The sequence below is a fragment of the Sapajus apella genome, unplaced genomic scaffold (genome assembly GCF_009761245.1).
Source record: "Sapajus apella isolate SASKATOON/1434 unplaced genomic scaffold, GSC_monkey_1.0 scaffold1, whole genome shotgun sequence".
Lineage (NCBI taxonomy): Eukaryota > Metazoa > Chordata > Mammalia > Primates > Cebidae > Sapajus > Sapajus apella.
The window spans coordinates 74,414,253-74,486,341 of record NW_022436941.1 but is presented as its reverse complement, the minus strand read 5'-3'; the positions used below and the strand labels follow the sequence as shown (position 1 = coordinate 74,486,341).

At 37.1% G+C, this 72,089-nt stretch overlaps 1 long non-coding RNA gene and 1 other non-coding gene across 2 annotated transcripts; one reads left to right on the top strand and one right to left on the bottom strand.

Moving 5' to 3' along the window:
- The first annotated feature begins 4,749 nt into the window (after positions 1 to 4,749).
- LOC116554600 lies at positions 4,750 to 4,913 on the top strand. Its single transcript, XR_004270246.1, has one exon. It is a non-coding gene; the product is annotated as a U1 spliceosomal RNA (small nuclear RNA).
- A 10,391-nt stretch (positions 4,914 to 15,304) lies between these two features.
- LOC116552931 lies at positions 15,305 to 30,477 on the bottom strand. The gene is made up of 3 exons (XR_004269556.1): positions 30,403 to 30,477; positions 29,468 to 29,475; positions 15,305 to 15,316 (listed from the first exon to the last, which is right to left on the bottom strand). It is a non-coding gene; the product is annotated as an uncharacterized LOC116552931 (long non-coding RNA).
- Positions 30,478 to 72,089: the final 41,612 nt, after the last annotated feature.

Genomic DNA, 72,089 nt, shown 5'->3' with positions numbered 1-72,089 from the left:
TGGGGTGCAGGAAGTGTTTTCTCCTCTTCTGCCAGCACACACAACTGTGAGCTGTTTCTAAAGAAAACAGTAGCAACTAGGAGAATAGAAAAAAATGAGTTTGTTGTAATGCGCTGTCCTAATCATTTGAGGCCGCTATAACAAATTATTATCAACTGAGTGGCTTAAACAACAGAAATTTTTTTCTCACAGTCCTGGAGTCCAACATCAAGGTGCTAACAGAACCAGGCTTATAAGGACCCACCTTCTAGTTTGCAGACGGCCATCTTCTCTTGGATCCTCACGTGGCAGAGAGCAGAGAGAAAACAAGCTCTCACCCCTTTCTTATTAGGGCACTAATCCCACTCACGAGGACTCCACCCTCATAACCTAATTACCTCTCAAAGGCCCTGCCTCCTGGCATCATCACATTAGGGATTAGGGTTTCAACAGATGAATTTTGGGAAAAGACAAACATTTGATCCATAATATGTATGTTCCCAAGATGTGGCAATATTAGCAGAGAATGACTGAAGTCCTAAAATATGTTCAGTGCTATCCTTAGCTTTGGGAGACAATGAAAAATAAGCAAGATAGCTGCTCGCAGACAGGAAAAAAGACTATACAACACAGAAATCTAATAAAGGATGATGAGCAAACAGTGGGGCAAAATACAATCTTCTGTGGAGGTTCTGAAGGCATCTAACCCAGTGTAGGAGTTGCCTAAAAGATTTCCAGAGGATGAGAGCAGATAAGACAAGAGGCTGGCGTTCTAGGCTAAGGAGGTAAAGGCAAACGTGACTTGCTGAGGAATGGAAGGACTTCACATTGACACGAGTTTAAAAAGTGTTTATAAGAATGATGAAACAAGAGGCTGTCAAAATAAGCAAAAGTCAGAACTTATGAGGGCTTTGGAAGTCATGTCTAGGAGTTTGACTTTTTCTAAGAGGCTCAGAAAGTCAGAGAAGGGATTTAAGCAGGGTAATATAAAGATTTGTTTAATAAAAAATAAAAGTAACAAGAGCTGCCATTAAATGCTTTCTGGGAGTAAATACTTAATAAACATCAACTCCTTTAATCTTTGCCATAAGACTAGGAATTGGGTAATAGAATTATTCTCGGTTTCTCAATTTAAAAAGTTAATTTTGTAGAGGGTGACTGCCCAGAGTTCACACAGCGAGGATGTGGCCGAGCCACAGCTTGAGCCCAAATCTGTTTGAGAGAAAGTAGGGGGGTGGTGGGATAAATATTGGGTTGAGTCTTGCTAATATTGATTGTTTTCATTTTTGAAAACAGCAATTTCACATGATTTAATCTGTCTTAAAAATCCCTACACCTGAAATTAACTTTCAATTTTAAAAATTGAGCTGCCAAATGCAGATTTCAAAAGAACAGAGATGTCATTTGAAATTCTCAGTCCAAATTATTTTGGCAGTCTCAGACTTTGTAGATTTAAGCCCAAAGGTCTCTGACTTCACTGTCATCTCTCTCCACCTCTGTCATTCCAAGTCTTTTTTTGTCTCTTGCTTTCTGCAATTCCCTGTCAGCCAGGAGCCTGCTGATGCTGTCAGTGTGTTCCAAGACCTTCGTCTCCCCCTGTATTATTCCCAATGTCTCTATTCTCAGTGTGTTCTTTATAAAGTAAAATCCAGCTGGCTGGGCGTGGTGGCTCACGCCTATAATCCCATCACTTTGGGAAGCAGAGGTGAGAGGATCAGGAGGTCAAGAGATCAACACCATCCTGGCCAACATGGTAAAACCCCATCGCTACTAAAAACACAAAAATTAGCTGGGCGTGGTGGCATATGACTGTAGTCCCAGCTACTGGGGAGGCTGGGGCAAGAAAATCACTTGAACAAGGGAGGCAAAGGTTGCAGTGAGCTGAGATCACACCACTGCACTCCAGCCTGGTAAGAGGGAGACTCGGTCTCAAAAAAAAAAAAGAACTGATTGAAGAGCACGTCTTGGAGACTTTCCCCTATTATCTGAAGAACCTTACAGAATGGGGTGATGCACTCCCCATTCCATTCTCCAGAGCTCTCGTGTGTTGCTGCTTCTTCCATCTCTGTATCCTTTACAGATCTCACCATCTAAGCTCAAATAAAGAGAATAAAAGATGTGAGTGCATTGTAAGTTTCATTTGAATCCTACTTTCCTTCCCAAGAAAGACAGCTACCTGATCATAAATATCAACAGGTAATATTCCACTTAGAAAACAATCTTTGGAACTCATTTGAAATTCTAAGCAAAGATGAGCAATTAGATTGATCAGTAGGTGGGTCCCAATAGGGCCCAAGTGTTGCCTTCAGTTTGATATCAGCTTTCGACAATTATGTTGTAGGAGAATAATCCCATTCTTTCCCTCATTATTTATTATTCTTTCTTTCCCTTTGTCCTCTTCCTCTGCCAACAACTCCCAGCAGGAGTTGGTCCACCCTAAGTATTCTGCTCAAAAGGACTCTACTGTTTTGTAAAATTCATACGTGTTCACTATAATATATTGAAATCAAGAAATAGACATTTGTATAAAGAAATTAACCAAAACATTTCAAATAACATTCCAAATATAATACAGAATTATATTAAGGGATTATCATTCCAGGCATCTCTTGATGAAGATTTACAGATCGAGGGGTGGATAGGGAGAAGGGTTAAAAAAAAAAAAATTGGTGAATGGATATATGGATAAGTGACTAGGTCATTAGGAGGTAGGACACTAGATGATAGATAGATAGATTGATAGATGGCAGACTAATCAAAATATAAAAGTAATTTTTAAAAAATGATTATCTTATACATTATATTTTTTAAAAGAAAGTATTAATTTTTCCCTTCAACTAATGAAGAAACCTAAGGGAAACTGAAGAAAAAGCAACTGCTAGACTTTAAATGTATGTTTTTAAATTTCAATATATAATTTCCTTTCTCCTTTATGAATAAAAAAACATAGATAGGAAACAATACTAAAAGTCTAGGGTGTTTATTTCTTTTAAACAACATGTTTCAACCTTAGAGAGAATAACTGACTCCCTGCTTTTACCTATGAGAAAATTAGCACTCTTATATAACCTTTAGTCTCATTCCTACTCCCTAATATTAGTTATAGAATCGCTGATATTACAGGGTTCACAACATTTATATTCTGTTCAAACCATAATCCCCCCAGTTATTAAGTCTAAGTTCTGTATATTAATAGATGCCATGATAACCACCAGCCCTGTTACCACACTTTTCTGTAGTCATATCTTGGTTGAATGGACTTAATCATGAATTCTTTTTTAAGAAAGACTCATCATTTCTGTATTGTATGAATTTCTATATACTTGAGAATGTCAGTATGTTGCCTTTTATATTACAGAAAAAAAGGAAAGGGTATAAAATTATTGGATCAGTATCTATTTTATTACTAAACTTTCTAAGCATTCCTTCACCATATTCCTAAATTGACTATTGGTTTAATACTTTAGTATTTTTTGCATTTGTCTCTTGGTAGCAGGACTTCTTAGTTTCCTCAGTATTTTCTTAAAAAAAAAAATTCATGGGTGCTATGCCCACCAGTACCACACTTAGAACTATGCAAGAAGTACTCTCACCCCAATCCCTGAATTTCAAAGGGCCTAGAACTAGCTTACCCCAGATCATGTCTTTCTCAGACTGGTGTAAGGGGTTTGCTGGTTCAAGGGACTTTGTCTTTGTGCCCATATTCTCAACCACATTTTGGGTACCTGGAGACCCAACATGCTCTGCCCAAACAACCTTAAGCCTGTTTCCAGAGCCTACACAGGCACCTTCCCCAGTTCCGTTCTCCCGAGAGTGGACCACATCACCACACCTAGACCCCAGAATATCCCACGGATGACTGCTTGAGAAGATATAGATACAACTTGAATGTGTGAACTAAGGTATTCATATATATGTAAATGATGTCCAACATTGACAAGTGTCTTGGAGTAAAGCTGGCTCTTGCCACATCATCATGTTTTGATTTGGAACTCCAAGTCATTGAAAAATTCTAAATTTAAACCCAGCATTCCAGATTATTGAAAAACTATATTTGTCAAGGTAGGAGGAAAGAACATATTTTATTTTATATAGTTGTTAGATACACACATACACACACATGTATATACATACAAAATCTTAGATATAATCTTTAAAATTTTGACAGATGGTACATCAGTCTGCATTTATAGTCTTGACTGCTTCCCACTGGTATGAAGTTCCCACTTCAAAAAGCTTTGGAAAAACTGAATTTAAAGATAAAAATAAAAAATATAAACTTTGTTTCTCAACATAAGCTCCATCAAGATCAAGGCACTTTTGTAAGTGATAATACCCAGCATTTAGTTCATCTTTAAAAAACTGAGGACCTTGGTAATTTAACCATGCCAATGCAATCTTCTTTACATTATTAGCTTAAGAAAACTGAGTACCCTCATGCCAGTTAGAATTGTGATCATTAAAATGTCAGGAAACAACAGATGCTGGAGAGGATGTGGAGAAATAGGAATGCTTTTACACTGTTGGTGGGAGTGTAAATTAGCTCAACCATTGTGGAAGACAGTGTGGCGATTCCTCAAGGATCTCGAACTAGAAATACCATTTGATCCGGCAATCCCATTATGAGGTATACACCCAAAGGATTATAAATCATTCTACTATAAAGACACATGCATATGTATGTTTATTGCAGCACTATTCACAATAGCAAAGATTTGGAACCAACCCAAATGCCCATCATTGACAGACTGGATAAAGAAAACATGGCACATGCTTACCTGTCAGGGGAGATACCATGATCACGAAGGTGGTTTTCCCAGGGCGAGGCTTATCCATTGCACTCCGGATGTGCTGACCCCTGCGATTTCCCCAAATGCGGGAAACTCAACTGCATAATTTGTGGTAGTGGGGGACTGCGTTCGCGCTTTCCCCTGGCTTTTTGTGGTGTCAAAAGAAATAAATATGAAAAGCTAATTCTCAAAAAAAAAAAAAAAAAGAAAACATGGCACATATACACCATGAAATACTATGTAACCATAAAAAAGAATGTGTTCATGTGATTTGCAGGGACATGGATGAAGCTGGAAACTATCATTCTCAGCAAACTAACACAGGAACAGAAAAACACTGCATGTTCTCACTCATAAATGTGAGTTGAACAGTGAGAACACATGGACACAGGGTGGGCTACACCACAACTGGGGCCTGTTGGGGTATGGGGGCATGGAGAGGGAGAGCATTAGGCAAATACCTAATGCATATGGGGCCTAAAATCTAGACAATGGGTTAATGGGTGCAGCAAACCATCATGGCACATGTATACCTATATAACGAATTAAAAGTTTAATTAAAAAAAAAAAAGATAAGGAAACAAAAATAAGTCAGAAGGAGACAAATCAGGACTGTAAGATGGATGCCTAATACTTTCCCATAGAAATTCTCACAAAATGTATCTTGTTTGATAAGAGAAATAAGCAGAAACATTGTCATAGTAGAGGAATCTCTGGTGAAGTTTCCTCGGGCATTTTTCCGCTACAGCTTTGGTTACCATTCTCAAAACACTTTTGTAATAAGATGTTGTCATTCTTTGAACCTCCTAAAAATCAACAAGCAAAATATCTTGAGTAGCCCCAAGAGCTATTGTCATGATGTTTGCTCTTGACTGGTTTTGCTCTGATGGGACCACTTTCAGCTTTGGTGGCATTTGCTTTGGATTGTACAGGTAAAGTCACATTTCATTTCTTGATACAATTCTTGGAATAAATATTTCAGGATATTCATCCCACTTGTTTAAAATTTCCATTGAAAGCTGTATTCTTGTCTGCAGCTAATCTGGGCACAACAGTTTTAGACCCATCAGGTGAAAAGTTTGCTTAACTTAAATTTTTCAGTCAGAATTATATAAGCTGAACCAATTGAGATGTCTGGTGTTGGCTATTGTTTGTGCTGTTGTTAATCATCAGTCCTCTTCAATTAGGGTACAAACAAGATGAAATTTTGCCTTGCAAATTGATGTGGATGGTCTACTGCTGCATGCTCTCTGTTCAGCATAATCTCATTCCCTTTTAAAGACAGTTATTTGTGTTCAAATGCTGATTTATTTGGGTCATTGTCCTCATAAACATTATTTAAAGCATCAATGATTTCAGCAGTCTTCCACCTACACTTCACCACAAATTTGATATTTGTTCTTGCTTCAATTTTAGCAGAGTTCAAGTTTTCCTGATAGAGGCTCTTTACAAGCTGATGTCTTATCCTTCTTAGTGCCTCAAACTAGATCCTGTTCAGACATACTATAACAAGCTCATACAAGTTTATTTTGCTGCAAAACAATTGAAATCTACATGTAGTATTTTCATAATGTGCATTTTCCATGAACTGCTTAAAGCCCCCTTTATAATGTGCTGGAGTGATGGCCTCTAAAACTCTCTACTTGATTGTTATTTGAGAATTTTAGCCCTTCTACCTAATAAATGAAAAACAACTTGGTTAGCTAAAATATTTTTGGATCTGTCTTTCCTCAGAGCATTGCTATTACATTTGCCTATTGCTAAGGAAAATGTTAAACTATTATGATTTTTCTTCACTACAGAAGGCGACTTTTACTTTCTACTCTGATTCCTAATGATACACTTTTTAAAGCTTAATAATACAACTAAGGCATGTCTTGTTTATCATTCTATAATCTTTTTTTACCTAGATGTGCTTTTTAATGTCCTGATTCAGTTATGCCATGAATTCAGGATTTTCTTTTCTTTTTTTAATTATTTTTACTATCATTATGTGTTAAAAGCAAACCTTTTCAATGCCAAAAAAAAAAATAGCACTCAAGCGTAAATTTTCTCAGCAAGGCAGTTTTTACTTCTGTAGAAGGGTGCATCTCCAGGATGGAGCAGACAGTACACAGAACAAAGGAGAGCAGGGGTTTTTATTATCTCTTAACACAGTTTGTCCCTGTACTGTGTCTTGCCTTCATTGGCTGGAGTTGGACCGCACAATTGAAACTGAACCTGATTGGCTAACTTGAAAAATGCAGGAATGCTATTACACCAGTGGAAAGGTAAGAAGATTGGTTTTGGCGGGAGAAGCCACTGCAATGGGAGGGGTAATTCACAGAGTGGGTAGCAGATGTGGAATGTGGGCTCTGTAGATAAGGACTGGCGAGAAGGACAGTCCTTATCTAAGAGGAACAGGAACAGGAACCAGGGCAGCAGGAACACAGAGAGTAAGGACGTGTGGCCTTGAAAGGGGGGAACAAAGGACAAGGAAACTTAAGCAAGCTAAACCTTTGAAGAAGAATTTCTTACTGTATTCGACATTATGTTCTTATATCCTGTAATTTAGCAACAAAGTTTTCTTTTATATATGTTAGTTGTACATATTTTGTCTCTACTACTGCTTTGATCTCTTTGTCTTACATGTTTACTGATTAAGACTTTCTTGAAATTATTCAATTCAACTTTAATTAAATTAATTTATTTAATTTTATTTTGTCATTCACTGTTTCTAGTTCATCTCTGTTTCATGAATGCATATTTTTGACCTCTGGTTGTTTCCTAAACTCTATAAATTGTTTTTATATCTCATTTTGGTGTTCATTTCCTGGATTTAATCCCTTAATTTATTCAACTTACACTTTTGTCAACATCAACAATGTAAAATAATGTGAAATTTTTTTTGTTTTAAATATCTTTTCTCTTCAACTGAATACTCTATATTTTCTATTCTATATTCCTTTCTCTTTAGGACTGGGGAAGAGGACTACTGTATTTACCCAGTCACTCAGCTGCATCTTTTTGGTTTGTTCATGCTAAAGTGAGCTGATCTATGAGAAGTATGATGAATTTTTCCTCATTCAATTCCCACCTTATCTGAAACCTGTTTATCTTCCTCTGAGACAATTTGCATAGTTAACAATAGTGTGTCACCCATGTTCATATAGCTCATTCATATTTCTATAGCTTGAAGCCATCAGACTAATAGGGAAAAAGTTTATGTAGAGATTTGTATGATATTTTTAGAAGAGGGAGCTCCACTTTTTCATCCAAGATTTTATTGGATGTTATTAGAATTCACAACATGATGTGTATATATTCAGCACCAAAGCAGGATAACCTATTCTCAGTTTGTTACCTCAGGATTCAGATAATGTTCTATTTTACTTTAAAGCTATAGGTTTATTTCAATTCTACTTTTTATTTCCCATCCCATTCTTCTATCCCTAGTGGTTCATTTTTTGTCAGAGACACAGAGAACCAATAAATTATGATTCAGCATATGTAGTGGAGACTAGAATTTATAGCATTCCAGTAATTGTTTCCTTAAATATTTTTTGGCTCTATACCCTTTTTGTAACTCCAATTATACATCTTTTATTGATATTGCCCACTTTATGATACTCTATTCATTTTTTTAGTCTTTTTCTATGTTTTTAAAATTTTACTTTAAGTTTTTTCTGTGTTTTTATTTGGAGGCTTTATATTGACATGTCTTTAAATTCATTCTTCTCTCCCCCACCTCGCTGCCCGCAGTGGCTAATCTGCTGTTAATCCTATCCAGTGTATTTCTCATCCCAGACATTGTAGTTTTGATCTCTAGAAATTTGATTTGCATCTTTTTATTTTTTTATTAATTTCATATCTTCTACTACCTTCTTAAATGTATGTAATATATTTAAATAGCTGTTTTATTATTCTTGTGTATCAATTCTATCAGCTGTTAGCTTTCAGGGTCTCTTTCTCTTGATTGATACCCCACATGCCCCCCACACACCCCATTATAGATCACGTTTTCCTGCTTCTTTGCTTGCTAGGTAGATTTTGATTACATGTCGGAGATTGGAAATCTTATGATTTTACATATTTATATATTGTAAATAATTTTAGGAATTTGTTCTGGGAAACAGATAAGTTACTTGAAAACAATTTGAATTTTTTTGAAGCTTGTGTTTAAGTTTTGTCAGACCAATACAGAACAGTCTTTAGGGCTAACTTGGTTTCACTCTTGAGGCAATACTCTACTAAGAACTTTACTTGACTGCATGTATCTTAAGAGGTCTTTCCATTTTTGTTTGTGAACTACCCTTGGTTCTGTGTGATCCTTAAACATTGTTTTACCCATTGCTTTATGCCGATTCTTCTCCCAGGCATGGGTATTTACCCCGAACACATGCATTTATCGGTACATTGCTGTTGACTCAAGGCAAGTCCCCTGCACATCTGCTCAGTGCTGCTACCCCTCCAACCACCCAATTCCCACTTACCTTTGTCTTTTTCTTATGCCTTGTTCAGGATTTGGTTCCTGTCACTTTACCATGTCTGGAAGCAGAAGTCTTCTCACTATACAATTTGATCAAAATGTTTCAAAGACAACTTGTTCAGATCCAACTATTTTGCAGAAATGGTTACCAAAGGTAAAAGCGTAGCAATAAAGAGAAAAATCTCCGGTACCATCTTTAGATCCTGGTGAAGGAAGAAAAGGGGAGTAGGGAGGAATGTCTCTCAGCAGCATTATGTGTCCTCACAGCTCCTTCTATGCCCCCTTACTCAAGACTCTAATTTCACCTCTACACCCTCTTATTTTACCCACCCCCAACTTTTTGCATGTGGATCTTACATATCTAACACATATGTTGATTGAGACTGCCCATGATGGTGATAGAAGCTAGAGAGAAAAAAGTAAATATCCTTATTTTCACTGCAGTTGGTAGGTGAGGAGTTGAGGTGTGTTTGACTGCTGACTTTGGAATTGCATGGAGAGGCTTTGACAGCCTTTCCTTTATACATCATCTAATGCATAATAGCTTAACTTGGGAATTTTAGTTTCTTCTTTGACATTAAACTCTTGAATCACACAACATCCAAATAAATTACCATTGTAATTCTGTTGTCAGTACAGACATGCTCTGGGAACCATTTAAAGGATTAGAGCTACATCAGAACCTCCTTTAAGCACAATTTACTTTCTAAAGCTGTATCACCTTGATTAGTTAAATTAGTAGTTCCTAAAGAGGTCTCCTGATTTTAAATGAGTCACTGGTAATGTTTTGCAATAAGGCTTAATTTACTGACACCTTCTTCTGCAATTCTGATTCACGGGTGTTTTCTAAAGTCCTATAGAATAATTGGTTCTCAAGAAAATAATACTACTTCGAAAATAAAATAGAACACAGCTCATCTTTCTGTGCTCCATCTGCTCAACCTCATCTTATTAAATTCTAGGAAATCTACACACTGAGCTTTAAAATACCATGTTGGACTCCTGAGTTTTTAAAATATGTTATTTCTTTGATTGCATTTGTTGACATTTTAGTGTCAAAATATGAAGGTCTAAGTTCTAATTAGAGAAGCACTGACCAGAGATCGTGCAACACTTGAGATTTTCACTAAATTCCCACGTTGAAAGTACCATAAAGCTGGATTTCTGAAGCAAGTATTTTATTTGGATTAAATTTGACTCAAGCTGGTCAGCATCAATCCTAAACTTGACCAGTTCAAAGAGCAACCACTTAGAAAAATTACAATGTATGGCCTCAATGCATAGTTACAAGATACGACTTAGTAATGATGTTAGTTATAGTTTGTTTCAGGAAAATAACATTGTTATTAGTAATATGAGCTTCGTCCTTTGATACCAGAATCAGGGTAATATTTAACCTACTTTTAACATACACACACGCACAACACACACACACACACACACACACACACACACACACACACATCATGAGCATCCTTTTCTGAAATACTTTAAAGAGATGATGCACTTGGGCTTAGGGAGAAAAAAAATGCAAGGATAGAAAACGTCAATATTTAGCTTTATACTCAATGTTAACCCCTTAAACTAATGATAGTCAATTTTCTCTTGGTGGACATTAATCAGTCTCTCAGAAGTTACCCATGATATGAAAGCATTATAGAGCATTAAGCCTTAAAGAAGTCATTAAAATCATCTCTAGTCCAATTTTCTCTCTTGACAAATGATATCCCAAGGCCAGCCTAAATTCAGACAGATACATATGAAAAGCAATGGAGTTAAGTCCAGGTCTTCAACTCCCAGTCCAGTGCTCTCTCTCACCCTGCACTAACCAGGGTGGGGAGAAAATATTTATTCAAAGGAATGACAGCTGAGTCATGATTAATACTGTACAACTAAGAGCAATCTCAGTGATGGGAGTAAAGATGCATTTTTCTGCTATTCTGCACATTTCTAAATTAGCCCAAGTTATATTGGCTACAATAAATTTCGTTTAAAATTGATTGAGCAAAGCTTTCATGGTAGTCTACCTAATTAAAAAATACATTTGAAAAGATAACAATTCTATACTTGGATTGAGATTTTTTAGAGAGTTCACAAAAATATCTTATTTGAGAAATATTTGTAGCAAGTCTTGGAATTCAGTTAAAATTTCATTATGGTAGCATTATTGTGCTTTTTTATTTTTAGATTTAGGACACATTTGTGAGAGAGGGAGGGTATGTGTGTGTGAGTGTGTGTGTGTGTGTGTGTGTGTGTGTGTGTGTGTGTGATGATAGCTCAGAATTGATCATTCATATAGTTTAGGTTCTCACATTATGTAAATCTTGTGGCCAGACATGTGGTAGCAATGCCTGGTGATATAGTGGCCTTTCCTTTTGGCTTGTTCAATCAGTTGAACTGGCTGTCATAACCCTATAACCTAGCCAACCCCTTATTATTTCAGAGAAAATTCTGACTTAGTTTTAATATTCAATTAGTGGTTGTGATGGATAATTTTAAGTATCAACTTGACTGGGCCATGGAGTACTCAGATATGTGCTCAGACATTATTTCAGATGTTAGTGTTATTTCAAGTATTTTTGGATGAGATAAACATTTTAATTTCCAGACTAAGGAAAGCAGATTTTCCTTCCTAATGTGGGTGGACCTCATTCAATCACTTGAAGGTCTCAGTAGAATTTAAAAGGTTAACCTTCCTCCAAGTAGGAGAATTCTTCCTTCCTGACAACCTTCAAACTGAGACATGAGCTTTTTGCTGTCCTTGATTCTAATGGAGATATCAGCTCTATTCTTGAGAATTACCAACCTCAACAATCATGTGAGCCAACTCATTATTTCTCCTAATGATTCTGTTTCTCTGAAGAAGCCTATATATATATATATATATATATATATATATATATATAATATTTTCTCCAAATTTTCCAAAATGTGAAAGGTAGTTTTTGAATGACAAGTTTGAAAATTAAGCAGTAAGACAAATTTCTAGCTTGTCATGAGAAATAAAATTATTAGCCTATAAATTTTAGCAGAACAGATTAATTTAAGCAAAAATATACAATGGAGATAGTTCATTGACTCATGTAATAAGATAGGCAAGAAGAATGCTTAAGAAGCAAAAATTAGGGACAAAATAGTACATTTACTAAAATACAGTAGTTGAAATTTGAACTGTCAAATAATTAGAAGATAAAGTCAAGTAAATCCCCAGGAAAGTAAAATAAGAACAAAGAATTATCAATTAAGAGATGAAATATATCTAGACTGCTTCCCTCTTTCTTCGTCTCCCCTGCTTTGTCCACATAAACCTTATGCATTATCTATACTCAATTCAAAGTCCCAAAGTCATCCTGAACTCATCGCCACCACCACCACCTTTCCAATTCCCCTCAGAATGGACTAGATGTCTCTCTCTTTCCACACTAGCCTGCTTATGCCTTGGCTAAGCCACTTGGTGCTATTCTACAATGATCTTTCCTCAGATGAAGATTATGAGGACAGAGAATGTGTCTTATTCACCTTTGTATCACCAGCATCTATCACCATGCCTAGTACACAGTAGACACATAATAAATGCAACATAATCTTCATTTGAAAATATGGAGAGTAATGCCAAGCCTATGAGTGCTATTATGAGGGTTAAAGATAATGCCAGGAAGCACCCAGCACAGATTTTGGTCCATATAATAAGTGCTCAACAAATTGAAATGAACAGTGTGGTCATGTTACTGGAACTGGTAGTGATTGCAAAATTGAACACAGAAAAGGGATGATTTAATGGGATGTGGTAATAGTAGTAGTAAGTGCTACTAGTATCTGCTAGTAGTAACTGCGCTAATTGGAGAGACAGATATGGAAAAGGAATAAAAGTAGTAGTTATCAGGGGGTCAGCATATTTCATAAGGGGGGACATCCATTAGAGAGATACATAATAAAAGGAGGAAGGTTATCCCTGATGTCTGCCTTTCTTGTGCCTTTGGACCTGCTACTTGCAGATACATGTTATGTTTCGGTTTCCTATTATTTACATCCTACCTACCAAAGCCTCTGCTACCTCTCTAAAGTCTGTGATGAGAAATCTTGCTTTTATTGTGACATTATAGTAGAAAAACCTTAGGAAGCAGTGTTTATTACCAGTGTGAATCTTTACCAAGTAGCTATACGTCTGTTCTATTTCCACTCACACCAACTCTTGGTGCTGGTTCACCCCTCACAGTTTGCTTTGTCCCCAAACATATAACCAGGTCATTTATAGCTAAATCTTGACTTACAACATCTTGAGTCTTAGTATATCAGAGAAGATGCCTACTTCAAGTATAATAATGCACTTGTCACTTTATAAACTGTCTGTTCATAAAATAGGGACAATGATCTTAGAGAAGACAGTAAGGGAGTTAAAAAGTTAAAACTTTTGGGGGGAAGTGTTCATTTCAATTCAACAGTATCTATTCAATTTCCATTGTCTACTGGGTACTCCACTAGATGCTACATAGGATACTAAGATAAATCTGACAATTCTGATTCTCAAACCACTTAAAATTGTGTTAAATAAAATGAAGTTCAAGCATTTTCTTTAAAAAAACCTGACTTCCAAAACTCATGTCTTAGCTTAATAGCTGTTCTGATGTGTTGTTATTTAACATAAGTAACTCAGCATAAGCAGCAAGAAAACTTTCCCAATTGTACAGAGACTTTTAAGCCCTAGAGAAAAGCAGCACTTTGAGGAATAATACTTTATTTATTCAAAAGTACCTAGCCATTTGTCACTTATGTGTGGCATGTACATTCTTCCTTACTTATAAATTTGTGTACAGATAGGCTGGAATCCCTGAATAAGCGTACACAACTTTCTAACAGGTATTTGTCTTCAGAAGTCCTCCTTAGCACATATTAATAATGACAGAAATTTCACTACTTCATAACTATCTCAGATAAGACCAGTTGTCCTCTTTACCTCTTTAATTCTTCTCCTCTAACTTGCCAAATTAACAAGTTGAATTCTTTTGAAATTCCACATGTATGCCTCTAATATTTGTGCCTGCAATGCTAGCCCTACTGTTATTTCTAGGCCAACCTTTACTAAGGTAAGACTACTTACGAAACCACAGAAGGCTACCCACTTTCTCTTCTGCCCTTCACAACACACACATACATAGGCACACACCCTCTATAGTCTTTAAGAGTGAAATGTTATTATAGGATCTAACTGAATTATTCTTGACATTATCTAAGTGATGGTCATTCAGGCCTCATCTCATCTCTGATGCATTCTCTAACTTGCTATACACAGTGGTTTCTGCATTGTAATGTTTCTGTTCTTACTGCTAAATTATTGGTCTCTGTTCTAGTCCCTGTTTTAGGGAGCTGATCCATTTCCTACCCTGGTCTCATTCATATGCCTCTGTTTGAAAACTTTTTTGTTTCATAGTAATTACTTCTTAGAGTAACAAAGCTACACAAAATAACTTTCATATAATTATAAAAGGACCCCTGGAAAAGTAAAACAATAAAATAAAAAGGTCAGTTTTTTTTTATTTTGGAATTGATTTAGCTTGCAAAATAGTCACTCTATTGATCTTATTTTTCTAAAATCCCAAAGGGTCTGAATTGCAGAACAAAGCTGGTCCTGGAGTTTTTACTATAAGACTCTGGCCTATAATTCAGAGTCTCATCAACATGCCATGACATAATAAATCTGACTTCATTTGTGGCCTTGATAGCACTTTAATTTCTTCATATTAGAAATGTTGCCTTTCAATTTCTTGCTTACCAGGCAAAGCTCCTGTTTGCTGACATCTGAAACATTCTGCCTCGTCAGCTGGTGACCACTGCCACCAGCCTCATGGCTATTCAGCGAGAGGCCTGCTGTATGTTTGCAATATTTTGTCTATTCTCTGGGAACTGAGTTGCAAGACCCAGGAGCAAACTTGTGAGGGAAAAAGGGAGTGGAGATGCCTGTGCCCATCTTAGACTACCCAGGCTGTCCTAACAAAATGCCACAGACTGGGTGACTTAAAGAACAGTTCTAAAGCCAGAAGTTCAGGATGAAGACATTATCAGGGACAGTGTCCGGAAAAGGCTCATTTCTTGGGTTGCAGATGGCCTTACTGTATGCTCACAGGGAACAGAGAGAGCTTTGGCCTCTCTTCCTCTGCTTACAAGAGCACCAGCTCTATCAGATTATGGCTCTATTCTTATGACCTCATTTAACTTTTATCACCTTCTCAAAAACCTTATCTCCAAATACAGTGACATTGAGGGCTAGGGCTTCAACATATGAACATAAGGGAGGAGAGGCATACAATTTGTCCCATAGAAACACCAGAGAAATAAAACAAGAGAGATGATTGAGAAAAAATAAATTATCAAAGGTAATATTTCCAGGTTTTTTTAGTTTTATTTTAAATTCAGAGTTACAAATGTAGGTTTGTTATATAGGTAAACTTGTGTCATAGGAGTTGTTGTAGAGATTATTTAATCACCCAGGTATTGAGCCTAGTATCCATTAGTTATTTTTCTGATTCTTTCCTTCCTTCCACCCTCCAGCCTCCAAAAGGCCCCAGTATGTATTGTTCCCCTCTGCATGTTCATGCGTTCTCATCATTTAGCTCCCACTTATAAATAGGAATGTATAGTATTTTTTCTGTTCCTTTGTTAGTTTGCTAAAAATAATGGCCTCCAGCTCCATCCATGTCCCTACAAAGGACATGATCTCATTCATTTTTATGGCTGCATAGCATTCCATGACATATATGTACCACATTTTCTTTATCCAGTTTATTGTTGATGGGCATTTAGGTTGATTCCACATCTTTGCTATTGTGAGTAGTTCTGCAATGAACATATGTGTGCATGTGTGTTTATAACAGAATGATTTAAATTACAGGGTATATACCCAAAGCAATATTTGAGTTTTTCTATAATACAGTAAACAAATGAGAAAGTAATGGCATAAACAAAAAAGAAATGTATGTATTCTGTAAAAAAAAAAGTAAAACAAGGCAGGTTCAGTCATTGTCAGATGAAACAGAAAGTCACGTGTTAACGTATGTCCCTCCATGGCTGAGTGTAAACTGCAAAGGGGAGTGTGCTGTATGTGAAAGGTCTGACGGCCTAGAGGTTTTTCTCTCAAGGTTTGTAGGTAGTTGTATTGCAGGTTATAACTCATTATCTGCAGTCCAGATATTGTTAAACACATGTCTTCCTAGAACTGCACAAATATCCATTCCCTCAGTCCAGATATCTCCAACTTGTTCTAAGGGCCACAGCGGCAAGGGGGCTCAGAAAAGGGAAAGAGAGAATGGGAGAAAGGGGAGGGGAAGAAAGAAAAAAAGAGAAGCAGAACCTCCATGGCCAATTTCTACTCCCAGCACTTAAACAAACTCATTTCCTGGAAGACATAGAATAGTTCAAGATTATTAACTAGTGGAAATGTGACCTTGCAGGACCAGAATACAGCTGCAGTGACAATTATTAATCATGATGAGAATGATCTATATATCCTGGCCAAAAGTCAGATATGCTTGTGCAATTTAAAACTATGTCTACAAAATCTTTGATTCTTCTCTGAAAGGTGAGGGAGGTCTCATTTCTCTTCCCTTGAATGGAAACTGTGGTTGGTGATTTGATTTTAATAAATAGATTGTGGTAGAAGTGACAGTAAATGGCTTCCAGGCCTAGATCATACAAGGCATTGTGGCTCCCTTGAACTTTCTTCAGATCATCCTCCCTGGGAAGACCCAGCTGTCATGCTAACAGGACACACCAACAACCCTAAGAAGAGTGATCCTGAGGAACTAAGACCTCCTGCCAAACGCCAGCAAGAAACTGAAGTGTGCTACTGACAGTCCTGTGAGTGAGGCATCTTGGAAGCAGATCTTCCCATCCCCATTTATTCTTCAGATTATCTTAACTGTGCCCTCATGAAAGACCCACTTAAACTGTTCCTGAATCCCTCATCTACAGAAACTGAGACCACAATTTTTTGTTGTTTTAAGCTTCTAAGTTTAAACTGCTAAATTTACTAAATGAAAGAGTAGATATTTGTTATTTTAAGCTGTAGTGATATCTAATATATATAACAAATTTTATATATATATTAGTCATATGCCTGAGTCTGTTCAGGCTTCAGTGACAAAATACAATAAACTAGGTAGATTACAAACAACAGAAATTTATTTCTTATAGTTCTTGAGGCTGAAAGTTCAAGGCACCAGCAGATTGGGTGTCTAGTGAGGTTCTTGGTTCCCAGAATGGCAGCTTCTTGATGTATCATTATATGGTGGAATGGGAGAAGACAGGTCTCTGAGGCATGTTATGTAGGGGCACTAATCCCATTAATGAGGGCTCCACTTTCACAGTCTAAGCACTTCCCAAAGGTCTCATCTTTTAATACCATCACATTGGTAGTTAGGATTCAACATATGAATTTTGGAGATACACATTCAATTCATAACAACATTTAATATATCTAATAACTAATATAGAGTATATATTTAGTAATATAAAATATCTAATAACTAATATAATAGCTAATATTTAAAAGAAGGAAAATTAATTGTATACTGAATAGTAAAGCAATGATCAGGTTTCATTTGTGTTTCTATTATCAGCTCCACACATGTATTTAACTGAATCAATCTGCTTTCATCCCAGTCAATGGTGCCTGTCAGTGGATGAAAATATGACTAAATTTAACATATCCTTGAAACTTATGCCTTTGATTTTTGTAACAGAAACTTTAGCTCAGTAAATGAGAATCAAGCCACAGTGTAAACAAATTAAAATTCCTAGTAGGAAAAAATTATTTTCTCCTGTTCAAATTCTTTTATTACTTATAAAACAAGCCTGTCTTCAGTTTTCAACAACCCAATTTATATGATCTTTAGATCAAGGATAACTACATTAGTATAGTAACTAACTTCACATTAGGACATATTTGGAATTATAAAAAGAATAACTAGGAATTGGCTTCATATGAACCATGATTGAAATAGACTGATAGGTTCCAAATATGTAAGACCAAGAATATTTTTCTAGTAAAACAATATAGAGAAAAAATGATCAATTCAAAGCAGTTCCTTGCCTCACCAGCAGATAATCCCCTAGGATACTTCAGTAATATAGGGACCTGTAACATAATCATTTGTCTACTCCCTTACAAAAGTTTTAAAAAGGTCTGGCATCATTAGATCTGTTTGGTTGGTCTCAACAGTTAAAAGCCCTAGATTAGAAATTCTTGAGCAGTTAGATGAGCAAAGCCCTGTTCTAAGGGCTAATCTAGTAAGAAGTTTAACATATTACCTGATTTTTTTTTTTTAGAAATATTGAAATATATTGCTCCCTTTTGCCTTTTAAGGAGCATTAAATGCTAACTTGAGCTATTGAAGCTTTCCAGGCATCTTTTTCATACGTGACTAAGTCTAAGGTTAAATGTCCAAAGGCCAGATCATTTATCAGGCTGTTCTCCAGGAAGAAAGCTGGCAGAAACAAAGAGCATTGTGGGTAAACTATGAAGATGGCAAGAAAAGCAGGCAAGGAGATTGTTGTTTAAGATAGTGTTTCCAAATCCTGCCACTGCCAATCTACAACCAAGTATTCCCTGAACCACGGTCAAGTAAAAAGCATAAGGTAGACAGTTGCTTTTATAAGTAGAAAAATCTATTCTATTGTTTTAATATAGTGTTTTCATATGAATTTTTAATCTCTTCTATTTGTTAGGGTGTTACAATATCCTTTGGTATACAAAATGATAATTTTACTTGTGTGTTTTTCAAGTGTTCTTAGTGTGTAAAATAAAGTATAACAGCCTTTTGTGCTGCTACCTCATAAAATCTTAGAGATGATTAGTCAGATCCATGAGTCTGCAGATGATTAGCTGGTACTGAAAATTATGAATGAGCGTGTATTTGTTTCTTCTCAACCTGCTATGAAGAAATACTCAAGACTGAATAATTTATAATTGAAAGAGATATAATTGACTCACAGTTACGCTTTGCTGGGAGGCCTCAGAAACTTACAATCATGACAGAAGGCAAAGGAAAAGCAGGCACCATCTTCACAGGGTAGCAGGACAGTGTGAGTGCAAGCAGGGGGAATACTAGATGCTTATAAAACCATCAGATTTCATGATAACTCATGAAACTGCCCCCATGATCCAATTGCCTCCACCTGGTCCTGCCCTTGACACACGGGGATTATAGGGATTATAATTCAAGGTAAGATTTGCTTGGGGACACAGAGTAAAAGCATATCAGAATGAATGAATGAATGAATGAAGCAGTCCATTAACCAGTGAATGAATGAAAGCAAAAATGGTGATACGGAGTTGCTGGGAGCTAAGGGTGGGATCAGTCTTGGGTGGACAGAGGAAACTATAATTATCAGAGCCCTCTTTGGAATAAGGTGTTGTGAAGCATCACTAAGGACATAATTTGCCTCTATAAGCTTTACCAAAGACACTAGTCTTATGATATGTAAACTACATTTATCTGATTCCAAGCGTCACTCATCTGACCTGAAACAAGGCATTTGGAAATTAAATCTGGGGTTATGAATTCTAGGGATACAAAACAGAAGCAGTCTTCAGAGCCTTCCAGACCACTTACTTTCACACACTTTGAGAATACATTATGCAACATTCCAAAAGGTATTCAGTATAATTTTTCAAGTCACTCCACCCAAAAAGAACCTCCTGTTAGTTAATCCCCTTTGTGGCTTCTTTCAGAAACTTTAAGCAGAAGCAGCATTTCCATGAAGCACTTCAAAACAGTCAGGGCACTGATAATACTAAGAAGAAGAAGCTAACAGTTATTGAATGCTTACTAAATATAGGGCACTTTTCTAAGCACTTTCTATGTATTGAGACATTTAATCAATCATCCTAACAACCCTATAAGAAAAGTTTTAGTTACTAACTTTAGACTTTTATTACAGCACCAGACTATCAGATTATATATTTTTTTTTTCTTTTATGTACTGTTCACACAATGAGGTTTATCTGATTTCTCCTCTAAATTTCAAAGCTGTTCTCACATTAACCCTTTTTTTAAAATTTAGCTCATCCTCGTCTCTGGGACAGAAAGAATCTGTGCTGGTCACAGGAACTTTCAGGAACTTTAAGGCATAGCTTGCAGAATTAAAACCCAGGCAGCCTGGCTTCTGCTCCTCTGACTATTTTTCCGATCCCCAAGAATTAGGCCTTTTTCTTATTCCTAGTGGCTAAACTCTGGCTGTCTGATTATTTTTATTGTGTAAGTCTTTCCTTGGGTTTCTTAGATGGTTTCTCAGTTTTTATGAGATGAAAATAGTCACAGTTCTGCCCTAAAATCGAGTAACTTGTCCCCAATAATTACAGTTGTTCTTCTCTTATGTCAGCTACCGACCTGACTGAATTTCTGCCTGCTGTCAGTTTTTTGGAGCAATCACTCTTCCTTTCCCAGCAGGTTGATCTAATCCCCAAGACTTTTTTCATTCCCATATGACTCCTTATTTTTCTTAAGACTAAATCCCTTGAAATCAATAATGCTTGAGTAATTTCCCTTACTGAAAATGCACAGGTTTATTAGTTTGTTGTTTTCTAATTTAATATTAAAGATTCAATTCAATATTCTAGCACATGATTCTCATGAGAAAGTTAACTCTCCTTAGGTAGCTGTGCTTGTTCCATACTGTCTTGTCTTTGGTTAGATTATAATAAAATTCGATTGTTTTATGGTTGGGAAAATTTCCAGGAAAGACAGTAAGAATTACATATATTTGCAGATTAATTATAAATGTAAAATATTGTCAACTGGGGTAGCATTTCACAGCAATAATTTTAACAACTTATTTTAAAGTTATTTAGATAAGCAGAGAGATAATATAAATACCCATTATTTTCATGTTTATTACTTTACAAATACACATGCTAGTAAAGTTTGGATCAGCTTTTCAGAAGTGATTCAAGTGATTTTAGATTCAAGTAAAAGCTCAGTGAAGAAAGACTGGCAGTCCTTTGGAGATGTTTGTCATGTCAAAATAGATATTGGTATGCCTTTGTCTCAGGTCAGCCCAAGACAGATTTCTGGCTCTTCCCTTTGTAATCAGTTAGTAATTGATCAACTTCAGTATCTCATAATGTAAGATGTTCCACTCCAATTATCCAAGTCACACCCGGAAAGGTGGTAGAAAGATAATTATGGAAGCACAGGTGAAAGAAAAGGAAGAGTGAATGAAAGTTAGCAGAAAATAATGGGAGAAAGACAGACGGAAAAATGAAAGCTTTGCAAGAACAAACAGTTGCCTATAAGAAAAAAAAAATGAATAAGAGAAAAGAAATTAAAAATGCTTCTAGAGATGACAAGAAATGAAAACAAAGAAGTTCAAGGAATTAACATGATGTGGTTGGCTCTCTGTCCCCACCGAAAACTTATCTTGAATTGTACTCCCACAATTCCCATGTGTTGTGGGAAAGACCCAGTGGGAGATAATTTGAATTATGTGGGTGGTCTCCCAGTACTGTTCTCATAGCAGTGAATAAATCTCAAGAGATCTGATGGTCTTATCAGGGGTTTGCACTTTCACATCTTCCTCATTTTCTCTTGCTGTCACCATGTAAGAAGTATCTTTCACCTCCCACCATAATTCTGAGACCTCCCCAGCCATTGGAACTTACTGTAAGTCCAATTAAACCTCTTTTTCTTCCCAGTTTCGGGTATGCCTTTATCAGCAGTGTGAAAATGGACTAATACAGTAAACTGGTACCAGAAGAGTGGGGCATTGATGAAAACATACCTGAAAATATGAAAGTGACTTTGGAACTGGTTATCAGGCAGAGGCTGGAACAGATTGGAGGGCTCAGAAGAAGACAGGAGCATGTGGGAAAGTTTGAAACCCTCTAGAGACTTGTTGAATAGCTTTGACAAAAATGCTGGTAGTGATATGAACAATAAGGTCCAGGCTGATTGTTCTCAGATGGAGATGAGAAACTTGTTGGGAACTGAAGTAAAGGTGACCCTGTTATGCTTTAGCAAAGAGACTGGCAGTATTTTGTCCCTGCAGTAGAGATTTGTGGAACTTTGAACTTGAGAGAGATGATTCAGTGTTTCTGGTAGAAGAAATTTCTAAGCAGCAAACCATTCAAAATGTGACTTGGGTGCTGTTAAAAGCATTCTGATTTAAAAGGGAAACAGAGCATAAAAGTTCAGAAAATTTGCAGTCTGACAATGCAGTAGAAAAGAAAACCCATTTTTTGAGGAAAAATTCAAGCTGGCTGCAGAAATTTGCATAAATAATAAGGAGCCGAATGTTAATCTTCAAGACAATGGGGAAAATGTCTCCAGGGCATGCCAAAGGTCTTCATGGCAACCCTTCCCATCACAGACCTGAAGCCTAGGAGAAAAAACTGGTTTTGTGGGCTGGGCCAAGAATCCACATGCTATGTGCAGCCTAGGGACTTGGGGCCACTATAGCTGTTGCTAAAAGGGGCCAGGGTATGGCTCTGCCCTTGGCTACAGAGGGTGCAAGCTCCAAACCTTGGCAGCTTCCACATGGTATTGAGCCTGCAGATACACAGAAGCCAAGAATTGAGGTTTTAGAACCTCCACCTAGATTTCAGAAGATATATTGAAATGCCTGGATACCCAGGCAAAAGTTTGCTGCAGCAGCAGGGCCCTCATGGAGACTCTCTGTTAGGGCAGTGCAGAAGGGAAATGTGTGTTCAGAGCCCCCACACAGAGTCCCTACTGGGGAATCATCTAGTGGAGCTCTGAGAAGAGGGCCACAATCTTCCAGACTCCAGAATGGTAGATCCACTGACAGCTTGCACTGTGCACCTGGAAAAGCTGCAAACACTCAATGCCAGCCTGTGAAAGCAGTCAGGAACAGGGGGCTATACCCTGCAAAGTCATAGGGGTGGAGCTTCCCAAGACGATGGGAACCTACCTCTTGCATCAGCACGACTTGAATGTGAGACATGGAGTCAAAGAAGATTATTTTGGAGCTTTAGAATTTGACCACACCACTGGATTTCGTACTGGCATGGGAACTGTAACCCCTTTGTTTTCATCTATTTCTCCCATTTGAAATGACTGTATTGACCAAATACCTGTACCCTCATTGTACCTAGGAAGTAACTAGCTTGCTTTTGATTTTACAGGGTCATAGGTGGAAAGGACTTACCTTGTCTCAGATGAGACTTTGGACTGTGGACTTTTGAGTTAATGCTGAAATGAGTTAAGACTTTGGGGGACTGTAGGAAGGCATGATTGGTTTTGAAATGTGAGGACATGAGATTTGGGAGGGGACAGGGGTGGAATGATATGGTTTGGCTCTGTGTCCCCACCCAAATCTCATCTTGAATTGTACTTCCATAATTCCCACGTCTTGTGGGAGGGACCTGATGGAAGATAATTTGGATCATGGCTGTGGTTTCCCCATACTGTTCTCATGGTAGTAAATAACTCTCACGAAATCTGATGGTTTTTTTTTTTTTTTTTTTTTGAGACGGAGTTTCGCTCTTGTTACCCAGGCTGGAGTGCAATGGCACGATCTCGGCTCACTGCAACCTCCACCTCCTGGGTTCAGGCAATTCTCCTGCCTCAGCCTCCTGAATCTGATGGTTTTATCAGGGGTTTTCGCTTTTGCATCTTGCTAATTTTTCTCTTGCTACTGCCCTGTTTGAAGTGCCTTTTACCTCCCACCATAATTCTGAGACCTTACCAGCCATGTGAATCTGTAAGTCCAATTAAACCTCTTTTTCTTGCCAGTCTTGGATATGTCTTTATCAGCAGTGTGAAAATGGACTAATACATAAGGTGACCTTAGAAAGACAGGAAATAGAATATGATGAGACTAATTCATTCATTTATTGAGAATCCTTGATGTACTATGTGCTAAGAATCATGATAGATCTTTTCTATAAGGTAAAGTAAAATATTATTTCAGATGTCAAAAGACAATCTGTTGTAAATATTAGTTCTAGCCATGAATGAACCTGAAATGTTCTGATTAAAGTTATATGTATTATCTGCAGTTGCACGGTCCTTTATCATTACGTGAAGAAAAAAAAATTGTGAATTACTTTTTTTTTAAAGAGAGTTTCACTCTGTTGCCCAGGCTAGAATGTAGTGGTGTGATCTCAGCTCACTGCAACCTCTGCCTCCCGGGTTCAAGTGATTTTCCTACCTTAACCTACCAAGTAGCTGGAATTACAGATGTGGGCCACCATGTCCAGCTATTTCTTGTTGTTGTATTTTTAGCAGAGATGAGGTCTCACTATGTCAGCCAAACTGGTCTTGAATTCCTGACCTCAAAAGATCCACTCACCTCGGCCTCTCAAAGTGCTGGTATAATAGGCATGAGCCACTGTCCCTGGCTGTGAATGACTATTTTTTAAAAGGCAAGACAACAGAGGCTGCTTAAAACAACAAATAATCACAAAATCATAGCAGGTTTCTATATATGAAACATGATTAAATGGCACCAGGAAAGCCTTTATTGCTTTTGCCTTTGGAAACACTTCAATTTTCTATATTTTCAATCCATTCTTGTGGCACAGAAAAGTAGGAAGAATCATGCTTTTCCAGTCCCATCTTAGAGTTCTGTTGGTCCACAAAATAAGCACCTCTAACTTCTTGTATGTAATGTGTTGAAGCATACAAGCTTCCTTCCATTTCTTACATGCTTTTCCTATGTGAGAAGTGGTTGATCTCACTGAAGAAACAGTGTATCAGTCTGTCCTCACACTGTTATAAAGAAATAAGTGAAGCTGGGCACAGTGGCTCATGCCTGTAACCCCAGCACTTTGGGAGGCCAAGGCAGGTGGATCACTTGAGTCCAGGAGTTCAAGACCATCCTGGCCAACGTGGTGAAACCCCATCTCTACTAAATATACAAAAATTAGCCAGGCATGGTGTTGCATGCCTGTAATCCTAGCTACTCAGGAGGCTGAGGCAGGAGAATCTCTTCAACCTGGAAGGTGGAGATTGCAGTGATCCAAGATCACACCACTGCACTCCATCCTGGGTGACAGTGAGACTCCATCTCAAAGAAAAAAAAAAAAGAAAAAAAAAGAAAAGAAAGAATGGAGACAAAGTAATTTATAAAGGAATGAGGTTTAATTGACTCACAGTTTTGCATGGCTCCAGAGATCTCAGGAAACTTACAATCATGGCAGAAAGCAAAGGGAAAGTAGTCACCTTCACAAGGTGGCAGGAGAAAAGTGTGAAAGAGCAGGGAAAACTCCCTTATAAAATCATCACATCTCATGAGAACTCACTCACTATCATGAGAACACCATGGGGAAAACCATCCCCCAAATCTAATCACCTCCAACCTGGTTTTTCCTCTGAAACATGGGGATTACAATTCAAAATGAGATTTGAGTGGGGACACAGAACCAAACAATATCAGACAGTAAGTATATGACTTCTGTTAATTCCTCTTTCTCTAACAGGTGGGGTTATGTGCTAAACATCTTTGTGTATTTGTGGCCCCTCCTCCCTATTCCAGCTCTTAGCAGGTTTGAGATATACAGCTGAGTGAGCCTTCTCTGCAAACTGACACTCTCACACTCGGGTCTTAAGATGTGAACTTGGAAATGTGGTGAGGAACGTGGGTGGAGGAAGCATTCTACCAGATCCAGGTCGAATCTTCCAGTTCAGCTTTAGCTGCAATAAAGCGGTGTTGGTCTACCATTTGACCCTGGCACATATTTTTCAATCAGTCTAGTGTGTTATTATCTTCTTTAAACAATAAGGAGGCTTTAATTCAAATGAGCCTTCTAGGTGGAAAGAGTGGCTGATTAAGCTCACATGTGCCATTAATTCCTTGGTTTGAATGAGTATATAGGTTTCCTTCTAAAGAATGAGGTCCAGGGGTTCTGTGAGGCAGAGAGGAAAGGAAGACTGGGAGCTCCTGGTGCTGCGTAAGGCACACTGGACAGCAGGGCATTGGTGCCCTGCAGTAAGAAAGGGGATAGAGTTAATAAATAAGAAAAGAGATATATAAGAGGGGGCAAAAGGACAGAAAAATCACACTATGCCATCAATACTTTCTTTTGGGAAAATCTTTCATTTTAAGTGTTAACCAGCATCCCTTCTTAATAGATGCTTAGAGGTTTAATTGGACTTACAGTTCCACATGGCTGGGGAGGTCTCAGAAACATGGTGGGCGGTAAAAGTCACTTCTTATATATTCCCCCACAAGAACTACTGCTATCAGTGCCCTGAAGCTTGACGTTGTGGCTGATGTATATGTTTTCCGCTGACTCTGCTTTTTTGCACAATTAGCTTCTATTTCAAAAACAGGAGTAGATGCATCTTATTGGTTGAGTCTAGGTCATGTGCCCAAGCCCTCAATGCAAGGGAAACTAGAAAAGCAAATTGCTGGGGTTTTTAACAGTTATAGTGAGAGGTGAATTCTACTTCTCGATAAGACTAATGTTGACAATTAGGAAAGTTTCAAATAATGCAATGAAACTACTGGATAAACTAAAACTTATTCAATTGTACTAACCCCATTGCACAATGGACAGAGGTGGCTAATGGCTTCTACATTGAACAGTGCAGATACAGAACATTTCCATTATTACACAATATTCTATTGGATTGTATAGGCCTAGAAAAAAATCCTAATTTTATTAATGTGTAAGCTGAGGCCCCTGGAGGTTAAATGATGTGCCAAGGTCACACAGCCAACTAGTATCCAGTTCAAAACTAGATACCAAATTTCCTCACTCCATTTTCATTCCTCTATCACAACTTATGTCTTTCAACTTATAGCTGTAAATGTTATGTTTGTTTTGGTTCATTTCCTCAATTTGTCAAAAGCTCTTTGATTCCAAAGTCTGTGGTTTATTGTGTCGAATTGCAGAACTGGAAAACTTTAATGAAAAGCTTTCATGGCTATAAAGACCATTACTAGCAGAGCCTGGATTAGGACAAGTGTTTACCGACTTCCAGCCTTCAAATGATTTGTTACATAGAATGTTGAGAGAAAAATCTTGAAGATTTTTATTTAGCCAGTCATAGAAAGGGGCCAAAACTCACGTACCACACACATGGTGAGAGAGAAGATACCGGTTCATTTTCAGTAATGGTTATCTGAATTCCTGCCAATATCTACAGAGTGGCAGGGGCAATTTCAGCCACAGTTAACAAGTTGATATCTGACATGACACACTACTTTTCAAGCATTTCCCAAAGGCTTGAAAAGTAGCTAGACAAACAGATTCAAAAGAAAAATTGATGGCCATAAGAACTCAAAGATGACTTCCTTAACTGCTTGCAGACATACTCACTGGCCTCCTAATGACTGTGAAAGCTGCAGAGAGCATACCTGCTAAAAGAAGGTGAGTGAATGGTACATACAACCTCTGACAGCTGAAGCTTTTGATCCTCAGCAGGCCACACAGACATCATCTAAATAAGAATAGATACCATCTGAGTAAGGACAGATATCCCAGCTCATATATCAAGCCTCTGCCTCTTCTGGTTCCTCACTATTTGGTGAGATATGCCTCTCCCTATATTTTAAAAATATTTTCTAGCTATTGGCTGGGCGTGGTGGCTTAAATCTGGGACCCCAGAACTTTGGGAGACCAAGACAGGTGGATCACTTGAGGCCAGGAGTTTGAGCCTAGCCTGGTAAACATGGAAAAACCCTGTCTCTACCAAAAATGCAAAAATTAGCCAGATGTGGTAGCACACACGTTAGTCCCAGCTGCCTGGGGGGCTGATGCAAGAGAATTGCTTGAACCTGGGAGGCAGAGGCAGCAGTGACCAGAGATCATGCCACTGCACCCCATCCTTGGCGACGGAGCAAGATTCCATCTCAAAGAAAAATATATTTTCTAGCTATTTATATAATGCTCTTATTACACTATAATTGTTAAATATTTTACTCCTTATTATCCTTTACGTATCTTGAGGGCAGGGAATGAGGTTTATTCATTTTTTTCTGTTATTCATTCATTGCTATTCATGAATACTATTTTAAGCTAGGCACTGTGCTAGGGTTTGGATATACCACAGAGAACAAAACAACATGTGAAGTGCTTCAGAGCTGATATTCTAGCAACAGACAAATACACAAGTAAAAACACAGATAGAAGTACACAAATAGGAATAAATGGTGATGAAGAGTAGTAGAGGCATGCTGTTTTAGAGAGGATGGCCATGGAAAGTATTTCAGATGAGACAATAGAAACCTGAGTAAGGTGAGGAAGTAAATCATACATGTGTACCTGGATGAAGAGCTTTCCAGGAAAAGTAAAGAGCATGGGGTTGATTCCACATGTATCCACTAATATAACATAACTACTTGATACTTAAAATGTACCTTACACAAGGAAGAGGGATGAGAAGACACAAATGCTGCTGACAAGCAGATTAATCAAATACAAAGACTAAAACAATAAGAAAATGGAGAAGAAATTGACTACCTACCCACAGAAGCATCCCAACCCTGCCACACAGTGCCTCTCAGATATGCGCAGCTCTTCTTTACACCACATGAATGCCTCACCATAGAGCCTATAATAAAATCCAAGCATCTTAAATATGAAAGCATATTTAAATTCACTCAACTGTACATATTTAAAGTCTAAGGACATTCAAAAAATCGTTTCCACAGCCCTTACTATCACCAGCCCCTTAAATGGAAATTAAGATGGTAAGGCAAAGCACTTCTCTACTTTATGTGGTGAATTGCCTCAGCAAAATAATGCTGGAAGCAAAAGCAAACACTAAGAAGACAGTCCATTTCCAACTGGAAAAACTCAGGGAACTATAGCACTGGTACCTGCTCATGTTCAAACTAAGGCAAGAACATTTGAAGGGCCTTCCAATGCTCAACATTTCTCCAGTCTAAAAAAATTTTGGAGGAGAATCCAGAGGCTTAAAGGAATGGGAACCAGTTGGTTAGAAGATGTTAAAGAGGGAAGACCAATGACAGTGACAAGATACTAAGGTTGTTAATAATAATTGTATTAGTGCATCCCACATTTCTATAAATAAATACACAAGACTGTGTAATTTATAAAGGAAAGAGGTCTAATTGACTCATAGTTCTGCATGGCTGGGGAGGCCTCAGGAAACTTACAATTATAGCAGAATGGGAAGCAGGCATGTCTTATGGGGTGGCAGGAGAGAGAAGAGTGAAGGATGAACTCCCAAATACTTATAAAATGATCATATCTCTTGAGAAGTCGCTCACTATCATGAGAAATAGTGAGCTGGGGGGAAACCACCTCCCTCCCTCAACAGTGGGGATTAAAATTCAAGGTGATTCCATATAATTCTGCTCTGGTCTCTCCCAAATCTCATGTCTTTTCACATTTCAAAACCAACAATGCCTTCCCAACAGTTCCCCCAAAGTCTTAACTCATTTCAGCATTAATTCAAAAGTCCAGTTGAAAGTCTTATCTTAAACAAGGCAAGTCCCTTCTGCCTATGAGCCTGTAAAATCAAAAGCAAGTCAGTTACTTCCAAGATATAGTAGGGATACAGGCATTGGGTAAATGCTACCATTTCAAATGGGAGAATGGCCAAATTTGCAAAGGGCTACAGGCCCATGCAAGTCTGAAATCTGGCAGGGCATTGATCAAATCTTAAAGCTCCAGAATGATCTCCTTTGACTCCATGTCTCATATCCAAGGCATTCTGATACAAAGGGTGGGCTCTCGTGGCCTTGGAAACCTCCGCTTCTGTGGCTTTGCAGGGTACAGTTCTCCCCTGCCGCCAACCCACCCCCGGCTGCTTCCGTGTCTAGTGTTGAGTGTCTGCAGCTTCTCCAGGCACCCCGTGCAAGTGTGCTATAGCTGACCTAGAGCCAGAACCTGAGCAACGCCATTTTATAAGACAAAGCTGTGTTTCCAAAAAGTAAGTTGTAACGGCTGCCCCATTCTTCTAGCAATAACTGCTTCTGTAAATAAAACTGCTAGTTTGCTCTGAAAAATGCCCACTATGTAAACCTGCTTACCTTTTCTTATCAGTACCAGAATAAGCAGCCCAAGCTAATTCTGTCTTGGTCCCTGCGACTTGTAATAAGTAACTAAGATCTGTGACTTCCACCACTACCCAGACAATGTGTAAACTAACATTTATCTTGACTTCTGTAAACCACTTAAGTAACAATCAGAATGACAAAAGTCCCCTAGCCCTTGGAATGTCCAGGGAACCCCACTCTCACCTCTGCCCAGGAGGTGATTTACCGAATCCCCTGGCCATCCGAATGTCTGAATCCCTTCAGCCCCACCCCCGCCTCTCACCCTCTCGGTCCTAAAACCAGGATGTGGTTTTTCAGATTAAAAACCCCTCTCTCCCTGAGCTCGGGGCCACAGGTTGGAGACACGTGAGTCCTCTGTGGCCACCAGCAATAAAGACCCTGCAATTTGGCATACTTTTGTCTTGGTGTTATTTTTAATTTCATACTCGGTCCACTACTTCACAAGCTGTTGGTGGATCTATCATCCTGGGGTCTGGAGGACAGCAGCCCTTTTCTTACTGCTCCACTAGGCAGTGCCCCAGTGGTCACTCTGTGTGAGGGCCCCATCCCCACATTTCCCTTCTACATTGCCCTAACAGAAGTTCTCCCTGAGGGCCTGGCCCACAAAACCATGTTTTCCTCCTAAATTTCCAGGTCAGTGATGGGAGGGGTTGCTGGGAAGGTCTCTGAAATGCCCTGGAGACCTTTTCCCCATTGTCTTGGTGATTAACATTTGACTCCTGGTTACTTATGCAAATTTATGCAGCTGGCTTGAATTTGTCCCAAGAAACTGTGTTTATGTTTTCTCATGATCAGGCTGTAAATTTTGCAGTTTACTTTCTGCTTCCTCTTGAATGCTTTGCTGCTTAGAAATTTCTTCCATCAGGTACTCTAAGTCATCTCTCTTAAGTTCAAATTTCCACAGATCTTTAGGACGGGGCAAAATGCCACCAGTTCCACAGCAAGTGTGACCTTTACTCCAGTTCCCAACAAATTCTTTATCTCCATCTGAGATCACCTCAGCCTGGACCTTATTTTCAAGATACCTATTAGCACTTTTGTCAAAGCCATTCAATAAGTCTCCAGGAATTTCCAAACTTTCCCACATCTTCCTGTCATCTGAGCCTTCCAAGGCTCTAGGAAGTTCCAAACCTTCTCACATTTTCCTGTCTTCTTCTAAGCCCTCCAAACCGTTCCAACCTCTGCCTATTACCCAGTTCCAAAGTTGCTTCCACATCTTCAGGTTATGTTTATAACAGTGCCCCCAGTCTCTGCAGTACCAATTTACTGTATGAAACATTCTCACATTGCTGTAAAGAAATACCCAAGACTGGGTAATTTAAAAATTAAAGTGATTTAATTGATTCACAATTCCACCTGGCTGGGAAGGCCTCAAGAAACTTACAATCATGGCAGAAAAGGAAGCAGGCACATCTTACCTGGTGGCAGGATTGAGAACAGTGAAGGAGGAACTTCCAAACAGTTATAAAACCAGCAGGTGTCATAAGAACTCACTCACTATGGAAAGAACACTGTGGGGGAAACCGCCCCATGATCCAATCACCTCCCTCCCTTGACACATGGGGATTATTACTGGAGATACTATCTGGGTGGGAACACAGAGCCAAATCATATCAATAATTAACAACAAAAAATTGTCAACAACAAAAAATAGAAGGAGCATTCTAAAGAACAAAAGAATAAGTGCAGCTACTGGAAACAAAAAGAAAAGGACCAGGTTTGTTTTATACCTAGTTATAAGGTTAGTGCATTAAAAATAAGATGACAGTTCTATATATATTTGTGTATATATCAAGAATCCAACCAATTCTCTATCACTACCACCATTACTACCACCGGGTCCAAGCTACCACTTTGTCTCACCTGAGTGATTTAAATAGCCTCCCTTACCTTATCCCTCACTTCTGTCTTTAACTGGTCATTCTTCTGCTCATTCAGTGGCTTCCCCTCTCACTCAGGGTAAAAGTCAAAGTCCCTATGGTGGCCTATGGTGGCCTACAGAGTCCTACATGTTCTGCCTTTTCCCCACATTCTGACTTCATCTCATTTTATTCCTCCATGGGATGACTCTATTCATTTTACACAGTCCCTCTTGCTGGATTTTTAACATACCAGGCATGTTTCTTCATTGGGAATTGTGCTTTCTTCTCTCTTTCTGTTCAAGACAGCTCAAATGCCATTTGTCAGAGATTTTTACCACTTTGCATGAATAATAACCTACCTTCCCCCCATGTAACCCCATTCTGACTTTCATCCCTCCCTGTGTCCCTTGCCTTGTTCTATTTTTTCCGATCACAATACCACCAGACATGCTAAATACTTATTTCTTCACTATTGATCTTTTCTTATAAGCATATAAGTTTCTTGCGTCCAGACTTTATTTTGTTCTAAACAAATGTTTATTGATGAATGAATGAAAAAAGATAAGGCAGTGAGCGCTAGAGTTTCTCAATCTCATAGTTGAGGCAGAATTAAATCATGCACAAAAAGAATCAGGAAATTAAAATATATTGACGACAATGAGGAGGAGAAGGAGAAGGACAGTGGTGATGATGATGATGATGACTATAGCAACAACTATTAGTTACTGATCTTTTATTAGGCACTGTCACTGTTTGCAAGGCCTCAGCAATTTTCTTGCAATGATACAAGGTAGGTCCTATCGTTATTTCAATTTTCTAAATAAGGAAACTGAGGCTTTGAGGAATTAGATAACTTGTCCAAAAATGTACAGCTGGTAAACATAAGAGCAGATTTTTAACTCATATCTGCCTTCAGAGTCTGCATTGCTAACAGTTAATCTAACATCTCAAGGTAACTTCAGTGTTGTGCTAGGGTCTGCAAAAACAAAACAACAAAACAGAAGAAGTGCATAAAGCAGGAGTATAAAAATAAAACCACATTCATAGAGTTAGCAAACTGGCTTCCTTATTATAATCATAACCTATAATCCTGATTCAATAAGGAATACTAATGAAGTGGCAACCAATGAAAACAAACAAAAAGGTAACCAAATACACATAAAAGAAAATAACTCTCCATACCTGAATTCTTCTCACTCTATTTGTGGTATTCCAAGATCTTGGTAAACTCACCATTTTTTAAAATTTGTCCTCATTAGTAGCTCCCAAGTTTGCATCATATTTATCTCCCACATTCAGTTTCTTCATGAAATATGTAGGTTTAACTTCTGGTTCAATTAGAGTCAACGAGCAATCCCATTTTTCTGCAGCCACTCTATGATTTCATCTTAAGTGAGGGCTGTTGTTTTCTACAAAATAAATGGGTGACAATTATTTTGTTTTGTTTAGTTTCACACTGAGAAGGTGAATGTGAAAAATCTAAAGAGGCAATTATTTTAATGAAATACTTTCTGCACACTTGAATAACAGTTGTTAAAATTAAGATGCTGGTGAGATTGTTGCAAAATGAACACTCTCATTCACTGTAGCTGGAAATGTAAATTGGCATATCTTATCTGAAAAGCAATCTGATAACATATCTTGCCCATTGATCTAATCTTTCTACTTCTGCAACTCTAGTCTGAGGATAAAATTTGAAATAGAAAAATAAAAATTATGTATAAAAATATGTACTCTAGTTTATTCATCATAGCAGAATATTAGCAATATTCTTACCTTCCAATAGTAGGAGAATGAGTAATTGGTTTTGTTACTTAATATGCAATACAATATAACCATTGGAAGATATACTAATGAATAGTTTACATTCATATGAGGGTATGTTTATGTTGCCTTACTAAATGAGAAAGACAGACTACTAAATTGCATGTATAGTTAAATTTAAACTATATAGAATACGTGCAACAAAGAGGAGAGTAGAAAAAATAAAGAAAACGATTGTCTCTGGGCAGTAAATGTGGAATGACAGTTTTCATTCTATATTCCGTATTTCAAAACAGCTTATAAAAAGCACCAATTATTTGCATACATTAAAACTGTTTATTTTTTATTTGAGGAATAAAGGATGTGTTGATAGAAGCAACATGGCTAAAATTCCAACTAATTGATCACAGGCTATTTTACCATACTTTCTAATGAGTTAAGAACACTGTTGCAGCATAAAAGTCTCCTTTTCTCTGACATTTAAATAAACAAGTAGACAACACATTTTCCTTATTCCAAAGTCTCCTGTTTCTTAAAAAGAAAGAGATAAGGAAGAAAGAAATGAATGAAGAAAGGACATTTCTGATGAAATGGATCAGTCATAGTTTCTGCAGTGGCTCTGAATCTGGGAAAGAAACCATACTTTTTGTCACTTTGGTTTTACCATCTGATATTGTTTGGCTGTGTCCTCATCCAAATCTCATCTTGAATAATAGCTCCCATAATCTCCATGTGTCATGAGAGGGTCCTGGTGGGAAGTAATTGAATCATGGGGGTGGTTTATCCCATGCTGTTCTCATGATAGTGAATAAGTCTCATGAGATCTGATGGTTTTATAAAGGGCGGTTCCCCTGCACATGCCTCTTTCCTGCTGCCATGTAAGGCAAAAGACTTTGCTCCTCCTTCACTCCCCACCATGATTGTGAGGCCTCCTCAATCATGTGGAATCTTAAAACTCTTTTTCTTAATAAATTATCCATTATCAGGTGTGTGCTTATTAGCAGCATGAGAGCAGACTAATATACCATCTGTAAAAGGGGAGTAATAATAAATTATGATGTAGTGACTAAGACCACCAACACTGTAACCTGATTCTGTAGCTGCATACTGCAGCCATATGGTCTGGGTTCAAATTCTGGCTTCATATCCAAACTGTATGATCTTGGGCAGGTTAATTAATATTTCTGTGTCTCAGTTTTATCTCCTGCAAAATTGCATTAAGAATGAGAAGACAGGAGGGAAAGTGGGGAAGACAGCCGAAAGGAAGCTTCTCTGGAGTGCAGCTACCACCGAGTAAGACAGAAACAGAGCGATATCCAAGTTTCTGAGCAAGGTGCCGGTTTTGTTTTAAAGAGACTGGTTGAACAGTGGGATTAACCCCCAAAAAGGCAGCAAAAGCAGCCCAAAGGCATCTAGCTGAGACAAGGCAGGGCACTGACCCACCTGGAAAGTGTATTAGGCACGGAGGATCTGGGGGACATCACCTCCGTTGTTCTCTGAATCAGATACAGCAATTCACTCTGAGACTTCAGCAGCACATGAACCAGGAAAACATCACCTTGCTGAGAACCACCCAGAGTTGCAGACCCGGGCAACAGCCCAGACTGGCAGCACCAGACAGACCGGTGCCTTGTTAGCACAGAGCAAGGCAGAGATTTGGACTAATACTGAGAAAGCTTGCAAAAAGGAACTGCCTGTCCCACAGAAGGGAGGATTGAAAGTGGGGAAGGGGATACCACCAAACAGGCCCCTCCCCAACAAGATCCACAACTGGAGTCCCTCTCCCTGGAGAGTTTCACAGTAAACACATCCTCCACCTGGGAACAGCGGGTTCAACAGAGGGAAAGAGCCCGCCATTGGAAAGGGGGGACTAACCCCACCAGTATGGAAACCAAACAAAGAATAAACAGCAGGCTGGCTGAGACCGTGGCAGCCCAGCAGCACCTCCAGAGGCAGACAATGGACAGACTGTCTCAAGTGGCACACTGACACCTGCGTTTAAAAAAAAAAAAGCCTCATGCAGGAAAAATAACCCCAACTTTAGCAGAAAGGACGTCCACTCAGAGAAGTTGGGAAGAAACCAATGCAAAATGGATGAAAACATCAAAGTCTAGAATGCCTCTCCTTCCCAGAGAGATCACAATGACACACCAGCATGGCAATAAAACAGGTCAGAAAACCATTCTGAGCTAATACAAGCAGGCTTCAGAAAATGGGTATTAACAAATTCCTCTGAGCTAAAAGAACATGTTTTAACCCAATGCAAAGAAACTAAGAACCTTGAAAAAAGATTAGATGAAATGATAACTAGAATAACAAGCCTAGAGAAGAACATAAACGACTTAATGGACCTGAAAAACACAGCATGAGAATGTTGTGAAGCATACACGTATCATTAGCCAAAGAGATCAACCAGAAGAAAGGATATCAGGGATCAAAGATCAACTCAACGAAATAAAAAGAGAAGGCAAAAAAAGAGTGAAATGAAATGAACAAAGCCTCCAAGAAATATGGGATTATGTGAAAAGACCAAATCTACACTTGATCGGTATACCTAAAGAGGAAGGGGAAAATGAATCCAAGCTGGAAAACACTTCAAATATTATCCAGGAGAACTTCCCCAACCTAGCAAGGCAGGCCAACATTCAAATACAGGAAATACAAAGAACACCACAGAGATACTCCTCAAGAAGAGCAACCTCAAGGCACATAATCGTCAGACTCACCAAGGTTGAATTGAAGGAAAAAAATGCTAAGGGCAGCCAGAGAGAAAGTTCAGGTCATGCACAAAGGAAAGCCCATCAGACTCACAGGGGATCTCTCTGAAGAAACCCTACAAGCCCAAAGAGAGTGGGGACCAATATTCAACATCCTTAAAGCAAAGAACTTTCAATCCAGAATCTCATATCCAGCCAAACTAAGCTTCATAAGTGAAGGAGAAATAAAATCCTTTACGGACATGTAATTACTGAGAGATTTCGTTGCCACCAGGCCTGCCCAACAAGAGTTCCTGAAGGAAGCACTAAACTGAAAAATACATCCAGTACCAGCCACTGCAAAAACGAACCAAATGGTAAAGATCAATGATGCAACGAAGAAACTACTTCAACCAATGGTCAAAACAAACAACCAGTAACAAAATGGGAGGATTAAATTCACTCATAACAATATTAACGTTAAATGTAAATGGCCTAAACACCCCAATCAAAAGACACAGACTGGCAAACTGGTTAAAAAGTCCAAACCTATTGGTGTGCTGTATTCAGGAGACCCATCTCACATGCAAAAACACACACAGACTCAAAATAAAGGAATGGAAGAAGATCTACCCAGCAAATGGAGAGCAAAAAAAGAAGCAGGGGTTGCAATTTTAGTCTCTGATAAAATCAAATTTAAACCAACAAAGATCAGACGAGACAAAGAAGGACACTACATAATGGTGAAAGGATCAATACAACAAGAAGAGCTAACTATCCTAAATATATATGCACCCGGTACAGGAGCACCCACATTCATAAAGCAAGTTCTTAATGACCTACAAAGAGACTTAGACTCCCGCACAATAATAGTGGGAGACTTTAACACTCCACTGTCAACATTAGACAGATCAACAAGACAGAAAATCAATAAGGATATACAGGATTGGAACACAGAACTGTAACAAGCGGACCTAATACACATCTACAGAACTCTCCACCCCACAACCACAGAATATACATTCTTCTCAGCACCACACTGCACTTACTCTAAAATTTACCACATAATTAGAAGTAAATCACTCCTTCACAAATGCAAACAATGGAAATCATAACCAACAGTCTCTCAGACCACAGTGCAATCAAATTAGATCTCAGGATTAAGAAACTAACTCAAAAATGCACAACTTCATTGAAACTGAACAACTGGCTCCTGAATGTTGCCTGGATAAACAATGAAATGAAGGCAGAAATAAAGATGTTCTTAGAAACCAGCGAGAATGAGGACACAACATACAAGAATCTCTGGGACACATGTAACACAATGTCTCGAGGGAAATTTATAGCAATGAATGCCCACATGAGACATAAGAAAAGATCTAAAATTGACACCCTATCATCAAAATTAAAAGAGCTAGAGGAGCAAGAACAAAAAAACTCAAAAGCTAGCAGAGACAAGAAGTAACTAAGATGAGAGCAGAAATGAAGGAGATAGGGATACAAAAAAAAACTTTCAAAAAATCAATAAATGCAGGAGCTGATTTTTTGAAAAGATCAGCAAAATAGACCACTAGCCAAATTAATGAAAAAGAAAGGAGAGAAGAGTCAAATTGATGCAATAAAAAATTATAAAGGGGATACCACCACCTATCCCACAGAAATACAAACTACCATCAGAGAATACTACAAAGAATTCTATGCACGTACACCAGTAAACCTGGAAGAAATGTATAAATTCACGGACACTTGCACCTTACCAAAACTAAACCAGGAAGAAGTTGAAACCCTGAATAAAGTCCAGGTCCACATGGGTTCACAGCTGAATTCTACCAGATGTACAAATAGGAGCTGGTACCACTCCTTCTAAAACTATTCCAAACAATTCAAAAAGAGGGAATACTCTCCAACTCATTCTATGAGACCAACATCATCCTGATACCAAACCCAGCAGAGACTCAACAAAGAAAGGAAACTTCAGACCAATCTCCATGTTGAACAGAGATGCAAAAATCTTCAATAAAATGCTGGCAAACTGATTGTAACAGCACATCAAAAAGCTTATCCATCATGATCAAGTGGGCTTCATCCTGGGGATGCAAGGCTAGTTCAACATATCCAAGTCCATAAACATAGTCCACCACATAAATAGAATGAAAGACAAAAACCACATAATTATCTCAATAGATGCAGAGAAGGCCTTCAACAAAATTCAACAGCCCTCTATGCTAAAATCTCTCAATAAACTAGGTATCAATGGAACCTATCACAAAATATTAAAAGCTATTTATGACAAACCCACTGCCAATATAATACTGAATGGGCAAAAACTGGAAGCATTCCCTTTGAAATCTGGAACTAGAAAAGGATGCCGTTTCTCTCCACTCTTATTCAATATAGTCCTGGAAGTTTTAACCAGATCAGTCAGGCAAGAAAAAGAAATAAAGTGTATTCAATTAGGAAAGGAGGAAGTCAAATTGTCTCTAGTTACAGATGGCATGATTGTATATTTAGAAGACCCCATCATCTCAGCCCAAACTCTCCTTAAGCTGATAAGCAACTTCAGCAAAGTCTCAAAATACAAAAACCAATGTGCAGATATCACAAGCATTCCTATAAACCAATAACAGACAAACAGAGAGCCAAATCAAGAGTGAACTCCCATTCACAATTGCTACAAATAAAATACCTAGGAATACAACTAACAAAGGATGTAAAGGACCTCTTGAAGGAGAACTACAAATCACTGCTCAAGGAAATAAGAGAAGACACAAACAGATGGAAAAACATTCCATGCTCATGGTTAGGAAGAATCAATATTGTGAAAATGGCCATTCTGCCCAAAGTAATTAATAGATTCAATTCTATCACCATCAAACTACCAATGACCTTCTTCACAGAACTGGAAAAAATCCAGTTTAAACTTCATATGGAACCAAAAGAGAGCCCACATAGCCAAGACAATCCTAAGCAAAAAGAACAAAGCTGGAGGCATCATGCTGCTGGACTTCAAGCTATACTACAAGGCAACAATAATCAAAACAGCATGGTACTGATATCAAAAGAGTCATAGACCAATGGAACAGAACAGAGGCCTCCAGAGCAACACCACACATCTGACAAACCTGACAAAAGCAAGCAATGGGGAAGGATCCCCTGCTTAATAAATGGTGTTGGGAAAACTGGCTAGCAATGTGCAGAAAGCTGAAACTGAATCCCTTCCATGTGCCTTAAACAAAAATTAATTCAAGATGGATTAAAGATTTAAACATAAGGCCTAATACCATAAAAACCCTAGAAGAAAACCTAGGCAAGACCATTCAGAACATAGGAATAGGCAAAGACTTCATGACTAAAACACCAAAAACAATGGCAAAAAAACCCAAAATAGACAAATAGGATCTAATTAAACTTCAGAGCTTCTGTAGAGCAAAAGAAACACTCATTAGAGTGAACCAGCAACCAACAAAATGGGAAAAAATTTTTGCAGTCTACCCATCTGACAAACAGCTAATAACCAGTATCTACAAAGAACTGAAACAGATTTACAGAAAAAAAAAACAAACCCATCCAAAAGTGAGCGAAGGATATGAACAGATACTTTTCCAAAGAAAACATACTTGAAGCCAAAAAAAAAGAAAGAAAAAACTGCTCATCACACTAGTCATTAGATAAATGCAAATCAAAACCACATTGAGTTACCATCTCATGCCAGTTAGAATGGCAATCATTAAAAAAATCTGGAGACAACAGATGCTGGAGAGGATGTGGAGAAATAGGAACACTTTTACATTGTTGGCGGGAGTGTAAATTAGTTCAATGATGTGGAAGGCAGTGTGGGGATTCCTCAAGGATCTACTAATAGAAATTCCATTTGACCCAGCAATCCCATTACTGGGCATATATCCAAAGGACTATAAATCATTCTATTGTAAAGACACATGCACACAAATGTTCATCACAGCACTGTTTACAATAGCAAAGACCTGGAACCAACCCAAATGCCCATCGATGATAGACTGGACAGGGAAAATGTGGCACATACACCATGGAATACTATGCAGCCATAAAAAATGATGAGTTCATGTCCTTTGTAGGGACATGGGTGAACCTGGAAACCATCATTCTCAGCAAACTGACACAAGAACAGAAAACCATCACTGCACGTTCTCACTCATAGGTGAGTGTTGAAAAATGAGAACACTTGGACACAAAGAGGGGAGCTTCATGCACTGGGGTCCAGTGGCAGGGGGCTATGGGAGGGATAGTGGGAGGGAGGGTGACGGAGGGATAACATGGGGAGAAATCAGGTATATGTGATGGGGGGATGGTGGGAATAAACCACCTTGCCATGAATGTACCTATGCAACAATCTTGCATTATCTGCACATGTACCCCAGAATCTAAAGTACAAAAAAAAAAAAAAGAATGAGAAGACATTAGATTATTAAGGGTTAATATGTGATACGATTTGGCTTTGTGTCTGTACCCAAATCTCATCTAGAATTGTAAACCACAGGTGCCAAGTCAGGGAGCTGTTGTGAGGTAATTGGGTCTTAAGAATGATTTTCTCCATGCTGTTCTCATCATAGTTAGGGAGTTATCACTGGAATTGATGGTTTTAATTGTTTGACAGTTCCCCCTTCATGCTTGCTCTTTCTCTCTCTTGCTGCCATGTAAGATGTTCCTTGCTTCCCATGCACCTTCCACAATGATTGTAAGTTTCCTGAGGCCTCCCAGCCATGTGGAACTGTGAGTCAATTAAATCTCTTTATTTTATTAATTACCCAATCTCCTGTAGTATGTTTATAGCAGTGTAAGAGCAATACGCTTAGAAAAATGTCTAGTGTATATGAGGCATTATAAAAGTGTTAACTATTGCTACTAACCTCATTTAGTAGTTGTTCATAATACACTTAAAATGTCAGTACCCTTCTTAACAAATCTTTCTCTTATAGTTCTTCAGGTCAGAAATTCAACATGGTACCACTGGGCTTAAATCAATGTATCAGCTAGACTTCATTAATTTCTGGAGGCTCTTGGGTAGAATTGATTTCCTTCCCCTTTTCAGCTTTCTGGCTTCTGCCCACAAGAAATCCTTGGCTTGTGATCCCTTCTTCCAACTTCAAAGCCAGTACCTGCAGGCTGAGTCCTTCTCATGCTATCATTTATCTTGTTTTCTACAGCCAGGAGGGTTCTCTGCCTTGAAGGAATTATGTGCTTATATTAGGACCATCAGAATAACCCAGGATGACCTCCTCTTCTCAATGTCTTTAATCTTAATCACATTTGCAAAGTCCCTTTTTCCATGTAAAATAACTAAGGATAAGAGCATGGAGATATTTGGGGGTTATTATTCTGCCTATCACTTCTTACCATTCCATACAAATATAGACACACCCACACTTTATGTATATAACAATTTTACCACATCTTTCTCTTTCATTTCTACTGAATAAAATAATTTCACAATGTCACTTAGCTATAATAGGGATAAAGTATTTTATCTTAACCCATTATCTGTAAAGGAAATATGAATTTTACTTTTAGTTTTTGCCAAAGGTATTACTTCTGGGAGATTAGGGCAGTGGCTATATTTCAGAATCTCATTTCCAGGACTGTTCAAATTAAAAGAGATGATCCCCATACACATTTTCAAAATCATTAATGACGCTTCTTTTTGCCTCTTCAGATAGGTAGTCAAGGAACTCCCTAATGAAGGACAGGACAGGCTGCTATCCATTCTTGAGTGCTTCATACTCCAAATATCTCCCCTGTTCTTTGCTGCAGGAAATTCCCGTGGTAATATAGTCCTCATTCTTAAAGAAAAGGAATATTTTAAGAATATACGTATATTTTTGCAATGATTAAAACAGTGCTTAATACTCTGACTCAATTGCTGTTAGCAAATAAGAAAATAGAAGGTGAATGGGATGGAAAACGATCTGAAAACATTATAAAGAAAGAAGCACTATAGAGGGAGTAGCTGGAGGTGTAGGCAGCCTTACATCTACTAAAGGTCCCTTAGGAACTTGAGGAACCCAGTGGAAGGAGGGGATTTCAAGAAATGCACATCATGAATTCAGTATGTTGCCAAAGAGGAATGTGCCAGTCAAACTCATCTTGTGCTTCACTAAGTTGCCAGAGGTCCTAATATTGGGTCTTAGAAAGTGATTCCCCAAAGCCTGGCTCTTTAAACATGCAGAGGCCTTTAAACGTGTCTCAGAACCAAGGTCCCTGTAAGCTTGTATTGTCCTCAACCCCATCCAAGTATAAGGAGGGATTCTCTCTGGAATTTCCTTACTTGACCAAGAAAGCTTTTTTCCAAAAGAAATGCTACTGTCTTAAACTCTCTTCCTGGGGATCTCAAAAAATAACCAGGAAAGATAAATCACCAGAGAAGAGAATAAACTGGGAGTTGCTGCCATGTTCAGACAGACTTTTCATCTATTCTTCTGAAGGAAATTTTAAGAGATGACCTGGGGAACTTTATCTGCATAATACGACAACATTTTCCCTATGCAGTTCTGCCCTTCACCTTCCCTTAAGGTCTGCATTCCATGTCCTTACATCTCTACTCTATGAGGAAAGTATTTGAGCATCAACCCTATTTGAGTTCATATTTTGTATAACCCCATGCACAAGTTGCATATTGATAAATTTTGTGTATTTTTTTCCTATTAATCTGCCTTTTGACAGTTGATTTTCAGTGAACCTTCAGGGAGCAAAGGAAAACTTTTCCCTTGCACCCTGCAATGTAATGGCTGCTCCTAGGCATGAAATCCTATTTGTGGACTTGGCATATAGCATCATACCAAGCTTCCTTCCTTCAAAACACATGTGCCTCACAAAGTTACATGAGGATTGTATGAAATGGTATATGAGAAGATAGCATGTAAATTTAAATGTCTGATTCAAAAGTGGATGTTATTATATTTATCTGCCTATATACCACTTACTCAAACTCACCACGGGTATAGCAATTTATGTTCTGCAGTGCAATGGCTTGTATGGTCTTGGTAAATAAACTTATAGGAGACCTTTAGTTTAAACTGCACTCTTGCACCAAACCCAACAGATAAAACCAAAATGGAGTTGCTTATGCTAAAGTTCCACACCACCAACTCAAAACTAACTTGTTTAACTGAGTTTCTAAGAAAACAGGAGAGAGATAAAGATATCCCAAACAGGCCGATTTTTGGCAGAAATAATAAGAAAATCCCATCTACTTTAACCTTTACAAGCAAAGTAACTTTGAAACTATAATCTTCTTTTTGATTTCGAATTCTGCTTTCCTCGTCATTTTCCTGTCTGCAAAACCAAGCTCCTCTGCTTGGCTCATAGGAGCACTCTGTATTTCATAGAATGAGATATTGCTCAATTCTAGAATTACAAATTAAAGCTAATGAATATCTTTAAACTAAATTTGTTGTAATCTCATCTTTTGACAGTCTTGAAAAATTATTATCATCAATAGAAAAAAAAAAGAAGAGAGAAATGAAAGGAGAGGAGAGGAGAAGAGAGGTGAGGTGAGGGGAGGGGAGGGAAGGGAGTGATGGAGGAAGAAAGAAGAAGGGAAGGAAGGGAGGGAGAGAGGGAGGAGGAGAGAAAAAGAAAGAGAAAATAAGAAAACAAAGAGGGAAAAATATAGATATGAAGTCTGACATACACAAGGAAAAATATAGATATGAAGTCTGACATACACAAGGAAAAATATAGATATGAAGTCTGAKGTACACAATTATTTTTTCATTTTTAAAGCAATTCTGTTTGTGTACATAAAAGTTTAGTGAAATATCTATAGGCAGAAAACTGATCTCACTTTCAAGTACAATTTTATGTTATTTAATAGCCCCGCTTAATTCTTGGAAATGTAATACTTTGTGCAGTAGATACCCTTCTAGTAGTAGAAATCCTTCTACACAAGTGTCATGAGGCATATGCAATATGCCTAATTTTGTGACACACCACACACACACACACACACACACACACACTAAATCATTTAGGGTATATGGCAAATGTGAAGCAGAAGAAAAGTACTGAATGGAGAATCACATGACCAATTAGTTACCTTCTTAGCCAACATATTTTTATGTGTCCCTGGACCAGTCAGTCACTCAGTCTCTTCAAATCTCAATTTCTTCATCAATGAAACTGGGGATAGGAATATATTATTCTTAATTCCAAAACTGCCATTCATTTCATGCCAAACCTAATTTGTAAACAGAATTATTTTTTCAAAGCAAATGGCAACAAGCTCCTAAGGTAAACATTATAATTCTAAACACAAGCATAAAAAATTAATAATGATGAAATAATAGACTCACATTACATCTATATCATATTTCAGATGATCTTACTACCTCCAACCTACCCCTAAAAGTGTAATGACAAGCAACTTTTTAAAATAAAGCTAAGACATTCATTATTTTCTCTCACTATTGTACCCATTGCCCACCTCAGAGACCTCAATCTCCATTTCATGTTACATTCTCACAGAATATATGAATTAAAGTTTTCTGAGATTACCAGAAGACTTATCCCAGTTGTGCTCATGCTGAACTCTACCTAAGCCTACCACCTCTTAAAAAAAATAAATGTTGCCACCCCAACACGCCATGATTACCTCTTCTCCCTCACAAATATTTTTTGATGCATATTCTTGGATGCACATTCTTCTTCAATGACACATGAGACTCTAAAAAAGCAGATCATTTTCCTTTAGAATACAGATTAATAGTTTCATCATTTTGTATCACTTTGCAATGTTTCAGTAAAGGCAGACTCTTACTACCCAAGTTAAAATAAGAAATTCACTGCCCAAATTCCATTGGTCAGAGCAAAACAAATCTATCAGTTTTTCTAACTTTATGGGATTTGGCTGCAATACACTAAGTCTCAACAAATCTGCCTTTACTGAGTTATAATTCATATTTTTCAAAATGACACAACATTTAGCTAGAGCCACATTATAATTTTCATGGTCTTTACATAGATCCATTAGCATGTGCCTTTTGAATCAGCTTCAACGATTTGATGACTGCAATAAACTGAACAGAAAACACAGTGCTTTTCTTTTAACAGATAAAGATTGCTGTCCAAAATGAACAGTTTCTCTCTTTAAAAAGGTATCTAAAAACAAGAGTTGCTTTCTTAGATGTCTCAACGCTGTGAGAGTAAAGAACTTGCTTCCTAGCAAGACTGGCAGCCACATCGGAGTGCAGGATGCAAGATTCCAGGAAGACAAGTGGAAATGAGGCAAGTCTCCTGTGGAGAAACGGGAACTGTGCCTAGTCAAGAGCTGTGATACTTTTTCCATATGAATTTGTTAAACTATTAAAGTTGGGGAGGGGTGGAATGTGTTCAGGAAAAAAATTTTAAAAAAAGCACTATCCAGAACCAGAAGCAGTGTTGTCCCTGGGAACAGAGTAAAAGAGAATAAAGGAACCACCTCCTGGCAAGGCAAGCCAGCTGAAAGCTCAGCCCTGTGTTTGTACTAACAGGCTTCCTGCTGATCTGACCTCTCCAGAGACCAGAAGGCTATCGGCTTCCCTCACAGTGGTTATCACCCTGTTTTCAAAAACTACATCCCGTATTGCATCCAAACTGCAGGTTCTTCTGAGTTGGAGATCAGCATATTAGGTTAAAGCTGAACTCAGGGAAATATTTTAGAGCATATACCTCTGCAATTCATTCACAGGGAAGGACAAAGAAAAAAAGCTGAAGATATAGTAATAAATAATTATTAACTAGGTTAAAACTTCACTATAGAAGTTTTTCAAAATTTTTGGACTTACTGTCTTTTGTCTATTTTCTGTTGCTTGTAACAGAAAACCTGAAACTGGGTAATTTATAAAGAAAATGAATGCATTTCTTACATTATAGGGGTTGAGAAGTCCAAAATCGGGGGACTGAATCTGGTAAGAGCCCGCTTCCTAGTGGGAACTCTCTGGAGGGTTCCAGGTGGCAGAGGGTATCACTTGGTAGAGGACTGAGCATGTGAGTTTACCAGCTCAGGTCTGTCTTCCTCTTCCTATAAAGCCACCAGTTCCCTTCCCGTGATAACCCATTAATCCATTTATTCATGATTAATCCATTCATGATAGCAGAGCCCTGTTAAAACTCCTGCCTCTCAATATTACCACACTGAGGATTAAATTTCAGCATGATTTTTGGAGGGGACAAGTATTCGAATCATAGTACTTACTATGAGAGCTTTGACTGAACTCTTTCAAATTTCCACAAAAGGAAGCCACTTCATTACTCTTTCACAAGAAAATAAAAAATATTTTCCTAGTGTAGATTTTGCAGAGACACATGACCTTATTCAAGGCACACATTTCAATACATACTTATGTCATTGTTTGACTGTAAGTCTTGCTAATTCTTTGTGAAATGCGAAAGCACTTTAGAGCACTGGCAGAAGCCCTTAAAATGTTACCTAAGTACTGGTTGAGTAGATTAAGTAGGACCAACCATGGAAATTAAAATAATTGGATATTTCCATCTTTAAGTGCAATGTAAAGAATTAGGAGGAGAGAACTAGACAAACGCTCTAAAAGTCTGGAATCTAATCTCTGTGCCTTTGATCCTCTGTACATTCTATCTAATGCCCCCCATCAGAACATTGCACAGTTTTGTCCTGTCTTCACAGTCAAATTTTTAAAGCAATAATTAACTCTGGCTGGATTTCTATGTATATGCTGTTTATTCTTCAACATGCTTTAACATTTTTTCCATCCTGACTCATTCACTAAGACTCTTCTTATAGATATCAAAATACTTCCAGCTATTAAATTCACATCTTATAATATTTCTCACCACTATTTGCCCATTTTCCCTTCCAGAAACTCTCTGCTATCATGGCTTCCACAACCCAAATAACTCCTATATTTCCCTCACTTCCCTAAAACCTCTTTTTCAGAATTATTTGGGAGCACATTTCTTCTGCCCTCTCCTTAAGTGTTTGAGTTCTCCAAAAGCGCATCTATCTACATGACTTCAAATCCCAGAGCATTTTGTCTTTAGCCTAGATCTCTCTCTTAAGAAAGTACATCCAATTTCTTCTGAAAAACTGTTTATAAATTCCATGAATATCACAGCAGTTATCATAATACCTGATATTCAATAGAAATTCAAAAAAATTGTATGAGTAACTGAGTAAACACATAGATGACTCTCTTTTCCTCTTATAAAAATGAGTTGACTGTTTTCTGAAGTCTCATGTGGTCATTGTTTACTGTTTGGGGACCTATATTTATCTATCTCTACTGCAGGATTCTTGAGGAACAAAGACTGCTGTCTTTATATACCTTATGCCTAGTGCAGTGCCTTGTACAGAGTTAGCTTCTCATCAAGAATTTCTTACTAAATAAGAATTGATAAACATATTACATATGTGGATTTAAAAAATTAAATTCATATTTTAAAGAGCAATTTAAAATAAATTAAAAAATTAAAATAAGATCTAGAAATCCTAATCTAGCCTAACACACTCCTTTTATAGAAATGATAACCGACCTACCTACAGAGCTAGTTAGTAGCTATTGCTACCAGAACCTACTTTTTTCACCTCTGAAGCTTGTGATATTTTGTATATAATAGTTACATTCACATAATTAGGAAAACAATGATCCATCATAAATATTAAATTTTTCCTATTGAATGTTCTCTCCACTGATTCCCTGGGTCCTTCTAATTCTCTTAAATCAAGTAACAGTAAAAATTTATGGAGTTCCTATTATCTACTGAACACTCATATACGTTAGGTCTTTTGATTCTTATACCAACACCATAATATAGTTACTTTTATTTCCATTTTACAGATGAGGAAGTAAATTGGCTAAGGTCTTAAAGTTGTAGTCTTAAAGTTGTAGAGTAGAATACTACATGCAATTCTTGTCCTCTTGACAGGACAGTGATATACTCAGCTATACTCATCACTTAGATACAATACTGCCTACCCCAGTCATAATCCTTGTGGGCTCTTAGAAGACATGTGTTTCTGTCTTTAAAAAGTTGACTGCACTAAGAAAGTAAGAAACATGATATTATTTTTATTGCCCATAGTCAAACCTGACAACAGGCAAGAACTGTGGGTTGTTCCTAAAAGTTCAAACAAGATTTCATGAAAATGTTTAACTTCCACAGCAAGATGTAAACTCTTTTAAACATCCCATAAGGTGTATAATACAGCAGGAATTCATTTCATGAGGATCATATATAATGTGAAATTAATATTGTTCTAACAGGCTCCAAAGAACACATCTGACAATCAGGAGACATTACAAGATCCCTGTCTAACTGTTGCCTTTCATTGGTGCTGGGATGTTTCTTTTTTCTTTTTGTCTGTTTAATGTCCTCAAAATTCTCAAAAGCCTTTTGTTAACCTAGTAGTATGTCAACTTTTTTATACATGAGAAAATAATTTTCATGAAACTACAACTTTCCATGTGTCAGCTCTTATTTTATAAGCTGGAGACCATATAGTTCATAGTGGAGTGCAATTATTGTTTGTGGTAAAGAAAGCCAAATAACCTTTCAGGAAATAGTACTACAATTAAATCTTCAATATGTTGCATAGTAAATACGTCCCAACAATGAACTTTCCTTTGGAATTCTTAAAAAATCTTTAGCTAGAAATTGATGCAGCAAATTCTTAGCAATGTTGAAATTCAAAACAAGCTACTTTATTTCTTATTTCAATAAAGAACGTGTTGTAAATTTATATACTCATTTTAAATAAGCTCACTCTTAAAAGAATAAAAAAAAAAAGAAATACGGCTACTCCAACACAATAAAAAGTGAAACTGATATAAGGTAATAATGGTGAATGCTGAACCCTACCGAAACCATTGTCAGTATGTAAACCATTGTCACTACCATTATATAAAATAATATAGTGAATTACCAAAATTTTCTCTATTTTTTACCAAATATTGGATTCATTAGTGATTTACATCTTTGTCTTAATAATCTGAAGTTATTAATTTCCCCATAGGACCTTAACTCCCATATATGCAAGTAAATTTGAAGATCAACAGAAATGTCATGTAAACCGGAAACAAGAAACTTCGCAGTACTCTCTGGAATCACTAGAAAACAGACTCTTTTTTGTTTCATTTCCTTTCTTAGAAAGGCAACATAGTGTGGTGAAAAAAGAGTGGGTTTAGAAATGAATATGCCAGACTAATAAAAAAGAAAAGAGAGAAGAATCAAATAGCTGCAATAAAAAAATGACAAAAGGATATCACCACGGATTCCACAGAAATACAAACTACCATCAGAGATTATGACAAACACCTCTATGCACATAAACCAGTAAATCTAGAAGACATGGATAAATTCCTGGGCACTTACACCCTCCCAAGACTAAACCAGGAAAAATTTGAATCCCTGAAAAGACCAATAACTAGATCTGAAGTTGAGGCAGCAATTGATACCCTACCAAGCAAAAAAAGTCCAGGACCAGGCATGTTCACAGCTGAATTCTACCAGACATAAAAAGAGGAGCTGGTATCATTCCTTCTGAAACTATTCCAAATAATACAAAAAGAGGGAATCCTCCCTAACTCATTTTATGAGACCAACATCATCCCAATAGCAAAACCTGGCAGAGATACAACTACACAAGGAAGTTTCAGGCCAATATCCATGATGAACATTGACTCAAAAATCTTCAGTAAAATAAAGGCAAACTGAATCCAACAGCACATCAAAAAGCTTATCCATCATGATCAAGTAGGCTTCATCCCAGGGATGCAAGGCTGGTTCTACATACACAAATCTATAAATGTAACTCACCACATAAACAGAACCAAAGACAAAAACCACATGATGATCTCAATAGATGCAGAGAAGGCCTATGACAAAATTTATCAGCCCTTTATGCTAAAAACTCTCAATAAACTAGGTGTTGATGGAACATATCTCAAAATAATAAAAGCTATCTATGACAAACCCACAGCCAATATCATACTCAACTGGCAAAAAGTGGAAGCATTCCCTTTGAAAACTGTAACAAGACAAGGGTGCCCTCTCTCACCACTCCTATTCAACATAGTATTGGAAGTTCTGGCCAGGGCAATCAGGCAAGAAAAAGAAAAAAAGGGTATTCAATTAGGAAAAAAGGAAGTCAAATTGTCTCTATTTGCAGATGACATGATTATATATTTAGAAGATCCTATTGTCTTAGGACAAACTCTCCTTAAGATGATAAGCAACCTCAGCAAAGTCTCAAGATACAAAATCAGTGTGCAAAAATCACAAGCATTCCTATACGCCAGTAATAGATAGCCAAATCCTGAGCCAACTCCCATTAACAATTGCTACAAAGAGAATAAAATACCTAGGAATACAACTAAAAAGGGATGTGAATGACCTCTTCAAGGAGAACTACAAACCACTGCTCAAGGAAATGAGAGAGGACACAAACAGATGGAAAAACATTCCATGTTCATGGCTAGGAAGAATAAATATTGTGAAAATGACCATACTGGCAAAAGTAATTTATAGATTCAAAGCTATCCCCCTCAAGCTACCATTGACCTTCTTCACAGAACTGCAAAAAACCACCTTAAACTTCATATGGAACCAAAAAAGAGCCCACATAGCCAAGACAATGCTAAGGAAAAAAAAAATAAAAAACAAAGCTGGAGGCATCATGCTACCTGACTTCAAACGATATTACAAGGCTACAGTAACCTAAACAGCATGGTACTGTTATCAAAACAGAGATATAGACCAATGGAACAGAACAGAGGCCTTGGAAGCAACACCACACATCTACAACCATCTGATCTTTGACAAATCTGACAAAAACAAGCAGTGGGGAAAGGATTTCCTGTTTAATAAATCATGTTGGGAAAACTGAAACTAGACATATGCAGAAAGCTGAAACTGGACCCCTTCCTTACATTTTATATAAAAATTAACTCCAGATGGATTAAGGATTTAAATATAAGACCTAATACCATGAAAACCCTAGAAGAAAACTTTGGCAATACCATTCAGGGCATAGGCACAGTCCTTCATGACTAAAACACCAAAAGCAATGTCAACAAAAGTCAAAATAGATAAATGGGATCTAATTAAACTTAAGAGCTTCTGCACAGCAATTCAAACTATCATTAGAGTGAACCAGCAACCAACAGAATGGGAAAAAATGTTTACAATCTATTTATCTGACAAAAGGCTAATAATCAGAATCTACAAAGACCTTAAACAAATTTACAAGAAAAAAACAAACAATCCCATCAAAAAGTGGGCAAGGGATATGAACAGACACTTTTCAAAAGAAGAAATTTATGCAGCCAACAAACATATGAAAAAAAAGTTCATCATCACTGGTTATTAAAGAAATGCAAATCAAAACCACATTGAGATACCACCTCATGCCAGTTCGAATGACTATCATTAAAAAATCTGGAGACAACAGATGCTGGAAAGAATGTGGAGAAATAGGAATGCTTTTACACTGTTAGTGGGAGTGTAAATCAGGTCAACCATTGTGGTAGAGAGTGTGGTGATTCCTCAAGGATAGAACTGGAAATACCATTTGACCCAGGAATCCCATTACTGGGTATATACTCAAAGTATTATAAATTGTTCTATTATAAAGACATATGCACACATATGTTCATTGCAGCACTGTATACAATAGCAAAGACTTGGAACTGATCCAATTGCCCATCAAGGATAGGCTAAAGAAAATGGGGCACATATATACAATGGAATACTATGCATAAAAAAGGATAGATATTTACCATGAAATACAGCCATTAAAAAGGATGAGTTCATGTCCTTTGCAGGGACATGGAGGAAGCTGGGAACCATCATTCTCAGCAAGCTGACACAAGAACAGAAAACCAAACACTGCATGTTCTCACTCATAAGTGGGTATTAAATAATGAGAATACATGGACATAGGAAGGGGAACATCACAAACAGGGGCCTGTTGGGGGATGGGAGAGCTAGGGGAGGGATTGCCAGTTGTGGGGGTATTGGGGAGGGGTAACATTAGAAGAAATATCTCATGTAGGTGACAGGAGGATGGATGTAGCAATCCACCATGGCATGTATACCTGTAACAATCCTGCACAATCTGCACATGTACCCCAGAACATAAATTATAATTTTAAAAACAAGAAATACACTGAGGAAAAAAAAAAAGAAATGGATAGATTCAGATTTAAATCTAGGCTCTGACAGCTGATGAGTATGACCTTGGACAAAGTCATACATTTTTTTAAATGACTTAATTCAGGCAAGGTATGCAAACTTTTATAAATGTTGTGTTTTTCACGTATTAATGGAGCTATTTATTTATAGATATACCTCTAGATAGTGTGGAGATTAAATGAGATCAATTGTATGAAGCACCTAGTATATAATTGATGTTGAGTAATTACTGCTTCCTTTTCCTCATTTGCTGTTTAAATTCCTATGAACAGGAAATTATTTAAGAACCAAAATCAGTGATTCTCAACCATATATCACCTTTTTGAGTTCCTCCCTTTTATGGAAAAAAAAAAGATTGCACTTTGCATACCTCAAAGATTGCACACATACCACAAAAAGACTAGAGAGATTGTTAGTTCTAATCATATAGTTTCATATAAAAATTAACCATCATTCTCAGCAAACTGACACAAGAACAGAAAATCAAACACTGCATGTTCTCACTCATAGGCAGGTGTTGAACAATGAGAACACATGGACACAGAGAGGGGAGTATCACACACTGGGGTCTGTTGGGGGGGACTAGGGAAGGGACCATGGGGTTGGAGAGGTTGGGGAAGAATAACATGGGGAGAAATGCCAGATATAGGTGATGGGGGGATGGAGGCAGCAAACCACATTGTCATGTATGTACCTATGCAACAATCCTGCATGATCTGCACATGTACTCCAGAACCTAAAGTACAATAAAAAATTTAAAAATAAATAAATTTTTAAAATTATTATAATAGATACAGTGTTTATCTTCTTTAGTAGGGGTAATTGCAAAAAGAAAAAACTAAAGGGAACATTTGTAAGTTTAAATATCAAAATTTAAAAAAAACCATTATATGGATGTTAAGGTTGTTTACATGTGAATTCTCAGTGAAGCATTTTGCCTTCTGAGGAAAGTTCTTCCTCTAGGACCTTTTGTGCTTCTATCAAGCAAGTCCCTAGGTAATATTGTTTTATATACATATCCTTAAAAGAATTTAGCATATGATCTATTTATCACATTCAAACTCAACAGAAGAAATCTAGTAACCACCTACAGACTAAAAAAAGATCTTAAAGATCATCTATGTACTCCAGTCTCCCACAGATGGCCACTAAGCCTGAGCTTGAAGACAAGCTTCACAGGCTTATTGTTGTTTGTAGGAAAGAACACCAATTAACCTTTCTAGGAAATATAGTACCATTCAGTATTGAATATGTTGAGTAATAAATACTTCCCAGCAATAGACTTTCCCTTTGAGCTGTTCTAAAATCTTTAGCTAGAAATTGATGCAACAAATTCTCAGCAAGGTTGAAATTCAAAACAAGCTACTTTCTTTTCAAAAGAAATTCAAAACAAGCTACTCCAACTTTTCAGGTGGGCCAGTTCTTTGTGAGTTCTAAATACTTGGTTCTTTTTGTTGAACTGAAATCTGCCTTACAACTATTTTTTTTCCAATGGATTCCAAATCCTTCCCATTGATCAAAACAGAATACAGGGGGCTCCCTCTTCTGTGCTCTATTAGCTACCCATTCTCTTTCTTTTCCTCAGAACCCAGCACCCAAGTTTTTCTCTAGAGTATCACCTCTCATCAAATTGCAGTTCATTTGGGTCTGGTACTGTTGATTGCTACTATCTCCAGAGGTGTGCCTGTGATTCAAACATGAATGCATAGAATTCCCAAGACCACAGTCATTATTTCAGAAAGAGAACAAAACCTAATTCAGGCCAGGAGTTTTACTTTGAATTTCTGAGCAAGAGAAACACTCACTGTTTCAGTGGTCTTGGAGGTAGAGATTCTCTGGCCACCATCACATGGGAAGCAAAAGCCTCTCTGGAAATGGAGCCAACATACACTAAGGAAGAAGAGAAAGAGTGACTGGGTCCTGAAATACATAGTCAAATATGAAAGCAGATCTATTTCTTGCACTTTTCAGTTGTATAATGCATTCTTTTTCCCCCCTTAATTTTGCTTGGGCTGCATTTACTATCACTTGCAGCCAAAACAATCTTGACTGAAAGCACAATAAGATGTTCTGTATATATTTGAAGATTGATGGCCCTTCCTCTCCGGAATTTTGTATTATTTTAGATAAACATTCTCAGTTCTTTTCATTTCTGCTCATATTAAATAAGTTTACAAAATCTCTTTCAGATTCCGTTTCTGTATTCCTTAATATCTACTAAATTAAAAATAAAAATTAAAAAAAATTGTTGACATAAAAACCATATAAAATGTACAAAGAAACTTTTATTCAATTTCATAAGAATAATTTTTAAGCACCTTAGAAATAATGCTTCATGTCATTTAAGTTAGCAACTTTAATCTTTGTTAGTTCATCAATAAGTGATATTTCCAAATGACTTCTATGTGTTCATACTTTCTATTATTTTTTTAACTTTTAGGTTCAAGGGCACATGTGTAGGTTTATTATATGGGTAAACTCGTGTCACAGGGGTTTGTTGTACAGATTATTTCATCATTCTAGGTACTAGGTACTAGGCCTAGTACTCAATAGATATTTTTTCTGAGCCTCTCCCTCCTCCCAGCCTCCAGTCTCCAGTAGGCCCCAGTGTCTGTTGTTCCCTTCTTTGTGTACATGGGTTCTTATTATTTACCTCTCATTTATAATTGAGAACATACAATATTTGGTTTTCTGTTCCTGCATTAGTTTTCTAAGGATAAGGCGTAAAACTCAAGTTATTATATATTTTTTAAGTAATCCAATTATATGTTTTCTAACATTTCATGGTTGTAATTATTAATTTTTTTGCCAACTTAAAAAAACTATCCCCAATTAAGTCAAAACTCTAAAATTCTCTACTTAACTACTTAAATATACTTACCCTGTGCAATTTGATCCTATATTTCAAGCACATAAAAAACAGATAAATCATAGTCCCTTAACTTAAGGATCTGACACTTACTGAGTTAAAAAGTTTAAATCTCATAATCACGATTACACCATCAACCACAGGGCCACCATTCATTTACTGAGTATTTAGAATCTGACAGGCTTCGTAAGCACTTTGCATATACAGTCTCATTTAATCCTCTTAATTTCATGACACAGTATTATTTTCACCAATTTACAGACAAGAAAACTAAGGCAGAGAGTAGTAACAAGTCCAAAGTCATACAACTTATAGATGACAAAGTTAGTAATCAAAACTAAGTCTGTTTCTAAAGTTCATTTTCTTACTGATGTTGCAGTTCTGCCTTCAATCTCTGGAATACAAAGTAAGATACATGCAAGCAACCTTCTAAGGAAACTATAATGGGGGAAACAAGAACTTCTGCTTGCTAGCAAGACTTTTTAAAGGTATGACATTTTATAGTGAGTTTATTTCTTTTCAAACTAGGAAGGTAATTGAACAGACTTAAGAAAAATCAACACATTAAACATATGCTTAGTATTTATGTTGAAAATACATTCCAAACATTTATGACAACCAGGATTTTCGGGAAAGTTTCTAGATTACCTAAGCTGATGGGTGGGAGTGGCCCTAAATAAATTATGAAAGTAATTTTTTGTACCTAGTGTCTCTTTTACATGTTCCTTCACTTTCCAGGTTAGGCACAGTATTACTTCCTCATTTCTTAATATAAATGCATTCTTTTGTCCTTTTGTTTTTCTTCCTTCAGTGTAAAGACATTCCTTTTTCAATATCTATCCTTAGAAAGAATCCTGGGGTAATATAATCTACACTTTAGCCTGTGTTTATGTCACTTCTATTATTCCCAAGATTTTAGCTTTATTTCTGGTTATGAAGTAAAAGTCCTTAAAATTTTTTTCAAGCATCAGTCAGTAGGCCAGACTTTTGTTGTAGAAATAGATGTTGAGGAATGCCTCCAAAGTTGCACTGCATAAGCAACCAAGTACACACCCAACAAGTAAACTGGGTGCTGATGATAAACAGTACCTGCCGGCTTTCCTTCTCTCAGCTTTTCCTTCTTCACTGTTCCATGTTCAAAGAAGCTCTTGCTTCCATTTGACTGGACAAGCCTTTTCTAAATCTCTTGCAATGTTATTAACAAGGAAAACAAGAATTTTGTCGCATAGCTTTGTATTTTCCCACCTCCCCACCGATAGAGGTGTTAATGATCAGGGAAATTACTAAAAGGCATACAATGTGTAGGTAATTTACCTACTGAGAAAGAGATACTGTGTAAACAGCATTTCTAATCTACAATGATTATTTTTAATAGGAAGCAATCAGTATCTCATGATATTCATTACTGGATATGGAACAGAGAGTAGTATACTAAAATTGGACAAAAATAAGCACAGTTTTTGTCACATGATTTTAAATTACATTTCTCCTTGACATCCCCTCTCCACAATTTAGGCATACACATGGCAAATTCAAGTAAAATACATTAAAAAGAGCTCTATGGAGGAAGGAATGCAAAGAATGTTAATGTTTTATGGTATCTTACAATATGTCTCTGAAACTGAGTTTCCGTTTGATATTGTACTAATATTACAAACATCGCATTCCTTTAAAACAAGCTTGTCCAATCCGCGGCCCACAGGCCACATGCAGCCCAGGACTTTGTGTTGGGCTTTGAATGTAGCCCTACAGAAATTTGTAAACTTTCTTAAAACAGTGGGGTTTTTTTGTGATTTTTTTTTTTTTTTAGGTTATTGGCTATCATTAGTGTTAGTGTATTTTATTTGTAGCCTAAGACAATTATTCTTCCAGTGTGGCCCAGGGAAGTAAAAAGATGAGACACCTCTGCTTTTAAAAAAAAAAATCCAAAAGATTAATATAATACCTAAGTAAAGACTTAATACTTGTTTTAAGAAAGGTGTCACTTCAAACATGATGTTACAGCATGACCTGATAATGTCGATAATGTTCTTAACAAGGTATTGCCATTTGAAGGTGTCTCGTCTGCTGTGCCACGTAGGGAAACCATGAACAAAATGACACAAACATCAAGGTTGGGCTAGAGACACATCCTGTTGAGCAAATCATGGATTTTTCAAAATTTTAATGTGTCATGTGTGCATATGCTGCTTGTCATTTGGCAAGCCTTTTTTAATGTCTTAACAGACGGCTAAGAAATAACAAGTATTCTTTTGTTTGTCAGATTTTAGACATTCTGGGGCACATTTTAAAGTTATGTGGGTTTGGCTCGCTCTATTCCACTTTGAGGATGTAACATCTTTTTATAAATCTGCTCCCTTTCGTCTATGTACTAGCAAGCAGCACAAGGTTGTCATCCGTCACTGGAGGGTGGATTACCTGTTAACAAGAGTTAAACAGTCAAATCCTGAGCTTTGGCAGGGAGACTGTGCTGCCCAGGAAGCATAATGGCTTCTGGGTCCCAAATGAACAGGGATGTCTGTTCACAAAGTATACCTAACTTGGAAATTATTCCTTTTTTCAGAAATAAAAGCTTTTAAAGCCTAGAATACTGCCTTACATGTAACTGATGATCAGAATATATTTGCTGAGTCAATTCCTACCTTGAATAGCCTGGGCCAAAAATGGCATTAGACACTGGACAGAGCAGAAAAAGGGATATCCAGGCTAGAACCACAACAGAAATAGTGCTTCTATGCTACAGAATCTTGAGTTTCAAAGAGTCCTTGGGAAGAGGAATTAAAAATTCATTTGAGCTGCCTACTGGGTGGCATTTATAAGTCATGTTTGATGTGTTTTCTATGCATACATTTCTCTTGGAGCACTTTTCTGTGTGGTGCTGATTTAGTAGAATGTGATTTGTCTCAAATACTTTCATATTGAAATATGCAAACCTATTTTAAGATTGAGCAGTACAGCTCTCACATATTGTTCTCATGGCCAGTGAGGCAGTACAGTGGAACAAATATTAGCAAACGCTCTCTGCCACTGAACACTGAGCCATCACCTTGTGCTTTCCTCAGCTGAACTGATGCTCACTGATGCATTTGATTACCCTATAGTAGCCTCACTTCATGCCATTATTTTGTTTTCTAATGAACTGTTAATCCACAATGGGTGAGAAAGACAAAAAAATGTAAATATGCTAGAGAGACTGCAAAATTCCAATGTGTAGAAGCACCCTGGATATTAAAATCCAAGTTTAATAGCAGCTATAGTCACCTCCAAGTGATGGTCAAAGAAAGAAAGGTAACAGTCAGCAGATAATTGTGGACTCAAAGTAGTTATTTGACATGATGAAGGGAAGCATAAACACCACTGCAGCCTTGGAAGTTGAAAACACACCATTGCATGAACAAAAACGGAAACAAATCACAACTGGATATACATCAGTATTTTAAAAGATTTTAAGAGAATGGAAGAATGAGGTATGATTCTGGGAACACATCAACATTAGAATTGCAATAATTCAGTTAGTGCTTCAATTTACAAGCTGCATCTCATACTTACCCTCCCAATACTCATGGTGGAAGGAGTATAGTTCTGATTTCATAGTATAAGATTCAAGGCATCTCAATAAACCCTTCCCTAACTTAAAAGATCCTTCAAGCTATTGTTATACATATATTTAAAAAATTGTGTGAAACTTGACTGACAAAAAGGGCTTCTGGAAATGCTGGTTGATCCTTAGGATTTACGTTATGTTCTAGGCGTAACGTAGATACTAGTCCATGGAATAAAATGGTAATTGTTCCTTCTGATGTTTCTTTTGGTGAATTTGAAATGCAAACTTTTGTCATTTACTTTCTACCTTCAAACATCTCCACCCTTGCCTTTTAATCCAGCCAATTTGATTACTTCTGTGGTTTAGTCCTAGTGCCCTAGGAATATACGAATAAAATTTTGAAGTCTCTCCTAGAGACATGATGCTATGACCCCTCTCTGTTACCTCTTCTATTCATGGTCTGACGAGACTCCCAGTCAGTGGTGCTTAGTGACTGCAATATAAATTTTTGTTTTTCTAGTATATCATGCTATTGTTACCTTCTGAAATATCATACTTTACTTGGTATGATGTTATTTTTCAGCCTTTGAAAATCTGAAACAAAAAATATTTACATCCTGAGATATACTCAGAGTTATGTGCTTCACTAAAAGTCAAATTGAACAAAGTACACTACTTAAAAGTATTCTTCTGTAACTTCTTTACTTTTCAATGAGGTAGAGCATATAGTTGAAAGCAATCCACAGAGCAAAGCTTCTATTGCAAAAATAATTTTTATCCTAGATCAAAGATTTCTGAACAAGTAGAATATACAATTGAAACTGATGAGATAACATATAGTTTGACTCTGTGTCCTCACCCAAATCTCATATTGAATTGTAATTCCCACTGTTAGAGAAGGGGCTTAGTGGGAGGTGATTGATTCCTGAGGGCAGGCTTCCTCCTTGCTGTTCTAGTGATAGAGTTCTAATGAGATATGGTTGTTTGAAAGTATGCAGCACCTCCCCCTTCTTTCTCTTTCTTCCTTCTGCTCCCTCCATGTGAAGATGTATCTGCTTCCCCTTCAATTTCTGCTATGATTGTAAATTTCCTCCCCAGAAGCACAAATCTATACAGTCCACAGAGCTGTGAGCCAATTAAACCTCTTTCCTTGTGAATTACCTAATCTCTGGTATATCTTTATAGCAGTGTGAGAATAAACTAATACATAAAATTTGTACCAGGAGCAGGGCATTGCTATAATACCTGAAAATGTGAAAGTGACTTTGGAACTGAGTAATGACCAGAGGTTGGAACAGTTGGAGGGCTCAGAAGAAGGTAGGAAGATATGGAAAAGTTTGGAGCTACCTAGAGACTTGTTGAATGGTTGTGACCAAAATGCTGATAGTGATACAGACAATAAAGTTCAGGCTAAAGTTGTTTCAGATGGAGTTGAGGAACTTATTGGGAATTGGAGTAAAGGTCACTCTTGGTATGCTTCAGCAAAGAGACTGGTGGCATTGTGCCCTTGCTCTAGAGATCTGTGGAACTTTGAACTTAGGAGAGACGATTTAGGGTATCTGGCAGAATAAATTTCTAAACAACAAAGTGTTCAAGAATTTACTTGGCTGCTTCTAATGGCATTATGTTCATATGTTTTTGCAAATAAATGGCTGAAAACATTTAAAAGGTAAATAGTAAATGTTTGGAAAATTTGCAGCCTGACCTTGTGGTAGAAAAGAAAAGCCCACTTTCTGGGGAGGAATTCAAGCCTGCTGCATAAATTTGCATAAGAAAAGAGGAGCTGAATGTTAATAGCCAAAACAACGGGGAAAACACCTCCAAGGTATTTCAAAGACCTACACAGTAGCTTCTCCTATCACAGGCCTGGAGATCTAGGAGGGAAAAATGGTTTTGTGAGCTAGGCCCAGGGCCCCACTGCTCTGTGCTTCCTTGGGACATGGTGCCCTGCATGGCAGCTGCTCCAGCTCCAGCCATGGTTAAAAGAGGCCAAGGTACAGCTCAAGCCATTGTTTCAGATGGTGCAAGTGCCAACCCTTGACAGCTTTCATATGGTGTTAAGCCTGTGGGTGCACAGAGAGCAAGAGGTGAGGCCTAGGAGCCTCTGCCTAGATTTCAGAGGATGTATGGAAATGCCTGCATGACCAGGGAGAAGTCTGCTGCAGGGCAGAGATCTCATGGAGAACTTCTACTAGGGCAGTGCAGTGGGGAAATGTGGGGTTGGAGTCCCCACACAGAGTTCTCACTGGGACACTGCCTAGTGGATCTGTGAGAAGGGGATTACCATCCTCCAGACTCCAGAATGATAGATCCACCAACAGCTTTCACTGTGCACCTAGAAAAGCCACAGACACTCAACATTAGTCCATGAAAGCAGCTGAGGGGGCTGTATGCTACAGAGCCATAAAGACAGAGCTTCCCAAAGCCTTGTGGGCCCACCCCTTGCATCAGTGTGGTCTGAATGTGAGATATGGAGTCAAATGAGACTACTTTGGAGCTTCAAGATTTAATGACTTTCCTGCTGGGTTTAGAACTTGCATGGGGCCTGTAATCCCTTTGTTCTGGTCAATTTCTCCCTTTTAGAATGGGAGCATTTACTCATTGCCTGTACCCTCATTGCATTTTAACTATTTTGGTTTTTACTTTTTAGGCTGCTCATAGGCAGAAGGCACTTGCCTTATCTCAGATGAGACTTTGAACTTGGATTTTTTAGTTAATGCTGGAATGAATTGACTTTGGGGGACTGTTGAGAAGGCATGATTGTGTTTTGAAATGTGACAAGGACATGAGATTTGGGAGGGATCAGGAGAAGAACAATATGGTTTGTCTCTGTGTCCCCACCCAAATCTCATGTTGAATTATATTTTTTAGTGTTGGAGGAGGAGCCTGGTAGGAGGCGACTGATTCATGAGGGCAGACATCTCCCTTGCTATTCTTGTGTTACAGTTCTCATGAGATCTGGTTGTTTGAAAGTGTGTAGCACTTCCCCCTTCTCTCTCTCTCTCTTTCTTCATTCTGCTCCCTCCATGTGAAGATGTATCTGCTTCCCCTTCCCCTTCCACCATGATGGCAAGTTTCCTGAGGCCTCCACAGAAGCAGAAGCCTGTACAACCTGCAGAACCATGAGCCAATTTAACCTCTTTTCTTATAAATTACCCAGTCTCAAGTATATTTTTATAGCAGTATGAGAACAAACTAATACAGTAACTCTGCATAAAACTATCTATACATGGTGACAATGAAAGAGAAATACAGTGAATTACAAACCAGGAATACTTCTGAAATAAAATGACAACCTGATTTCAACAAAAATTTGCAGTTTCTGGGGAAAAAAAAAGTGTTTAGTTTAAAAAAAATATATCAAAATCATCAAGTGATGGAATTATTTAAAAATTAAGAATGCTAAAGGAAAATATCTGGCACTAGTTGGTAACGCTTTTCACTGTTTCCCTACTAGTATAGAATTAGTAGCTAGAAAACATGTAAGAGAATATACTCACAAATAATATTACTGCTTGTACACATTGGTAAGATCATATTTTTTAAAAAATTCAAGTAATATATCCTGTTATCAAACAATATATTCCACATGTATATTCAAATAATATATGTAATATAACAAAAATATTTTGTTAATATATTGTAACGTATGATGAATTAGATGTAGCTCATTTTGTGGTATCTAATTTTATTTGTAACTGACCTTCTAATAAACATTTGACTTATATTTCTCATTATTTTTACTTAACTTTTAAAATTAATTTATACTTTCTTGCATTTGAGCATATCAAATATGTCATTAATATTTTGAAATACTGTTTGAGGTACTATTAAAATAAAATGTCAGTATTTATATTTTGATATTAACACAATATAAACACTAAAACATTAATATTGTCATTTTATCCTGGAATTGAAATGGCTAGAAATATGATCTTCCTCCAGTTCTTCACTATTTAAGTTCAGGAAACACTTGCTCCCTAGCTCCGTTTATCTCTCCTCCCTTGAGAGAGAGGGCTTTGAAGGAATGGGAAGCAGCTCTTCCTCATTTGCTATTAGACACCTTCAGTCTAAACAAATAAAAGAAGGCGCTGATTGTGTATGCTCGTGATGTGCAGTGGATAAGAAGTCATGAATCCAATGTGCAGGCCATACTCCATCACTTGACTCTTCATGATTCTGTAACTTTTCTTCAAGAGCCACTGAGAAAAATGGCTTCTCAGTGCCATTCGCACAATGATCACTTAAAGTGTTGTATTAATCAGAGTGAGGGTTTGAGGGAAAATGGAATCTTCATGAGATTTCAATATCGCATTTCATTACCAGAAAAAAAAATCAAAGTAAAATTACCTTCTGGGTTCTAGATAATAAAGTTGCACCAGACAGGATTCTCTACTGTAAGCAACTGACACTGACTCTGGCTGTCTTAAGCAGAAAAAAGATAATTATTAGACAACTATGGACTAGCTTGCACAGTCTATGTGGATGCTTCAAAATCAAGGCTCAAAAATTCAATGAGAATAAAAAGAGAGCAGGCAGCCTACATCATAACACAGGAACTCTTGGGTTAATATTACCCAGGGTAGCATACATGCCAGTGAATTATTCCACTGCAGTGCATGCTACTGTCCATAAATTCTAAATCACTCCTTTTTTTCTATTCTTTGTAAGTCCTGAGCAGGGATATCCAACCAAAAAAGAATAGATCATATGTTGGCAGAGTCTCTTCACTCTAACGTCTTTTAAAAAGTAAAAAGGAGAAAGGGAGACAGAGACACAGGGAGAAAAAACTGAAACACAGTTAGCAAATACTTCTAACAATGAAAAATATCTAAGATTTGTTAAACTGTATTTTAACATTGTTTAACTCACAGATTCATTTCAGAGTAATTATGATATAGAAAGCCCACCCCATTAAGAATTTCTAAGATCATTTTATCAGCAGTCACGGTGGCTACTGCCTGTAATCACAGCACTTTGAGAGGCAAAGCAGGATTGCTTAAACCCAGGAGTTTGAGACCAACCTGTGCAACATAGGGAAATCCTGTCTCTACAAAAATAAGCCAGGCATGGTGGCATGTGCCAGTAGTCTCAGATGCTTGGGAGGCTGAAGTAGGAGAATTGCCTAAGCCCAGGAAGTTGAGGCTACAGTGAAGCCATGATTGTGGCCACTTCACTCCAGCCTAGGTGACAGAGCGAGAACCTGCCTCAAAAAAAAAAAAAAAAAAAAAGAGAAAGAAAAAGAAAAAAAGAAAAAATCATTTTATCCATTTGCATAGTAATAAAGATCTAAAAACTTAAATCCTTAAAGATTATACCAATCATTTAGTTAATATATTTTAATAATATTCATATTACTTACTTTTCAATCTTTTACTCTTTAAAGGAATATAAAGATAATTTATTTATAGTATTTATGATTTAAGTAAATCTTGAAAGGTTATATTTTTTTCTTTTTGTATATATAGGCCAAACATACATTAAAATGTAGATTGAAAACCAGCTACAACTACAGAATCAAATGAAGACAAAATCTTTTCTTTGTTATATGATATTTTGAGTTCTTGTTTTCTGTATCACTTTTTATCATTTTCATGCTTAGTCACTAAATATGGCATAAAAATATTTCAGATAATATTTATTGAGCCCTCTTATGATATAACTCATTAAAGATATAAAAAGTGTTACTTCCCAAGAAATGGAAGAGTGAAGTGGAAATAAATATAATTTTTCTTTTTAACTCTTATTTTTGTTTTACTAAAGATATCTTCAGGTGGTACATAAAAAATTTAAATCAGATAGATGTAATTTATGGATCTGGTGAAAATAATTATTATTTTATGCTTTCTATTAAAGTGCTTTTTACGCCATTAGTGTTTCTTTGGTTGCTGTTTTCAATATCTTACAAAGAATATACATTTTTAAGTAAATGGATAGAAATTAGAAATTACTAAAGCAGTACAAGATCTTTAACTCATTTGTGCCTAAGGTTGCAATTTTTTTAATTTTTGCAATGAGAGCTTGGCAATGAATTTGAGCAGTAGGATATAAATAACTCCTACATGCTTAGCATTCCAATAATAGAACACTAGGCATAGGTTAAAATCCAGCCCATTTAGTTTTACCAAATGTGGAAGCCATTAATTCATTTAAAAATTGTTTGCAAGCAGATATCATTTTCAGCGTCTTGAATTAATAAAATCTTATATGGAAGCAGAGAAGGAATTCTAGTCTCATTTCAAATTCTATGTAATTTTCTTTGTATACTTTCTACAGGCAGTTGTGGAAAAGCCAAAAGTCAAATGCTGGCCTGACCTAGATGTTGGGAAGCACAATTACCATCTACCACCTCATCTTCAATTACAAAATTATTCTTTGTTTCTTGGAATCCTGGTATTCCTAAAAGAAAATGTTTCACTTGTTTTAAGCAAAATGTTCTCTTTTCTCAAGCTGCACAGAGTTCCATGTATTCTATGTACCCACTCTTTAAACAGCTATTGCTGTTTTATCTTCATGCTCCCTTCATCAGCAATTACAGCAGTCTCACTCTTAGGGGTATAGAGGACACCCATTCCAGGTGCATCTTTCCCAGAGACAGCAATCACACATAAACACCCCTCCACACTTGCTCAAGGAATATAATCTAGCCAAATGGGATGACTTAAACTAATGATCACATCAATTACCAGAAAATTTACAGCTGCATTATCAATTTATTGCAGCGCGTATCAGAGGTGAGTCCCCTGTATTTACCAACAGGACTGTGGCTTCTTAGATAATTAGTATATTAGCATCACATAATGGTTTAGAAGGCTTCATGAGGCTTTTTTATTATTCCCTGTTTAACTTTGATGTCAGAATACATGTAAAACTGGTTTGTCAGAAAATCAAAAGGAAAATAATGGAAGCAAATGAAATAAAAAGTCCCCAAGATCATGAGCACAGGAAGCCAGCACAAAATTTTGCTTATGTTCATCCTATTGCAGGGTACTAACGGTCCTCTTGCCGTGTTAAATGCTGTACCTTTCCTCCCACTTCTCCTTAAAGTGTAGTTAAATCTCTACTCATCTAACACCGAAATTTGTACAAATTTTAAAAAGTTATAACATCTGCCGCTCTTATCCCTTTAATGGTTCCAGAAAGAAAGGAGTAGATTTCTGTACCTCTGATACTAATTATGCCACAGAAACCAAGGAAAGGTTAAATATTTTCACTAGGATGTGCTGCTGATTGATAAAAAGCCCTACTCAGATAATTCGAAAACAGGCCTTTCTATGGTGAATCTGAAATAGTCTACTGTTAAATACATGCCCATTAACACTGAGTTGTTTAATGTCTATTTTGTTCACAAAATTATAAGACAGGGAAACAACTGGAGAACAATTGTGCTTTTCGATTTTCTGTCTCTTATGCTTAATGTCTTTATCTTATAAGCAACTTGATAAATATTTATCAATTCAAGCAACGAATTTATTCATAGACAAATTGTTATCCTAAATATTGCCATCAGTAGAACTTTCTGTAATAATGAAAATGATCATGCGATCTTCATCCAACAGAGTAGCTACTAGCCATAAGTGATAATTATGAAGCACTTGAAATGTGCTTAGTATCATTGAGAAACTGAATGTTTAACTTTCTTCCATGTCAATTAATTAAATTTAAGTCTACCCACATGCTACAATATTGGATAAAACAATTTTTAGTACTAGGGATATAACTATTATCAAGACACAGTTTTTGCCTTCAAGGAACTCACCATCCAAAAGACAAGCTCAAAAATCATGCAATTCAAAAAGAAGTATTTGAGCTGGTATGCAGGATAAAATATAGAATTTAACATACAGTGAGTGTTCTGTATGTCATCTAAAACACACACTTAACAGCATGCCCAAGAGCTGAAGACAGTGCTTTCTATTTGACTTATATGTGATTATGTAAAAAGCAGACTTGTTCTGAGGATTAAATGGCAAAATATAAAGCAGCTAGAATATAATAATAGATAATAAATAGGTAGATAGATATAGAAATTGGTAGACCAATAGCTATAGAGAGATATCAGATGATATCGTTATTATTAAAAATAAATTTTGGCCTAATGACTGAAGCCCAACTTGCTCATCATTAAAATTAAAATTAAACCATAATTTATTTTTTAAACAACTTTATGCGTATTTTTTGTTTCTGTTTTTGCTAATATATTATCATAGATTTCTTTAAACTTACCATTTCACAAAACAATATTACTTTGGATAGATAAACACTCTGGATTTTTTAGGAAAAAATAATGGTTTAAATAAAAATATTATTGTTAATGGTCTCAGTTGACTCAGACCAAAGAAAGAATTATTTTGCTCATAAATGATGTTTACCAGCATAACTGGCTTTTTTGATAAGGAAAAAGATAAAAGAATAAAGAAGTCAGTGCACATTATCAGGAACCCCCAGCATTAAGCAATCTTCAAAATTTATGGCCTAGAATCCTAGAAACAAACAGCATGAGCATGTTCCTTTGGTTGTATTTCTTATGGCTTTAGTTTATAAGAGAAAAGGTTAAATAGCTCCATCTAGAGATACTTGTGATAGATCTTAGAGATACCGAGAGCAAGAAATCATTACAAGTCCTGAGTCATGAACAAAACTTTCTGTTCAATGCTCCACAGGGGCCCATAAATAATTTACTCCACTGATTATAGATGGCATCTACAGGAAATCTGCAAGAACTCACAACAAACAAATCATTAGACATGTATAAAATTTTATATTACTAAAATGTGAGGTTAAATGGATATAACCCCACTAAAAACAACAAACCCCAATGATAAGTGAGACTAATAAACAGACAAAGCTTTAGCATGGCTCATAAATAAGCTTAGTAACATGTACAGATAGAATCAATAGAAACAAGCCCAATTTGTAAGTAAGGCAAAGAAAATGCTAAGGCTGAAGTGTCAACTTCACGCTGAACGCTGTATTGTATGGGGGGGAGGTGGACAAAATAGTGTGCAAAACCAAACACAATGGTTAGACTTGGTGGCTTACGCCTGTAATCCCAGCACTTTGAGTGGCCAAGGCGGGAGGATCATTTGAGTCCAGGAGTTCAAGGATAGCCCGGTGTAGTAAAGAGCCCTGTTACATATTGTTGGTGAGGGTCTTCATCATTACAACCATTTGGGGAATCAAAAAGTGTCCATATTGATTAAAATTAAATTATGAACACTCTTTGAATGAATGGTTTTTTATGACCTCATCATACTAAAAAAATTCATCATAAATAGGAATATATAAGAAATATTTTGTAGTAGTATAATGATAGCAGAAATTTGAAATCATTCTAAATATCTAGTAATTTCTCCTGAATCCAAGTCCTACTTTGATTTCCACCACAGTTGCTACCGTGAGCCTCTGTGTTTTCTCTTCTCGAACTACCATTGTGTCCCCCTACTTCCTCTCTTGGCCCTTAAAGACCCACCACCTTTACCTATTTTCCATACTACAGTAAATATGATCATGTCTAAATACTAAGTATGTCATATTGCTGCTTCACATGTTGAAGATTCCCATTGGTAAAGATCAAAATCTTTGATAAGACCTGAAAGGCCCTGCCTTTGAAACCTCATCTTAGGCCACACTTCCCCTCACTTAGTCCCTCTCTCTGTTCCTGCCATATGGTACTTTCCAGTTACTTGAACACCCTCTGCTTCTTCCCAACCATTTGTGCACCTAATTTTTCCACTATAAAGAATGTTATTCATTTCCCATTCAGAGACAGACCCATTTTCATGAAAGCCTTTCCTGACCTCCTATTGGTTCCAGTCTCCCTGTTATCATCACTCATAATGGTACTTACTATTGTGGTAGGTATTACCAATATTTCTGGGGTTTTCTGAACATATGGAAGATTTTTATAAATATTTGGGTCCTTGAATTTGGGCATGCTCGTGTGAGTTTCAATGGCCAATAAACTGTATTCAAAATGACACAGAAGCATTTAAGAACCAGAATATGATGTCTTATGCTTTCTTCTGCTGTGGTGAACTCTGAACCACTAGGGGATGGCAATACCACGATACTTAAACAGCCTGGATTTCTGAGCTACCACAGAATGAAAACTTGCTCTAGAGGCATCCAGACCCACAGAAAGCTTTACGTAGCTGTTAAAATAAATTTTTGTTGTGGTATGCCACTGTGATGCATATGGCATAACTTTCCCTAACCTAATGCATACATATCTCATGGGTTCGTTTTTCTACTGTGCTTTGGGTATATTCATAATATCTGGCTTCTGCACTAACTGAAAAGTAGGAGCTTTACTTGTTTATGCTCACTATTTTAATCCCAGCACCCAGAGCAAGTTAACATAGTGTAGAATAAATAAATGTAGGGTTAAATAAATGATAGTATATTTATACTATGGGCTATTAAACATGTATTTAAAAATGCAGTTTAATTTGTCAGAATTCACCTATAAAGACATTTATATTCTATTATTTTAGAAAATAATTTTCAAAAAATAATCCCATTTTTACCTTTAAAATTTCTCTATATTCAAGTAAGCATTTAAACTTAGGAAAATATATGAAAGAAGACTCCACATTATTATATATTCTTTACTATGTGTAGATATGGAGGTAGTATGAAAGAAGAAAGAGGGGAGTAATACTGTTTTCCTTTATGTGACTTTATTTGATTTAAGTGGTCAAAATGAAAAGATATATAATTTTTCCATTAAAATATGATTAAAAATGATAGGGTCATTGTTTCCCAGGGTGATGTTTGAAAGCCAAATTAAATGATAAATCAGGGATCAAGGCTTAAAATCCCAGCTAAGTACAGATGGAAAATTAACAACCCAGGTAGACCAAATGGAACTACCTACTAATTTAACATGAGCAGCAGTCTTTGACTGAAACTGGTAAGCTAGACCCCTGAAATATGTCAATGTATAGGGGGTAGAACACAAACTATTCCTCTACAATTTTTTATTTTTTGAGGAGCCGCCATACTGTTTTCAATGATATATATACTCATTTAGATTCTCATCAACAGTATACAAGGTTTCCCTTTACTCCATATCCTTGTTAAAACTTATCTTTTATCTTTTTGGTAATAGCCATCCCAACAGGTGTGAGACAATGGCTCACTGTGGTTTTAATTTGTATTTTCCTGATGACTATGTTGAGCATTTTTTTCATATAACTTTTGGCCATTTGTATGTCTTCTTTTGAGAAATCTCTTCTTAATTTATAGTTTTATATAAGCCTTGACTACAAAATGTCTAAATTTAAACTCATCATTCATTCAACGGATAGTTGCTATGTATACTTTGTCTCATCTGCTACAAATACAAATATAAATAAACATATTCCTTTCCCCCAAAGAATTCAGTCCCTTTTTCAACATAGGTAATTTTAGTAGGCAATATATAAATATCGCAATACTAAATAGATGTTAAATTTGTGACAAAGTAGAATGACGAATGCTGCTTTACAGAATTAAGAAATATTTCAAAGAAAAGAAAATCTTTGAGGTGAATTTTGACGTATGGATGGAAGTTATCAGACTACAGGGATGAAAAGATAGTTTAGGCTGAAGGAACATCTGAGAAGCAAAGAGACAGTGCAATTTGAGTGGTAGTGGTTCAGGCTAGAGAGCAGTGTTGTGTGATATACCATGGAGCTTATATTTTTAATACAGAAAATATTAAAAATTTTTGGAGGAGGTAAGACCAGAGGCAAGCAGTACACAAGAGAATATAGCACTCCATAATAAAGAAGATGAGAGCTTGCTACTCATTTGAATAGCAGTGAAAAGGAAGAAGATGGAGGCAGAATAAAGAGACGTTAAGCAAAAAGAATAAAAATGACATGAATGACTGCATTCAAAGGAAGTTAAATCACAGTGAAGAATATAAGGTGATTTCTAGGTTTCTGATTTGAGCAGATAATGTTGTCACTAACAAGAATACAATATGTAGAAAGAAGATTTCTAAGCGACTCCAAAAAAAAAAAAAAAAGCCCAACCAACAGTTAAATATATGAGGTGAGAGGCCATGACTGATGATACAAATTTGGGAGTTGTGGCAACAGAGAACATAGATGAGATTGTGCAAGGTTATACTGCTAAAATGACACGAAGACAAAAGTGAGCTCTGGTGATATGGTTTGGTTGTGTCCCCACCCAAATCTCATCTAGAATTGTAGCTTCCATAGCCCCCACATATGGGAGGAAACCAGTGGGAGGTAATTGAATCATGGGGGTGGTTACCTTCATGCTGTTCTCCTGATAGTGGCTGAGTTCTCACAAGATCTGATGGTTTTATAAGGGCCTTTTCCTTTCCTTCACTCTGTACTTCTTGTTGCAGCCATGTAAGTGTGTTTGCTTCCTTTCCATTATTGTAAGTTTCCTGAGGCCTCCCAGCCCTGTGCAACTAATCTCTTCTTTATAAATTACTCAGTCTTGGATATGTCCTTATTAGCAGTGTGAGAATGGACTAACACACCCGGTGAACAACATTTTAAGGATAGGATGGTGGGACAAGCAAAGGGATCTGGGAAGAAATGTTCTAGTCTTGTAGCTTGTTTGGATTACCGTTTTTATTGTTGACATCATGTGAACCTCTCACCCATCAACTCTTAAACATTCTTTCTAACCATTCTCCTCTTTATAGTATTTATATCTGTCCTCTCAACTGAAATTCCATGAACTATATTTTCAATCTGTTTTTTCTTTCTCTCACAGCACTATCTGGACAAACCCCAGTTCTGGATAAATGCAATCACCAGCCTTCTCTGAGTGTTGCTGAAAGGCATCTTTCCTAATGGCAGACCAGTAGTACCATTATGAGTGACTTCTGTGTCCTTTTTCACTCACTATTTCATACCATCACTACTTTTCTCGCACACAGAGAACATATTCTCATCCCCCACCCTCATCTCATATAAGCCTCT